The sequence below is a fragment of the Hypanus sabinus genome, chromosome 6 (genome assembly GCF_030144855.1).
Source record: "Hypanus sabinus isolate sHypSab1 chromosome 6, sHypSab1.hap1, whole genome shotgun sequence".
In the NCBI taxonomy this organism is placed as follows: domain Eukaryota; kingdom Metazoa; phylum Chordata; class Chondrichthyes; order Myliobatiformes; family Dasyatidae; genus Hypanus; species Hypanus sabinus.
Window position 1 is genome coordinate 121218859 of NC_082711.1, and position 57823 is coordinate 121276681.

General features: G+C 47.6%; 2 protein-coding genes across 5 annotated transcripts; both read left to right on the forward strand.

Annotated features, from left to right (window-relative positions):
- The first annotated feature begins 328 nt into the window (after positions 1–328).
- On the forward strand, positions 329–957 carry LOC132395071 (small integral membrane protein 12-like). Its single transcript, XM_059971387.1, has one exon. It carries the CDS (start codon positions 368–370, stop codon positions 650–652), a length of 285 nt encoding a protein of 94 aa, XP_059827370.1. The 5' UTR covers positions 329–367; the 3' UTR covers positions 653–957.
- Positions 958–5451: 4494 nt separating this feature from the next.
- On the forward strand, positions 5452–36884 carry dcaf8 (DDB1 and CUL4 associated factor 8). 4 transcript variants are annotated; one of them, XM_059972851.1, is made up of 13 exons: positions 5452–5593; positions 12692–12769; positions 20187–20905; positions 24605–24745; positions 25079–25173; positions 27960–28070; positions 28290–28362; positions 28552–28609; positions 30142–30249; positions 31093–31223; positions 31866–31985; positions 35678–35794; positions 35878–36884. In XM_059972851.1, exons 2-13 carry the CDS (start codon positions 12721–12723, stop codon positions 35992–35994), a joined length of 1839 nt encoding a protein of 612 aa, XP_059828834.1. In that variant the 5' UTR covers positions 5452–5593; positions 12692–12720; the 3' UTR covers positions 35995–36884. The 4 variants fall into 4 exon arrangements, with proteins under 4 accessions (XP_059828834.1, XP_059828835.1, XP_059828833.1 ...); XM_059972852.1 differs by having other exon boundaries at positions 5486–5616; XM_059972850.1 differs by lacking the exon at positions 5452–5593 and adding an exon at positions 6650–6800.
- The last annotated feature ends 20939 nt before the right edge of the window (positions 36885–57823 follow it).

The following is a 57823-nucleotide window of genomic DNA, read 5'->3' on the forward strand; positions in this document are numbered from 1 at the left end:
CCTCCCATAATAGCCTGGAGTACATCTCATCTGGTCCTGGTGACTTATCCAACGACGCTTTCCGAAAGTTCCTGCACATCCTCTTTCTTAATATCTACATGCTTAAGCTTTTCAGTCCACAGTAAGTCATCCCTACAATCACCAAGATCCTTTTCTGTAGTGACTACTGAAGCAAAGTACTCATTAAGTACCTCTGCTATCTCCTCCGGTTCCATACACACTTTTCCACTGTCACACTTGATTGGTCCTATTTTCTCAGTTCATATCCTCTTGCTCTAAGTATACTTGTAGAATGCCTTGGGGTTTTTCTTAAACCTGCTGAGGGGCAGGACTTGAGCGGCCGGCCGCGCTGAGGGCGGAAGACATCATGTGGCCTATTTTGTGGAGTGCCATTCGTATGTATGCTCCCTATATAACCTTTCCGGTGGCTTTTGTTGTCGGGACAGTGGGCTACAATATAGAGTGGTTTATTCGTGGGAACCAACAACAGCCGGTTGAGGAGAAGAGCATTTTTGAATTGCGTGAAGAGAGGAGGCTGGCTGAGATTATGAATAAAGACTGCACCCAAGTTCTAAGCTTGAAAGATAAACTTGAGTTCGCCCCGAAGGCAGTGCTGAACCGGAATCGGACAGACACAAGCAATCGTAGCTAGCCTGCAACAACTGAAGCAATGGAGCAATGGTCTGTCTCTGAAGTAGAGCTTCTGGAGATTAGTGGGGCAATGTTATTGAATGTATACACCTGACTTGCCACCGTTCATGTAAGGTGTCCTCCTCGAGCTTGTTGCCTGGATTTTTAGTGGTGAAAATCCTCCATTCTCTAAAAACTAAGAAGCTCCTATGGTTGTGTATTTAAGTGAATTTCTTAGAATTGCAATTCTTGCGCAAAATGTATCATTGTAAGTCAGTGAAAAAGTCTGAATTCATGGCTGCTTGTGAATCTAATTAAAATGCATTATTGCTGAAAAAAAAGAAAAAAAAAACGATCCTGCCAAAGCCTTCTCATTGCCCCTTCTGGCTCTCCTAATTTCTTTCTTAAGCTCCTTCCTGCTAGACTTATGATCTTCTAGAACTCTATCATTACCTAGTTTTTTGAACCTTTCGTAAGCTTTTCTTTTCTCCTTGACTGAATTTAGAACAGCCTGTGTACACCACGATTCCTGTACCATACCATCCTTTCCCTGTCTCATTGGAACGAATATATGCAGAACCCCATACAAATATGCCCTGAACATTTGCCATATTTCTTCCGTATGTTTCCCTGAGAACATCTGTTCCCAGTTCATGCTTCCAAGTTCCTACCTGAAAACCTCATGTTTCCCCTTACTCCAATTAAACTATTTATAACCATATAACAATTACAGCACAGAAACAAGCCATCTCGGCCCTTCTAGTCCATGCCAAATGCTTATTCTCACTTAGTCCCACTGGCCCGCGCTCAGCCCATAACCCTCCATTCCTTTCCTGGCCACATACCTATCCAATTTTACTTTAAATGACAATACCGAACCTGCCTCTACCACTTCTGCTGGAAGCTCGCTCCACACAGTTACCACTCTCTGAGTAAAGAAATTCCCCCTCATATTACCCTTAAACTTTTGCCCCCTAACTCTCAACTCATGTCCTCTTGTTTGAATCTCCCCTACTCTCAATGGAAAAAGCCTATCCACATCAACCCTATCTATCCCCCTCATCATTTTAAATATCAAGTCCCATTTTCCCTAACTTGTCTAAACATTTTCCTAACTTGTCTGTTCCTATCCCTCTCCAATGCTTTGGTAAAGGAGATAGAATTATGATCACTATCTCCAAAATGCTTTCCGACTGAGATAGCTGACACCTGACCAGCTTCATTTCCCAAAAACAGATCAAGTACAGCCTCTCCTCTTATAGGCTTATCTAAATATTGTGTCAAGAAATCTTCCTGAACACACCTAACAAACTCTACCCCATCTAAACCCCTCGCTCTAGGGAGATGCCAATCGATATTTGGGAAATTAAAATCTCCCTGCTATTATTACACCTTTCCAGAATCTGTCTCCCTGTCTGCTCCTCGATGTCCCATTTACTATTGGGTGGTCTATAAAAAACACCCTTATTAACCTTATTATTAACCCCTTCCTGTTCCTAACTTCCACCCAGAGACATCATAGACAATCCCTCTTTTTCTGCAGCCGTGACACTAACTCTGATCAACAGTGCCCTCTCCTCTTTTGTCTCCCTCTATGTCCTTTCTGAAACATCTAAAACCTGGCATTTGAAGTAGCCATTCCTGCCCCTGAGCCATCCAAATCTCTGTAATGACTACATAGCTCCAAGTACTGATCCACGCTCTAAGCTCATCTGCTTTGTTCATGATGCTTCTTGCATTAAAATAGACACAACTCAAACCATCAGTCTGAGCGCGTCTCTTCTCTATCACCTGCCTATCCTCCCTCACACACTGTCTCCAAGCTTTCTCTATTTATGAGCTTCCCCAGTCTCTTCAGTTCAGTTCCCACCCCCCAGCAGTTCTAGTTTAAACTCTCCTCAATAGCCTTAGCAAACCTCCCCGCCAGGATATTGGTCCCCCTCGGATTCACATGCAACCTGTCCTTTTTACACAGGTCACACCTGCCCCAAAAGTGGTCCCAATGATCTAGAAATCTGAATCCCTGCCTCCTGCTCCAATCCCTCAGCCACGCATTTATCCTCCACCTCATTCTATTCTACTCTACTCTACTCACTGTCACATGGCACAGGCAGTAATCCTGAGATTACTACCTTGAGGTCCTGCTGCTCAACTTCCTTCCTAACTCGCTGTAGTCAGCTTTCAATACTTCCTCCTTTTTCCTTCCTATGTTGTTGGTACCAATATGTATCACAACCTCTGGCTGCTCACCTTCCCACTTCAGGATATCATGGACGTGATCATAAACATCCCAGACCCTGGCACTTGGGAGGCAAACTACCAGCTGTGCTTCTTTCCTGAATCCACATAACTGCCTGTCTGACCCCCTAACTATAGAGTCCCCTACCACTACTGCCTGCCTCTTCCCTTCCCTACCCTTCTGAGCCACAGGGCAATACTCTGTGTCAGAGGCATGACCACTGTTGCTTCCCCCTGGTAGGCTGTCCTCCTCAAGAGTATTCAAACAGGAGTACTTATTGTTAAAGGGGACAGCCACAGGGGTACTCTCTAGTATTGGACTCCTGCCATTCCCTCTCCTGACTGTTACCCACTTCTCCGTCTCCTGTGGTCCTGGTGTGACTATAGCTGCCTATAGCTCCTCTCTGTTACCTCCTCACTCTCCCTGACCAGATGAAGGTCATTGAGCTGCATCTCCAATTACCTAACACGATCCCTAAGGAGCTGTAGCTCAACGCACCTGGTGCAGATGTGGCCGTCTGGGAAAGTGGGAGTCTCCCAGACTTCCCACATCTGACACCCAGTACAGAACACCTGCCTCATACACATTCTTCCTGTCTGTAGTCTACACAGGCAACCTACCACACCTCAACTCGTTATTGCCGAAGACCTGTTGAACCAAACCCTTCCTACTCTGTCTCCCTCTACTCTGATACCCGCTCTATAAAGCTGTCTCCTTTTAAACTCTTCTCGCTGTACTCACTGGCTGAAGTCCATGTGCTTGTGCAGTTGTGCCCCAATCAAACTGCTGAAGAAATAACCTGATTATTTATAATAATAATAATAATACAGAAACACAAGAGATTCTGCAGATGCTTGAGCAACACACACAAAATGCTGGACCTCAGAGGACCTGTCCTGGGCCCATCATATAAATATAATTGCAAAGAAAACACAACAGGACCTCTACTTCTTCAGGAGTCTGTGAAGATTCAATATGTCATCAAAATCCTTGTCAAACTTCTATAGATGTGTGGTGGAAAGTGTGCTGACTGGCTGCATCACAGCCTGGTATGGAAACAACCTTTGAGTGGAAAGTCCCACAAAAGGTCATGGATTTGGCCCAGTACATCATGGGTAAAACCTTCCCAACCATTCAGCACATTGACATGAAGCATTGCCATTGACAAACAGAATCCCGTACCTGGATCACTTACCAGCAAAGATAGAGAGATCCGTTGAAGTCTGATGGTGCTATTTTTAACAGTATTTATTAGTAAAAATACACAAAAATAATATCAATGCAAACATACAGATAATATACGTCGTCAATACTAAATCTAAAAGTGCGGGTATAATAATAATCAATAAGAAATAAGCTCTATCGTTGTCTAGGGGATAATGTATTGTCCGATGGAAATATAAAAGTCACTCAGTTCATTCAGGCTGCAGCCTTAGGTTGGAGTCAAGAGAGAGATTTTAGAAACTTGCCAGCTTTTCCTTTTTATGATGTCGATCCTTTGAGAGTTCCATTGGTGTAGCCGGTCCTTTAGCTAAGCCGTTCTTCCGTGGTAAGCCCGCCAATTCCTAGGCAAAGGAAAAGGACGCACGCGAGCCCCACCGGCTGTCGCTATTAAACACTGTCACGGGATTTCTAGCGTTTCTCCTGGTGCATCTGAAGGGGTTGTTCCCCAGACCCTCTTTTATCCTTACTCACGGGGTCTCAGATGTCAAACAGGTTGGGATGATGCAATTCCTCAACCAGCCCATTCTGCTCGTCCCCTGAGGGCTTCAATGAATAGTACAGTACTCAATACACAATTCCGTCTCCAAGAGACAATGGCCGTTATCCGTGGCCTTGTCTCGCTGAGGCCAGGGCACATTCCAAACCCTGTGTATTCTGGACGTCTCTCTCTCATTTCCTATCTTGCGATTCTCAAAAAGGAGGGAGCTACTTTGTACCCTTCGTCCCCTCAGAGTTGTGGCACATTCGTAACACATCAAAGATCCTCACCACCCAGACCGTGCTCTTTTCTCACTGCTGCCACCAGGTAGAAAATACAGGAGCCTCAGGACTCTCACTACCAGGTCCAAGGACAGTTACTACTGTTGGCCAGAAGAAACTTCAGTCTGATCAAGGACAGGGGAAGGAGACAAGTTACTTTGTTCCCCCATTTTGTGGACTCTGAACAGTTTCTTGCTCTTGGACAATCTAATCAGAGCAACTGAATGTGGACACAGGAAGCTTCAGGTAATGATCTGCTAAACCTGAGAACATTATCAAACAAATAGCTGTTTGTTATGTAAAGGGCATGGACTCTGAACTGATCCTTGCTCTGGAACAACCTAATCAGAGCAATATATTCTCAGAGGAGTAGCTACTTGTGATGTAAAATGCCAGACCTGAAATCGGTAATCTCGTTAGACTCTGTCTGGGTCACCTCATTTAACTGGTTTGGACCAGTCAGAGTGTAAAGACACAAATACACAAGGCTGGGGTGGACAGAGCCATGAAACAATGTTGGCTGTATCCCTGTGCGATGACCAGTGAGGAGGTGACCCGGGTAGGTCAGGTGACCTTGAGCCAATGGGGTGGAGATCCAATGGTTCAATTGATGAGGAACAGTGTAAGACTCAGGAGCTCCAAATACGCAGGGGTGATAACTCTCCAGCAGCCAGAGACCAACCATTGTGGATAAGGAGGATCCCACGGACACGTGGAGATCGGGACCACGAGGAACGCCTGGTCAGTGTAAACCTCTTTCCTGGGTAATATCCTTTTCTTTTCATTGACTGTTCATGAACTGTCAGGGAATTCTAGTAGGGTACACACAGAGATAGTTTGTGAACCCACGTGCTTTTTTAGCTGAAACAATAAAAGTTACTTGTCGGTAACTACAGTTTCTCTGTGCCTCAACGATCATTATTACAAGAGGTGATTCTTGTAATGCTACCCCTCAACCATCAGGCTCTTGAACAAAAGGGGATAACTACACTCATTTAAGGACTCTTTTATCTTATTTCACGTTCATTATTTATTGCTATTGATTTATATCTGCACCTGAACAGTTTGTTTAGAGCTTATGATATTTACAGTTCTAAGTATGCCCACAGAAGAGAATCTCAAGGTTGTATGTGGTGGCATGTATGTACTCTGATAAGAAATTTTACTTCGAACTTTGGCACTTTAGCAGACCAGGCAGTATCTATAAACAATAGATGCTTTGCCCCAAGGTTCTGCTTTTCTCCCTTCATGGATGCTGCCTGACTTGCTGTGTTTTCCGGCTTTTTTGTGTGTTACATACCGACGTATTGTGGCTGTCGGCACTTAGATATCCGCGAAAGCTTTTTTTTCCTTGAGAGACAGGAACACCTTATAGTTCGTGGAAAGGGGTTACAGAAACCCTTTCTTCTGTTTTGTGTAATCGGTGACATACAAAGAAGCTTTCCTTCGAAAGAAGAGTAAAATTACATTTTAGCAGAGTTCAACGAACTTCCTATCAATAAAATTAAATCGGGGAGATGTAAACAGGAGGTGACATCATTGCAAGTGATCTGTCTGTTCTCCGAACGCTTTCAAAAACGACACCACCGCACAAAGTATTGGCAGGGAATAAAGATAACAAGTAGGAAGCGAAAATAACCAGAGTAATCTTATGTATCGTTCATGAAAACTGCGAAGATTTGGGATTTGTACTGATAAAGTTGGTTGACGATTGACGGGCAAAAGGAAGGGAAAATGGCGCTGTTCAAATCGGATTGGTTGACGCACCGGCGCCAGTACAGGAAGTGACGATTCACCGAGGACGGTTGGAGTTGCTATCACTGAACTTTTAATAGAATTACTTGGTTTTAAAACCTTTTGCGTTGCTGATGCAGATCTGCGAGAAAAAAGAGGAAAAAAAGCTGCATGAAGGCCTAGAGTAGGGGAAGAAGGAGACTTCCACGGGAAAGTAATTTTCGTTGTTGACAGTTAATATGCTTTACCCACTTCGATTCTGTCATGTTCTCATATTCGTAATTCGCATGTGAAAATCGCTGATAGCATTTATTAGAGCGATAAATTTAAATCGAATCGTAAAAATTATCGACGTAATTGGCGTGGTCGCCATTATGAGGGGCAAGTGCACTGGCGGCTGCCATTTTACGGGGCATCACTCCGGGGCGGTGGCCATCTTAATGAGGGGCATTGCATTTCCCCGTAGTATATGGTTTCGCACCGGAAACTTTAACTCTTGTTTGTCTTCACACGGATGTTATCTGACCCGCCGAGTGTTTCTGTTTTCACTGTAAGCCCGGCCTGTTTGCGTTTCAGTTTGTTTTTCACCCACTTCCCACTTCCCCTTTACGCTCAGAGCGGGCCGGCGTTTGGATGGACAACCTGTCAATCATAGTGATTGGCAGGTGACGGAGGAAGGGAAGGGGCGGGGCCTGTTGTCGCCTGCAACAAAGATGGCGGCGGAGGGCCGAGCCAACAACAACAACAAGCGGAGCAGCTTCAATCTCCGGCCTGGGGCCTAAGGCGAGAGGGGCTAAAGGCCCCAGAAACCACTCAGGCTACAGACAAAAACCGAGTTATATCCTTGTAGAAGTCCGGGAACGGAGGGAGGCTTGGGTCAGGGGAGGAAGGTATGTTGTGGGGGGGAGAGGGGAAGGTAATGTCTCTGTGTTTGGCTGGGTGCATCAGACCAGGCTATGGGTCGTGGGTGTCACGTCGTGCCCGCAGGATGACTTCCTTCCGGGTGCCCGTTCAATTTCCTGCTCTGGGGGTCTTGGGTGTTGGATAGTGGTTGGCAGGGCAACGGGTTTGGCTGGCAAGACCCTCCCATTTGCTGTGAGTGCAGCCTCACAGCCTCTTCAACCCACTTCCTCTGCTCGTCAGGGGGTGGGTCAGGGGGCTGTCGGTGGGCCCTCTTGACCTGCTGCAGTTAGCCGGACTGGGTCATTTCCTACCTGGTTCTTGGCTGAAGGAACTGTGCCTGGCAGGTTGGCTGTGGAGTAGCAACTGGGCCCACGGACAGCTTGGTTTCCTGTCCTGGGAATGCCAGTCCTGCCACTGCCTGGCCAGGGGGTTGATGGTCCCCCCTTGGAGGGGTTAGCAAGCTTGCCACCTGTCAGTCATACCACGTCCTGATGGTGTGGATGTGGAGGCTGGTGGGTTAGTGATCTGCCACAAACTCTTGCTGTACATGGAGGAAATTCCCCCCTCCTCACCCAGTGGGGGCAGCAGTGCTTGCTAATTGGCTGCCGTCATGGTCCCTTGTTGCCCTCAGGTCCACTCTGGAGGAGGTTGTCCAGCAGGCTGGATGGACTACTGGGAAAGGCCCTGTTTAACAGCACCCACTGCCGGAGGCTATGGTTAGACTGCACTTGGGGTATTGTGAGCAGTTTTGTGCCCTTTATCTAAGAAAAGGTGAGCTGGAGAGAGCCCTGAAGAGGTTGTTTACGAATCCACAGCTCCGATTGGGCAGTAGTTACACAAACCTGAAGTCCCACACCACTAGACTCAGAAACAGTATTTCCCTTCAACCATTCGGTCTTGAAACAACTGGCACAACCCAGAGAAGGAGGTAATGCTGAGGTTGTATAGGGCAGTGGTCAGACTGCACTTGGAGTATTGTGAGCAGTTTTGGGCTCCTTGTCTGAGAAAGGATCTACTGGCACAGGAGAGGGTTTAATGTAAATGCTTCCAGCAATGAAAGAGTTAACACAGGGGCAAGTGCTTGCTGGAGTTTAGAAGAATTAGGGCCAGTGGTGGTGGTGGTGGGGGGGGGGGGGGTCTCATTGAAACCTGCTGTAAATTGAAAGGCCTAGGCAGAGTGAATGTGGAGAGGATGTTTCCTATAGTGGGGGAGTTTAGGACCAGAGGACACAGCCTCAGAATAGAGGGATGTCCCTCCAGAACAGAGATGAGATAGTTCTTTACCCAGAGGGCAGTGAAACTGGAATTCATTGTCACAGACCACTTTAGAGGCCAAGCTATTGGGTGTAGTCAGGGTGTCAAAGGTAACGGAGAAGGCAGGAGAATGGGGTTGAGAAGGATAATAAGTTGGCCATGATAGATTGGGGGAGTAGATGATGGGCTGAATGGCATAATTCTGCTGCTATTTCTTGGTGAGTGGGACTGAGAATAACTCTGGAAAGAGGCTGAAACAGGGTGGGGGAGGTAGGGCATGCGATTCGTAAATAGATCCAGCAAGAAGAAAACAGGGAGGGACAGGGCACAGGCTGATCTTGGAGTGGGTGTGGAAACCCTTCAGCCCACGATGTTATGCCCACCTTTTAACCTAAGATCAATCTAACCCTTCCAACATGGCCCCCATTTTTCTGTCATCCATATGTTTATCTGAGCCTCTCAAATGTCCCTAATGTATCTTCCTCCATCAACCTTCACAGCACATTCCATGCACTTACCACTCTGTATATAAAAAAAACTATCTGATTATCCCAATACTTTCCTCCGTCACTTTAAAATTATGCCCCCTTGTATTAGGCATTTCTCCTCTCCACGTGATGCCTCTTATCATTTTGTACACCTCAAACAAGTCGTTCACCATTTTCAAAGCCTTAGCTACCTTTCCTCCTAAGACGTGCTCTCTAATGCAGGCAGCATCCTGGTAAATCTGCTCTGTGCCTTCTAAAGTTTCCATATCCTTCTTAGAATGAGGTGACCAGAACTGAGCACCATTCTCCGAGTGTGGTCTAACCAGGGCTTTAGAGAGCTACCTCATGGCTCTTGAACTCAGTCTCCCAACTGATGAAGACTAAAAGGCCAACATAACATCCAATTTCTCAACAATCCTGTTCATTAGCATGGTCTAGTAGCTGTGGGGGGCGGGGGTGCAATGATGGTTGAGAACTTGCTGCATGTTGGAGCAGAGCTGATTGGTGCCCCCTCCCCTCAATAGGGGACACTTGGGCAGTTAGCAGAGTGTGTGTCTTCTCCTTGATGCGAGCAGTGAGAAGAGAGCACGTCCTGGCTGATGGGGTCCTTAATGATGGATACTGCCTTTTTTGATGTCCTTGGTGCTGGACCTTGGGATATAAACAGAAGCTATGACTTCTGACTTCCCTGAATGTGGTAACGTGTGTAAAAGCAGATTTTCACTGTCCCTTGGAACGTGGCATTAATAAGCCAAAAAAGAAGTTTCAGTGTATTCTACCAGGAAGAGAGGTGGTTATTCTCCAAATAGAGTGCTATTCTGTGTTCATTCTGGTCACAGCAGGCATTATGGTAGTGTAGGGGTTAGTACCAGTGAGCCAAGTTCAATCGCTGCTGCTGTCTGTAAGGAGTTTGACTGGGTTTGCTCCCACCTTCCAAAGATGGATGTGTTTGGCTTAGTAAGCTGTGGACACTGGATATATGGCGGCACCTCTGGGCTGTCTCCAGTATATCCTCGGATTGTTGATTGTTGACACAAGCAGCACATTTCGTTGTTTCCATTACATGTGACAAATAAAGCTCATGTTTGATTTGGAGACTGTGTTTGATTAACCAGGATGCTGCCTGGATTACAGAGCACGTTCTATGAGGAAAGGTTGAGTGAGCTGGGGCTTTTCTCTGTGGAGTGAAGGACAAGAGGTGATTTGTAGAGGTGTATAAGACAGTAAGAGGCTAGGATCGAATGAATGGTTGACTTTCCACTGTGGAAATGGCTAAAAGACGGACATAATATTAAGGTGGAAAGTTTAGAGGGATGTCAGAGGTAGGTTCTTTTTTTACACAGTGGTGGGTGTGTGCAGTGCTGCCAATGTGGTGCTGGAGAGATATTTTATTAGGGAGATGCAAGAGACATTGATGATAGGGCCATGTGCGATGTGGGCTAGATTGATGTTGGAGTAGGTTAGTATGTCCGCCCAATGTTGTGGGTCAATGTTCTGTGTTCTAATCACTGTCAATCTCCAGTGCAACAAACCCAAATCTGCCCCTCTGCCAATCCGGCCATCATTTTAGTTTCGATCCCCATTCCTGATCTGATGTGTTGGTCAATGGCCACAGTGAGGCCACTCTCAGGGTGGAGGGTAACAGTTTACATTCCATCTGGGTAGCCTCCAACCTGATGGCACAGCCATCGACTTCTCCTTCCAGTATTTTTGTCTTTTTCTTTTCCCCTGCCCTTTGCTCTTCTATTCCCCACTCTAGCCTCTTCTTCCTCCTCACCTGCCGACCACTAACCCCTGGTGCTACTCCGTCCTCCCTTTCTCCTGTGATACACTCTCCTCTCCTATCAGGTTCCTTCTTCAGCCCTTTCCCTTTACCTTTCCCACTCACCTGGTGTCACCGATCACCTTCGAGCTATCCTCTTTCCCCTCGCCCCCCCCCCCCCCCTCCTTCTTACTATGGTGTCTTCTCCCTTCCTATCTGGTCCTGAAGAAGGGTCTCAGGCCGAATTGTTGACTGTTTATTCATTTCCATCGATGCTGCCTGACCTGCTGTTCCTCCAGCATTTGTGCGTGTTGCTCTGGATTGCGGATATCTGCAGAATCTCTCTTATTTATGATGTGCTGGAGAGTCTTGTCTGCACCCCGTCCACTGCAGACATCTCTTTGCTGTAATGTGAAGTCCCTGTGATCTAACCAGTGTTGTAAAGGCTGAGCAGGGTTGTGACCCAGTCAGCATCAGGCTGCCAAAATGCAGAGTGTCTCTGTCCTGAGCGCTAAATTGAAAGAGGCATTGTAGACCTGAAATGCCTCCTCTCTAGAAGGCTGTTGAAACCAAAGGGTAGGGTGACTGAGTAGTTGAAGCCCTCTGTTGTTCGGGTTGACCATGGATTTTGAGTCCCAGCTGTCGACGTGCTATTCGGGCCTGGGCAGTACAATATGGAGAGCAAGCTGTTGTCCGAGCAGCAGGCTCCCCTCTCCACACAGCTGCTGAATCCAAAGGAACGGCACAGACCAGTAGTTTCTTTTTGCACTAGTGGTGGTGCAAGAGTTACCAGTCAGCATTGAACTCAAAGTTTGATTGCCTTAGCTCCCCATTTTCCTTTGTGGTTTATCCCCAAAGCCCTCCCCATGTTTGGGTATAACTGTGAGGCTTTGAGATCAGAGCTTTCCTTCTGCTAGATGAGCTCCATCTGCCCGAAGCAATCTGTTTTTAAGATACCAGTAACCTGCTTTTGCTCCTTTTCCTGTTGGTAGAAAAGGGTCCGCCGGGCCTAGTAGCTGAGCCACTCATGAAGGCTAGGAGCTAGGCTTGGTTGTCAGAGGCTGCATGTGATTAAGAGCATAACACATCGGAGTAAAATTAGGCCATTTGGCCCATCAAGTCTGCTCCGCCATTTGATCATTATGATTTATTATCCTTCTCAATCTCGTTTTCCTGCCTTCTCAGAACCTCTGACGCCCTGACTAATCAAGAATCTGTCCATCTCTGCCAAATGGTTGATAGGTTCGAGATTATAAGGGTTTGTCAAAGGTTACTGGGCAAAGGCAGGAGAATGGAGTTGAGAGGGAAACGATCGAATGGTAGAGCAGACTCAGTGGGCTGGATTCTTCTGTCTTTATGGCTGTTTGTTAGGGACTGAGGGTGTTGATTATGGACAGGGTTTGGGAAGGTGGTGTTTGGGCAGAATCTGAATACTTTTAGGGATTTCCAAGTTGAAGTTGGTGGTGTAAGGTGATGGGTTGCTGAATGTAGGAGCAGCCGTCATCTTGGACGTGGTGCCAAATGACCTCTTGCCATGGGTTCTGGTGAAGGGGAGAGTGGCTTTTCCATTCCTGTTCCCAGGGACAGTGAGTGGTGTTCCCGTTCCTATTCCCAGGCAGGGCGAGCAGTGTTCCCGTTCCTGGGGGGGCATGTATGGTTTGCTATGTTGACCTTATCCCTCTCATTTCTTGTCCTCAGGATCTGCCCAGTTTGAGGCATCAGTCAACATGGCAGACAAGAACGAAGAGCTAGATGTAAAGTCAGACCTCAACAGTGGTAGGTGGCGAAGTCTGCTGCTTTTCAGCCTTGCTCATTACATCATGCTGAGGTTCCGTCTGAGCTGACAGGCCTCGCTGCGAGAATGGTTAATGGCTTAACTGGATCCTAGTTTTCTCAAATAATACACTAACATCCAAGACATGAATCAGAGCCGTGCCATGCACTCTTCTCACTTTCTGCCCCCTCTGTGTGAGGGCTGATCTGAGCAGCACCCATCATCAAGGACTCCCCATCCAGCCCACTCTATGTGGGACGGGAGCCGAGTCCCACACCACCAGTTCAGACACTATTGGGTTCCTGAGCCACTGTGGATAACTTCATTTCAGAATCAGAATCAGAATCAGACTTTAATTGCCAAGTACCTGTACACATACAAGGAATTTACTTCCGGCAGATGTTGTCTCTCTGCTCATAACAGATGATAAATATAAATGAAAATATAGATTATACATACAAGTAGTGCAACTAAGTAATAGCCGACAGTTAACCGGCAGTTAACAATGAGTGTGTAGGCCGTATGTAGGCGCTTCAGATCCCTCCAGATTAAGACTAATAGGCACTGGAGAAGTTTTTTCCCTACTGCGGTCACTTTGCTGGACAGTTAACCGGCAGTTAACTGTTCAGCAAAGTGACCGCAGTAGGGAAAAAACTTCTCCAGTGCCTATTAGTCTTAGTCTGGAGGGATCTGAAGTGCCTACATACAGCCTACACACTCATTTTCCAGGACTTTACAACTCATGTTCCCAGTTTGATTTTGTTTTTTTGCACTATGGTTCTGTGTCAGCCTTATTGTGCTTAGATAGCGATTTTAGTAAATGCTATTCTATTTTAGAAGGCACCATGGCACAACACTATTACAGTTTGGAGTTCAGTTCTGTAAGGAGTTTGTACATTCACCGCTGGAAACGCATGGGTTTCCTTTCACAGTCCACAGACGTACCGGTTAGTAGGTTAATTGGTCATTGTAAATTGTCCTGTGATTAACCTTGGGTTAAATAGGTGGGTTGTGGGATGACCTGCTTTGTTGGGCTGGAAGGGCCTGTTCCATGTCGTATCTCTAAATTAAAATAAATAATGTTTCTTTATTTTCCATATGTAAACACCTGCAAGAAAGTGAATCTCAGGGTAATATATGGTAACACACACACTTTGAACTTGGATCTCTGCCCCATATTCCTCAGGTTCCAAGCTGTCCTCATGCGCTCCTACAGCTAAACTTCAAAGATTATCTGAACTCTATCTTCAGTGGGCAGCCTCTTATTCCAGATTGGTGTTCCCTAGTTTCCATTCCCCACTAGAAGAAACATTTACCCTATCATCATTTCTTCTCCAGCCCTTTACTGTTCCTTCCCACCTGACTTCACCTATCACCTTCTAGCTATCCTCCTTCCCCTCCCCCCACCTTTTTATTCTGACATCTTCCCCCTTTCTCCTCAGTCCTGATGAAGGGTCTTGGCCTGAAATGTTGACTCTCTATTCATTTCCAAAGGTGTTGCCTGACCTGCTGAGTTTCTCTGGCATTTCGTGTGTTGCCCATCATTTCTTTGTGTGGTTAATTAAGATTGCTACTTGTCATTCTAAACTCCCACCTTTGCTCGAGAATCAACTTTTTCCACCCCGTCTCTGTATATTTTAAAAAAAAAAGTAAAAATATTCATTACAGGAAAGTTATATTGGTGATCCATCAGGATGCTGCCTGGATTAGAGAGGGTGCAGAGGAGAATTACCAGGACGCTGCCTGGATTAGAGAGGGTGTCGAAGAGACTTACCAGGAAGCTGCCTGGATTAGAGAGGGTGCAGAGGAGAATTAGCAGGACGCTGCCTGGATTAGAGAGGGTGCAGAGGAGAATTAGCAGGACGCTGCCTGGATTAGAGAGGGTGCAGAGGAGAATTAGCAGGACGCTGCCTGGATTAGAGAGGGTGCAGAGGAGAATTAGCAGGACGCTGCCTGGATTAGAGAGGGTGCAGAGGAGAATTAGCAGGACGCTGCCTGGATTAGAGAGGGTGCAGAGGAGAGTTAGCAGGACGCTGCCTGGATTAGAGAGGGTGCAGAGGAGATTTACCAGGACGCTGCCTGGATTAGAGAGGGTGCAGAGGAGAATTAGCAGGACACTGCCTGGATTAGAGAGGGTGCAGAGGAGAATTAGCAGGACGCTGCCTGGATTAGAGAGGGTGCAGAGGAGAATTAGCAGGACGCTGCCTGGATTAGAGAGGGTGCAGAGGAGAATTAGCAGGACGCTGCCTGGATTAGAAGGGGTGCAGAGGAGAATTAGCAGGACGCTGCCTGGATTAGAGAGGGTGTCGAAGAGATTTACCAGGAAGCTGCCTGGATTAGAGAGGGTACAGAGGAGAGTTAGCAGGACGCTGCCTGGATTAGAGAGGGTGCAGAGGAGATTTACCAGGACGCTGCCTGGATTAGAGAGGGTGCAGAGGAGAATTAGCAGGATGCTGCCTGGATTAGAGAGGGTACAGAGGAGAGTTAGCAGGACGCTGCCTGGATTAGAGAGGGTGCAGAGGAGATTTACCAGGACGCTGCCTGGATTAGAGAGGGTGCAGAGGAGAATTAGCAGGATGCTGCCTGGATTAGAGAGGGTACAGAGGAGAGTTAGCAGGACGCTGCCTGGATTAGAGAGGGTGCAGAGGAGATTTACCAGGAAGCTGCCTGGATTAGAGAGGGTACAGAGGAGAGTTAGCAGGACGCTGCCTGGATTAGAGAGGGTGCAGAGGAGATTTACCAGGACGCTGCCTGGATTAGAGAGGGTGCAGAGGAGAATTAGCAGGACACTGCCTGGATTAGAGAGGGTGCAGAGGAGAATTAGCAGGACGCTGCCTGGATTAGAGAGGGTGCAGAGGAGAATTAGCAGGACGCTGCCTGGATTAGAAAGGGTGCAGAGGAGAATTAGCAGGACGCTGCCTGGATTAGAGAGGGTGTCGAAGAGATTTACCAGGAAGCTGCCTGGATTAGAGAGGGTACAGAGGAGAGTTAGCAGGACGCTGCCTGGATTAGAGAGGGTGCAGAGGAGATTTACCAGGACGCTGCCTGGATTAGAGAGGGTGCAGAGGAGAATTAGCAGGATGCTGCCTGGATTAGAGAGGGTACAGAGGAGAGTTAGCAGGACGCTGCCTGGATTAGAGAGGGTGCAGAGGAGATTTACCAGGACGCTGCCTGGATTAGAGAGGGTGCAGAGGAGAATTAGCAGGATGCTGCCTGGATTAGAGAGGGTACAGAGGAGAGTTAGCAGGACGCTGCCTGGATTAGAGAGGGTGCAGAGGAGATTTACCAGGAAGCTGCCTGGATTAGAGAGGGTACAGAGGAGAGTTAGCAGGACGCTGCCTGGATTAGAGAGGGTGCAGAGGAGATTTACCAGGACGCTGCCTGGATTAGAGAGGGTGCAGAGGAGAATTAGCAGGATGCTGCCTGGATTAGAGAGGGTACAGAGGAGAGTTAGCAGGACGCTGCCTGGATTAGAGAGGGTGCAGAGGAGATTTACCAGGACGCTGCCTGGATTAGAGAGGGTGCAGAGGAGAATTAGCAGGATGCTGCCTGGATTAGAGAGGGTACAGAGGAGAGTTAGCAGGACGCTGCCTGGATTAGAGAGGGTGTAGAGGAGATTTAGCAGGATGCTGCCTGGATTAGAGAGGGTACAGAGGAGAGTTAGCAGGACGCTGCCTGGATTAGAGAGGGTGCAGAGGAGATTTACCAGGACGCTGCCTGGATTAGAGAGGGTGCAGAGGAGATTTACCAGGACGCTGCCTGGATTAGAGAGGGTGCAGAGGAGATTTACCAGGACGCTGCCTGGATTAGAGAGGGTGCAGAGGAGATTTAGCAGGACGCTGCCTCGTCTTGTGAGGAGAGGCTGAGTGAGCTACGCCTTTTCTTTTTGGACTGAAGAGGCCTGAGCAGTAACTGGATAGAGATACAAGATGATTAGAAGCCTCGACAGAGTGGATAGGCAGAGGCTCTCTGTCAGGGCAGAAGTACATGGGAGCATCAACTTAAGGTGTTTTGAAGAAAAGAATAAGGGGATTTTTTTTTACAGGGTGCTAAATGACCCTGCCATATGTGGTGGTGGAGGCAGATACATTAGAGACATTTAAGAGACTCTTAGATAGACACATGGATGAAAGAAAAATGGAGGTCTGAGTAGGAGGGAATGCTTATGATCCACAGCTGTTTTCTCAGACTGTGAGACTAATGAATACCCTGCCACCACTGAGGTCTTGTCTCCAGGACAATCAGCTGCTGGCTGCACTGTTTTGTTTTCCTGTGCTGTGCACTACATGCATTTTGAATTATTAACCTATTTGTGATGTTTTTGTGCTGTGTGTAATTATATGCTTTGTGGGTGCATTGTGGTCCAGAAGAATGTTTTGTTTGGTTGTAAATATGTACAATCAGGTGGCAATAAACTTGAACTTGCACTTGAGTAGTTTATAAGGTTAGCACAAGATTGTGGGCTGAAGGGCCTGCACTGTAATGTTCTGTGTAAAACTGGAGTGAGAGTTCCAGGAAAGGTCTCGCCCATGATCAGTGCATTTGTAACAAGACTTCCCTACTGCTAACTCTCCTTCCTTTGTGCTAATGGCCAACTTGCCCTGTGAATCACCTACTCTCCCTGTAGAATTCCAAACTTGTAGAGTAAAACAGTGCAGAAACAGGCCTTTTGTCGCACCCACAGCGTCCTCCCTGATGGTCTTAGTTGCTGATAATCCCCAGTCTCCCCCCAAGTACCTGTCCAAATGCCTCTTATATGTTGTAGTGGTACCTCATTCCAGGTACTCTCTACCCTCTGCCTCTTGGGTCTCTTTTAAATTTCAACCCTTTTATCTTGTATCTTTGCTCTCTAGTTCTGCGCTCCCCAACCCTGGGAGAAAAAACGATGAACATCCACCATATCCGTCAGAACTTTATGAATTGTTTTGAGGATATCCCTCATTCTCCTGTGCTCTGGGAAGTAAAAATTCTGCATGGCCACCCTCTCCTTGTAACTCAGGCCAGCAAATCCAGGCAATATCCATTGTAACCCCCTCCAGCTTGACCATGTCTTCCCTGTAACAAGCTGACTAAAACTGTACACAGAACTCTTTAAGTCTGGTTTGAACAGTGACTGCAACATCATGTCCATGCTGCTAAATGATGAAACATTACCTTACCACTCTGTCACCTCTCTCAACCCCTTTCAGTGAACAGTGCATTTCAAGCCCCCAGGTCTGTCTGTTTTTTCCACAACACTCATCACTGCTCTGCCATTCACTTTATAAGTCATAGTCTTAACTGTCCAACATAATTGGTGTTGCACCTAGCTACATTGAAATTCATTTGTCATTCCTCAGCACATCTCCCTGGATGATCAAGATCTCTTTGTAGTTGATTGTGACCTCCCTTACTATCAACAAGACAAATAGGACAGTGGATGTCTATAACGACCTCAGTGAGGCCTCTGATAAGGTCCATATTAAAAGAAAACCTATCAAATATTCAAAGGGCTCGGTAAAGTGGACATGGAGAGGATGTTTCTCAGAGTGGGTGAGTCTAGGACCAAAGGGTACAGCCTCGGAATAGGTGGGTGTCCATCTAGAAGATTATATCGGAAGGGATTCAGGAGAAGCTGGCGGGATGCTTAGAATTGATGAGTGGAAGCAGAGGATGAAGGTTGATTCTGGAGGTCCGTGACTTGTACGGTGTTCAGGGATCTGTGTTTGGACCTCTGTTATTCATTTATGTAACTGATTTGGATGTGACTGTACATGGCACAATTAACAAGTTTGCTGATGATACTAACTTGGGTCTTGTTGATTTGTCAGACATGATCTCCCACTAAAACAATGCTGACTATTCCTGACCGAGCCATGACTATCCAAGTGATGGTCGATCTTGTCCCTCAGAAATTCCTCCCTGGTTAACTCGGCTGGGATTTGCAGTGAGATCCAACAGCCACGAAGGTAGATTCTGCGCCACTCCATGGAGAGAGCAGGTTGTGATGAGCACAGGATGACACCCGTTGTGGCGACTACTTGTACTCAGACTTGAGGCAAGAGAGTGGAACTGTCCCAGTGTAATGGCTTTTCCACTTACTCCCCTGCACAGGTTTCCTGTCATCATCGGATACAACAGACAGTCGCCACCATGGCGTTGATACAGAGGGATAGTGATTAGAACACAGCAGAATATGGGCCTGTCAGCTCAAAATGTTGTGCTGACCTTTAACCTACTCCAAGACTAATTTCACTTTCCCTCCTATGGAGCCGACCATTTATCCTCCGTCCACCTACCTGTCTAGTGCACACCCCCTCCCCGCGTCTGCTTCTACCACCCCCTCCCCGCGTCTGCTTCTACCACCCCCTCCCCGCGTCTGCTTCTACCACCCCCTCCCCGCGTCTGCTTCTACCACCCCCTCCCCGCGTCTGCTTCTACCACCCCCACCCCACATCTGCTTCTACCCCCCCCCCCCCCCCCCAGCAGAGTGATCTACCCACTCACTCCACATCTGCTTTTCTCGGGTCTGTTTTGTATGTATATGTGTTTGGCTTTCCAGTCTGATTTGAGCTAACAGAGAAGGTATGGCCTTTCTTTATAGACTGAATTTTCTAGAGCTGATTAATCTAGCCCTTCCCTCTTATACAGCTCTCCAACTTTGTCATTCATGTGGTGATCTAAGGCAGATATCTCTTCCACTGACTGGCTCGTCCATGCCCTCACCACTCCTTGTGTTAAAGAACTTGCCTCTGATGTCCCTCTTCCCCTCCCCCTACCCAATACTTCTCCAACCACCTTAAAATCATGCTCTTGCTGCCCTGGGAAAAAGTCTTGCTGTCACTTGATCTATGTTATGTCTCTATTCATCTTATACACCTCTGTCAAGTCACCTCTCATTTACCTTTATTCCAAAGAGAAAGGATCAAGCTCACTCAATCTGTCCTCAAAGACAGGCTGTCAATCCAGGCAGCACTCTGCTAAATCTCCTCTGCACCCCCTCTAAAGCTTCCACAGTCCCACTCTTTTTCTTGAACAAGGAGATAACATTTGCCAGTCTCCAATCCTCTGGCGTTACCTCTGTGTCATTTTAAATGGTAAATGCCTTCTGGAAACCCAAATGCATCACAGTGGTGAATACTGAAAAATCTGGAGACACTCCTCCCCCACCTCAGCTCTGACAGATCCTGTCAAATGAGAAATGGTCAAGCTTTCAGGTAGTTGAAATCACAAAAAATGTGAAATAATATTCACCCCGATCTCTCTTTCTTCCCCCCCCCCCCCTCACCTTTGCTATGAAAAGCTGACTTATTTCAAGTTCACATTTATTATCATCTGACTGTACATATATACAGCCAAACGAAACAACATTCCCCAGGACATGTACCACTAAACATCACTTTTCTCTCTCTTCCACCACAACCCCTTCCCCACCTGCAGGCAGCCTGTGCAGCAGCCCAGGAGACACAGAGGAGACCCGGGAGAACTCTTCGGGCATCGAGGTGGAGGCGTCAGACCTGAGCCTCAGCCTCACTGGGGAGGAGCAGCTGATGGAAGCAGAGGAGGAGGACGAGGGACGAGGCAGTCGGGAGGGGGCTGGAGACGGCAGCCGGCGGGAAGCCCGCCATGACAGTTCTGATGAGCATGACACTGAGTCCCTGGGAGACACCGGCAACTACTCGATCGAGGAAGAGGAGGGGGACGAGGAGGAGGAGGATGAGAGCAAGATGCAGGAGGGGCGGGTGGACCTGCCTGGCCACCTGCGACGGCGTGGCCCCAAACGGGGAGCGAGCAGCGAAGCCGAGCGGGAACAAGACTCCTCCGAGGAGGAGGCAGCCCTGGAGCGCTGGGTCAACTCAGAGGTGGAGGCCCTGCCCCGGCCCACCTGGTGCCCAGCCCCTGCCCTAGGTGGGCGAGCCATTGGCCGTGATCCCCGAGCCTTCATGTACCGGGCCTGCGGCGCCCGGGCCTTCGTGGAGCGCCTGCGCCTGCAGCATGGCCTAGAGCGCCACACGGGCTGTGTCAACACCCTGCACTTCAACCGCCGTGGCACCTGGCTGGCCAGCGGCAGCGACGACCTCAAGGTGGTCATCTGGGACTGGGCTCGTCGCAAGCCCGTCCTCGAATTCGAAAGTGGCCACAAGAGCAATGTCTTTCAGGTGAGGGTGGCTTGGAAGGGTGTTGCAGTATGTGTCAGTTCATCGAAAGCTGCTCAACTGTGCTATCTGGGGGTGGGAGCATTGCAGTGCTTCCACTGGCTGCCATTTAGCTGATAGCATCATGGCACCAACAGAGCTTAAACCTACGTGTGGCCTCTTGCTCTTGGGTCACCGTAGGTCGGGCTGTGGAAACAGTGAACAGTGGGGGTAAGGAGGGCCAGGATGTACACTGCAGATGAGTATTTGTTACTGTCTGTAATTGAAGGGGATTACTGAATGCTTACTGCCTAAATTGTCCTGCCACTTCGAGTGCTCAATTTAGTTATTTGTAACGGAGTGTAACTTGAATTGTTCACTGAATATTTAGTGTCTGTCTCGTCTTGTCAGTAGTTAACTTACTGACCAGTTTATTGGTGTTTTCTGCCCCCAGTTACAACCTGTGCATTGGATTTCACACAACAGAGGGGTGCTAGTGTCTGCGCGTGTCACAGGGCACAGTCAATGTTGTCTTTACTCCAGCTTTTGTAGGGAAACAGACAGGAGGATCTGTGGATGAGAAGGAGATTCTCTGATGGTACATTGCCTCCTGGGTGCCAGGGTCAGGGTATCTCGGATCAAGTCCTCAGCATTCTTATGTGGGAGGGTGAACAGCCAGAGTGTATGTAGGTACCAATGACATGGTTAGGACAAGTGACAAGGTTCTCCATAGGGAGTTGTGCGCTAAGTAGCACCATGTGCATCAGCACATAAGTAGCATCATGTAGCACCATGGTCCTGAAAAACGTTGTCTTTTTACTGGATACTGTACCAGTGGTCATGGTCAAAATGACAACAAAAAGTGACTTGACTTGAAGTTGAGGGCTGTGGTCTCAGGATTGCTACCTGTGCCATGTGCCAATGAGGCCAGAAATGGGAAGATTGTACAGTTTAATACGTAGCTAAGGAATTAGTTTAGAGGGAGGCCATAAGTTTTTAGGCTTTCTTCCAGGGAAGGTGGGACTGTACACTTGGTGGGGATGGTTTGCACATTAACTGGAAGGGGACTAATATCCTATTGGGAAGGTTTGTTAATGCTGCATGGTGGGGTTTAAACTGGAGTTGAAGGGGGGTGGGAACCAGAGTGCTAGGACAGATAGTGGAGAGGTTGTGGAGGCAGATGTTGGTAAGGCCTCAGACAAAGTTGGAAGTCAAAATTGGGAGCATGGTGCAACAAAATCGAAGAGTGAATATAGGACTAAAAGGTGTTGTATCCGAATGCATGCAGTATACGAAATAAGGTTGCTGAACATGTAGCACAGTTGTGGATTGGCAAGTATGATGTTGTAGGCGTCACTGAATCATGGCTGAAAGATTATAGCTGGGAGCTTAATGTCCAAGGATACAGGCAAGAAGGCAGAGGGGGCAGCATTGCTCCGTTGGTAAAAAATGAAATCATTGGAAAGAGGTGACATTGTGAATGGGGCTAAGGAACTGCAAGGGTAAAAAGACTCTGATGAGAGTTGTATACAGCAGTAAGGATGTGGTCTACAAATTACAACGGGAGAAAGAAAATGCATGCCATAAGCGCTATGGTGCAATAGTCACGTTGGACTTGAATAAGCAGGTAGATTGGGAAAATCAGGTTGGATTCCAGGAGGGGGAATTTCTAGAATGCCTACGAGATGGCTTTTTAGAGCAGCTCATGGTTGAGCCCACTAGAGGATCAGCTGTTCTGAATTGGATGCTATGTAATGAACCAGAATTGATTAGAGAGTTTAAGGTCAAAGAACTTTTAGGGGAAAATTATCATAATATGATTGAATTCACCCGGAAATTGAGAAGGAGAAGCTAAATTCAGATGTATCAGTATTAGAGTAGAGTAAAGGGAATTACAGAGGCATGAGAGAGGAGTTGGCCAGAATTGATTCTGGGATGACAGCTGAACAGCAATAGCTGGAATTTCTGGAAGCAATTCAGAAGGCACAGGATCCCAAAGAGGAAGAAGTATCCTAAAGGAAAGATGACACAACCATGGCTACCAAGAGAAGTCAGAGCAAAACATAAAGGCCGATGAGAGGGCATATGAGATTAATGGGAAGTTAGGGGATTGGGAAGCTTTGAAAAACCAATAGCAGTAAACTTAAAAAAGACATTAAGAAGGTGAAGATGGAATATGAAAGTAAGCTAGCTAATAGTATTAAAGAGCATACCAAAAGCTTCTTCAGGTACATAAAGTTTTTTTTTAAAAAAAAAGAGCTGAGGGTGGATATCAGACTGCTGGAAAATGATGCTGGAGAGATAGTAACGGGATAACGAAATGGCGGACGGGCTGAATAAATATTTTGCATCAGTCTTCACTGTGGAAGACACCAGCAGTATGGTGGAAGTTCCAGGTATTGGGATCATGAAGGTTCTTGAGAAACTGAAAGCTCTGAAGGTGCACAAGTCATCTGGACCAGATGTTATATACCCCAGCACTCAGAAAGAGGTGGTTGTAGAGATTGTGGAGGCATCAATCCTGAAGACTGGAAAATTGCAAATGTCACTCCACTCTTCAAGAAGGGAGAGAGGCAGAAGAAAGGAAACTAGGGGCCAGTTAGTATGAACTCAGTGGTTGGAAAGATGTTGGGGTCAATTATTAAGGATAAGCTCTTAGGGTACTTGGAGGCACATGATAAAATAGCCCTGCCAGCATAGTTTCCTCAAAGGAAAATGTTGCCTGACAAATTGGTTGGAATTCTGGATGCATCCACAATATCCTGAAAAGGGAGGGTGAGCAGCCAGAAGTCGTGGTACATATTGGTGCCAATGACATAGGAAGAAAAAGGGATGAGGTTCTGAAAAAAGAATGCAGGGAGTTAGGAAGGAAGCTGAGAAGCAGCACCTTAAAGGTAGTAATCTCAGGATTGCTGCCTGTGCCATGTGACAGTGAGGATAGGAATAGAATGAGGAGCAGATAAATGTGTGGCTGAAGATTTGGAGTGGGGGCAGGGATTCAGATTTCTGGATAATTGGTACCTCTTCTGGGGCAGGTGGGACCTGTACAAAAAAAGTTGGACTGCACATGAATCCAAGGGGAACCAATATTCTTGAGGGCAGGTTTAGTAGATCTTTTGGGAGTGGTTTAATATGGCAGTGGGACAGGAACCAGTATGATAGAGCTGAGGATGAGCCAGCAGGTTTACAAGCAGATGAAGGGTGTATCATAAATGTACAGAAGGACAAGTCAATGATTGGGTACAAATGCAGACAGAGCTGAGAGTTAAATTGTATCACAGAGGCAAAATTCAAAAGGGCGAAGAATGCAGGGCTGCATTAGTGATCGGTCTGTAGGACATTGTGGGTGTCACTGAGTCATGTCTGAAAGGTTGCAGATGGGAGCTTAACACCAAAGGACTGTTCCTGAACCTGCCAGTGTGGGAGCATGCTCAATCCTTGATGGCAGTAGCAGGAAGAGAGCATGGCCTGGATGATGGGGCTCCTTAATGATGGATGCTGCTTTCTTGTTACAGCGCTCTGGGATGGGGCAGGCTGGGCTGTATCCACCACTTTTCCATTCTCGTATTTCCATACCAGATCGTGGTGTAACCAGTCTCCACTATGAATCCATAGAAGTTTCAGGTTTTGAGTTGGTCCTTTTGGAAGCTGTGGGGCAGGGGGTTGTGTGGCGTGCTGTCTGTGCTGCCTGATTCCAGAGTTGCTCTGGTTCTGTCTCTCCAGGCCAAGTTCCTGCCGAACAGTGGGGATTCCACGTTGGCCATGTGTGCCCGAGACGGGCAGATCCGTGTTGCTGAGCTCTCGGCCACTGAGTGCTGCAAGTCCACCAAGCGAGTGGCCCAGCACAAGGGCTCTGCGCACAAGGTCAGTGATCCCTCTGCTCTTCCTCCCAGCTCTCTCTGCTCATATATTATAAGGTTCAGAAGTAGCTGGGTGGGAGGGGGGGACGCAGGGAGTGGGGGGGATGTGGGGAGACTGGGCGGGAGGAGGGATGCAGGGAGTGGGCGGGGTGTGGGGAGGCCGGGCGGGAGGAGGGAGATGCAGGGAGTGGGGGGGGGATGTGAGGAGGCTGGGCGGAATGGGGGGACACAGGGAGTGGGAGGGTTGTGGAGAGGCTGGGCGGGCAGTGGGGACATGAGGAAGGGGTGTGAGGGTGGGTGAGGAGCCTGTCATCAGTTGCTTTTCTTGTGCCCGCAGTTGGCGCTGGAGCCCGACTCACCCTGCACTTTCCTGTCGGCAGGAGAGGACGCCGTGGTCTTCACCATCGACCTGCGCCAGGAGCGTCCAGCTTCGTGAGTGCTGGGCAGAGAGGGTGGGCAGGATCTCCCATCAGGTTTATTGTCATGAAAGAACATTCTTGTGGACCACAGTGTACTCACAAAACATTTATCACACACAGTACATAAAATAAAATGTTACGAAATATAATTCAAAATGTATTTATTGAGGTACAGCTGTGAATGGGCCCTTTGAGCCACAGTCCCTAGATTTGAGCCTAGCCTAACCACAGGGTAATTTACAATGACCAATTAACTTACCCACTGGGAGGAAACTGCAGCACTTGGAAGAAACACGTGGTCGGGGAAGAACATATAAACTCCAGGGCAGTGGCGGGAATTGAACTGGGGTCACCGGTACTGTAAGTCGCTCTGCTGACCACTACACTACTGTGCTACCAAAATCACATGTAGTGTGTGGCACAGGTAATCAGTAAACAGGTGGAGGCAGGGTCTCACAGCCTGAGGGAAGAAAAATACAAAAATACTCAAAAATTTCTATAGATGTACTGTGGAGAGCATTCTGACAGGCTGTATTTGGGGGCCGCTGCAGAGGATTGTAAATCTAGCCTAATCTCCATCTTGGGCACTAGCCTACAAAGTACCCAGGACATCTTCAAGAAGTGGTGTCTCAGAAAGGCAGCGTCCATTATTAAGGACCTCCAGCACCCAGGGCATGCCCTTTTCTCACTGTTGCCATCAGGTAGGAGGTACAGAAGCCTGAAGGCACACACTCAGCAATTCAGGAACAGCTTTTTCCCCTCTGCCATCTGATTCCGAAATGGACATTGAACCCTTGGACACCACCTCACTTTTTTTTTAGAAACATAGAAAACCGACAGCACAATACAGGCACGTCAGCCCACAAAGCTGTGCCGAACATGTCAGAAATTACCTTGGGTAGCCCATAGCCCTCTATTTTTCTAAGCTCCACATACCTATCCAGGAGTCTCTTAAAAGACCCTATCATATCCACCTCCACCACTGTTGCTGGCACCCCATTCCACACACTCACTACTCTGAGTAAAAAAAACTTACCCCTGACATTTCTTCTGTACCTACTCTCCAACACCTTAAACCTGTGTCGTCTTATGCTAGCCATTTCAGCCCTGGAGAAAAAGCCTCTTAACTATCCACACGATCAATGCCTCTCATCTTATGCACCTCAATCAGGTCAAGAGACCTGATTGCTCCCCAATTGCTCCAAGAGAAAAGGCCGAGTTTACTCAACCTATTCTCATAAGGCATACCCCTCAATCCAGGCAACATTCTTGTAAATCTCCTCTGCACACTCTATAGTATCCTCATCCTTCCTGCAGTGAGGTGATCAGAACTGAACACAGTACTCCAAGTGGGGTCTAGCTAAGATCTTAAATAGCTGTAACATTACCTCACGGCTCTTGAACTCAATCCCACATTTGATGAATGCCAACACACCATACGCCTTTTTAACGACACCATTAATAGCTTTGAGTGTCCTATGGACATGGAGCCCAAGATCCCTCTGATCCTCCACACTGCCAAGAGGCTTACCATTAATATTTTATTCTGTTTTCAAATTTTACCTACCAAAATAAACCACTTCACACTTATCTGGGTTGAACTCCAACTGCCGCTTCTCAGTCCAGTTTTGCATCCTATCGATGTCTCACTGTAATGTCTGACAACCCTGCAGACTATCCACAACACTCCCAATTTTTGTGTCATCAGCAAATTTACTAACCCACCCTTCAACTTCCTCATTCAGATTGTTTATAAAAATCACAAAGTGAAAGGTCCCAGAACAGATCCCTGAGGCACTCCGCTGGTGACCGACCTCCATGCGGAATACTAACCATCTACAACCACCCTTTTGCCTTTTGTGGGCAAGCCAGTTCTGGTTCCATAAAGCAAGGTCTCCTTGGATACCATGCCTCCTTACTTTCTGAATGAGCCTTGCATGGGGAACCTTATCAAATGCCTTGCTGAAATCCACTGCTCTGCCTTCATCAATGTGTTTTGTTACATCCTCAAAGAATGAAGTCAGGCTCATAAGGCACAACCTGCCCTTGTCAAAACCATGCTGACTATTCCTAATCATATTATGCCTCTCCAAATGCTCATAAATCCAGCCTCTCAGGATCTTCTCCAATAACTTGCCCACCACTGAATTCAGACTCACTGTGTATAAGACTAACATATATCGATTATCAGTATCCAGAGTAAACTGGGTAACCAGGAAGTGGGGTAACAAGTACCTGTTACTTGTTGTTGGGCGAGAGAATGTTGTGAATTCCTGGGGTTGAGGGCTGGGGCTAAGTTGGGGAAGTGGGCTGGTGTGGGGAGGAGTGTAGCGCTGTGGGAGGGATGGAGAGTGGGGTCCATGCTTCGGGGAAAGGTGATCTGTGGGAATTCTTGTAAGCTGTTTAACCATTCAGGTCTTGCTGGAGCTTGGAACAATAAGGGGGGATCTTATTGAAACCTGTTGAATATTCAAATAGCCTAGATAGAGTCAATGTGGGGAGGATGCTTCCTATAGTGGGGAATTCTAGGAGTAGAGGACACAGTCTTAGAATAGAGAGCATCCCTTTAGAACGGGGTTAAGGAAGAATTTCTTTAGCCAGTGGGTGGTGAATCTTGGAATTTATTGCCACAGACAGCTGTGCAGGCCAAGTCATTGAGTATATTTAAAGCAAAGGTGTCAGAGGTTCTGGGGAGAAGGCAGGAGAATGGGGTGGAGAGAACCAGGATGGCAGGGTGGAGCAGACTTTGTACCAAATAGCTTAATTCTGCTCTTTTGTCTTGTGTCTCCCTCCCTCCAGCAAACTGGTTGTGACCAAGGAGAAAGACAAGAAGGTGGGCCTGTACACCATCTACGTTAACCCTTCCAACACGCATCAGTTCGCAGTGGGAGGCCGGGACCAGTTCCTCAGGTGGGGCCTTGGCGATTGATGGAGGGTGGGAGGGGCGGAGAGCAACCAGGTGGCTGTGGTGTCAGCTGGAGTCCAAGTCTGTGCAGTCTCAGAAGCCGACTGCTCAACCATTAAAACCTCCTCCTCTCCCCACGTGCCCTCTCGTTTGCTTGCACACCACCCCACATCGACCGACTTGGTGTGCTCACCCTCTTGCTCACATGTCTGTTCCTATTGCAGGATCTACGATCAGCGCAAAATTAACCTGAACGAGAACAATGGTGTCCTGAAAAAATTCTGCCCCCACCACCTGGTAATGATCTGCTGTCTCTGTGCTCTGTCTCTGCCTTTCCGAGCGGTGTGCATGCATGAATAGTTGTGTTCCTGGGTTCTACCTGCATGCAGGGTTTGTGGTTGAGGGAGGGTGTATGCTCTCTGTCGTTCCTCCTTTGCCCTGTTTCCACTTGTTCCACGGTTCCAACACTTCCCTTCTTGTCCTCAGGTTAACAGCGACTCGAAAGCCAACATCACCTGTCTGGTCTACAGCCACGATGGCTCAGGTGAGCAGGCAGGTGGTGGTGGAGGGCATGGGGAAGGGGCTTCCAATGGAGAAGTATGGGACTGGGGGCAAGGGCAGGTAGGGAGGTGATATCCGTCAAGAGCCAAATTTGGGGTGGAAGCTTCTAATGGCAGGAAGTGACAAAGTCTCTCTTACTTCCAAATATACGGTGGATCACGATTAACTGGGACACGTCGGGACCAGTACTTTTTGGCCCAATTAAGCGACTGCCCCAGTTAGTTGAAGTTTCATGAAAATAGTTAAAAAGGTATTTTAAAAAAGACAGTTATCATTTAACTGACCAACAAATTATTCAAATGAAATACAGAACAAATTAGAATGCTGTCAATCCAACTACTGCGCTTTAAAACTGTTAGTTCCCAGTAGTCATGGATGGAAGAATTCATCCAGTGTACACTGCCATGTTCGTTAGATTGACTGATTGTAAATAAACAAAGTCAGCACACATCTTAGTGTAGATAATGGACTGCCATCATATAATCCTTTTGACGATTGCATCCTCCAAATCTTCATTTTTATTGTAACATGCAAAATTATTGATGATACCTTAATTCGTTGAGGTTACTAATTTGTTGAAGTAGTGAAATGCTTTCATTTTCACTTCTGGCCATTTCTGACATCTCCAAGCCTGGGATGCTTGAAACTACAGTGAGCAAAACAGTTCTGAATTGTCTTGCTGCTTATTTTTTGCCAACCAACAGTGACAAAAATCGCTGCATTTTGAACACAAGCACACATAATTGATGCTATTTAAAAACTGTTCACTCTAAGCTTGGTGTAGTGTCTAATGGCCACTCAAGTGTACGTGACTGATGCTAGTTAGAAACTGTTCATTAACAGTCTCCTGTCTTAATTAAGCAGCATAGTGTCCCAAATAAACAAACGGAATCCCGGATATTTTGTCGATTAGTTAGTCCAAAGTAAACAGCTGTCTCAGTTAACCAATGGCTCAATTAATTGGAATCCACTATATATTAAAAAATCAAATGCATAAAATATATCCAAGATCTTAACAAAAGAAGTGCATGGCTCCCTTAGTGTTCGGAGTATTCAGCCTGCACACTGTTAGCATTAACGGTCTTTGCACCTTCTTTGTACAGTGGGCCATCTTTGAGAGGCTTTTGCCCAGGATTTAACCCCTCCTTGTCCACTGGCTGATGGACTTTAGACTGTAACCCTTACCCAACAGGGCCTTTGCATTGGCCACACTGAGCTTCAGCACATGCTCCTGCAGACTGGAATGTGCCAGTCAGCAGCATTCCTGGTCGGACAACTCGATGTGCTGGCAGACCAGTAGTCCTAGAAGCAACTTGTTGGTAACATAGCAGCTGCCTGGGACCAAGTTTGTCAAGGACCTCTGCATCCTTCTGTAAATCTCTGTTGCTCACGAGCATCACAGCTATACTAAGAACAGGTATGCGTTGGCAGAGAGTCCGGAAGGTCTGACAGGCGGGTCACTTCTTGGTGTTAAACTGCTTCCATTCAGTGAGTTGGTCTTTCTGCCTTCCACAGACTTGTTAGCAAGTTACAACGATGAGGACATCTACCTCTTCAATTCATTTCACAGCGATGGAGCTGATTACGTCAAGCGCTATAAAGGTCACCGGAATAATGCCACAGGTAAGCAGCCGTTCCATCCCTCCCTCCTGTATTCTCTCTCTCTGTCTGTCTCAGCCTGCAACATATCTGTTATAACTCAGGTGATTGGGTTGGATGCACCTGTCAACAATGAGGTAGGGTTCGAGGTAATGTTTCAGCTCAGATAGATATTGTCAGAATCTGTTGCTGCTGTTATTTGTCATACATCGAAGCATACAGTGAAATGTGTCAACGACCAGCACAGTCCGAGGCCATTTCTGGTCACCTCATTATAGGAAGGATGTGGAAGCTTTAGAGAAGGTGCAGGAGAGAATTCCCAGGATGCTCCCTGGATTAGAGAGCATGAGGACAGTTTGAGCAAGCTCAGGGATTTCTCTTTGGTGAAGGAGGTTGAGAAGTGACTTGACAGGGTGCACAAAATGATGAGGCAGAGATTGAGTGGACAGCCAGGGGCTTTCCCAAGAAATAGCATAATTTTTAGGTGGTTGGAGGGAAGTATGTTGGAGATGTAGGTTACTCTGGGTGTATGGAATGCACTGCCAGGGTTGATAGTTTAAGGACATTAGCTAGGCAAATGGATGAGAGAAAAATGGAGGGCTGTGTGGGAGAAAGTCAGCACACTATGATGGGCTGAAGGGCCTGTGCTGTGCTGTATGTTGTACAAGTCCTGGGTGCAGATTGGAGGAGGAGGGAATCGGGGAAGCTGCTGGTGGAGCCCACTCCCATTGACGGAGCTGATGAGAGCGAGGGAGCACAGGATGAAGGTGATGGCCAGTGGCCAAGGGGGCAGGGTGGAGCAGGGCTAGCTCACACTTACCACCCCACTGTCCTGACTTAACCATGTTTGTGCCTCTGCCCACCCAGTGAAAGGTGTGAACTTCTACGGGCCAAAGAGCGAGTTTGTGGTGAGCGGCAGTGACTGTGGCCACATCTTCCTGTGGGAGAAGCTGTCGTGTCGCATCGTGCAGTTTATGGAGGGAGACAAGGGGGGAGTGGTGAGTACAGGAGGCGGGAGACACCGAGTGCCTGTGTATGCTTGAAAATGGGGAGGCAGATACCCTGGGCAGGACCTTCTCCTGTGAATCAAGCACAGGCGCCGCGTAGAGTAGCAGTTGGCGAGGCACTGTTCAATGCCAGCGCTGTCTGTAAGGAGTTAGTATATTCTCGCCATATGACCACATGGGATTCCTCTGGGTGCTCCGGTTTCCTCCCACTGTCCAAAGACGTACCAGTTAGTAGGTTAATCAGTCATTGTAAATTGCCCTGTGATTAGGCGCGGGTTAAACTGGAGATTGCTGTGTTCCACACATCAGCTTGCCACGGTCGATGACTTCCTCCAGCTGACGTGCTCGCTCCAGATCTTGGGGTCTGTGGTCCCTCACTGGGATTCAGCTGTGTGAAACTTGTCAGCCCCCAGGTGTCTGGGGCACTGCGGAGTGTCGAACTGGTTGACTGAGATTCACACGTAGACAAGAAGCATCTTCCCCTCGGAAGTTGGACACCTCTGCCCTCCCATCCCGTTCAGACCTGACCAACAATTCTCCTTGGGGGTGGAGGTCATGACAAACCCACCCCTCCCTCAGCTTTGGGATGCTGGAACCTCAAGCTGATGTTTTCTCTCTCTCTCCCCTGGGCAGGTGAACTGTTTGGAACCCCACCCCCATCTCCCCGTGCTGGCTACCAGTGGACTCGACCACGATGTGAAGATCTGGGCCCCCACCTCAGAGTCAGGCAACGGTTTGACGGGACTTTCTGAGGTGAGAACCTGTCGACTCTTCCCCTCGCAGAACATTCCTTCCTTCAGCTCGCTGTTCACAACATTCACCTCCAGCTCCCAGAATCTAACTCCAGCCCTGACAAACCTAACCCTAAAGTCCAAAAGGGGCGCACACCCCCACAAACCCTAAGCACCCATCAGCCCAGCACACAAACCTAATCCTAAAGTCCAAAAGGGGCGCACACCCCCACAAACCCTAAGCACCCACCAGCCCAGCACACAAACCTAATCCTAAAGTCCAAAAGGGACACACACCCCCACAAACCCTAGGCACTCCCCGATTAACCCTGGCTTTGGCCCCACAAACCCTAAACACGCCCCTATTAAACCTTGCTAAACCCCCACAAACTGGATATCCTATGTCAAGGGGAACAAGATTCAACAAAGGCAAGTATTGGACCTGGTTAATGAAAGCGTGGGCCAGATCAAAGTGGCAGGGTCACGTGAAACTGAATCTCAAGTGGCGAGATCAAAAATCACAAGGGGGCTAATTAGCCCACTGCCCGCATAATTCCAACCCTTTCTGTCTGGTAACCTCCTGTCTCTATAATCCCGTCTGGCTGTTATACTTGCCCCTGTCTCTGATCTCCTTTGGCCGTTATACTTGCCCCTGTCTCTAACCCCCCTCTGGCTGTTATACTTAACCCTTTCTCTGTGATCCCTGCACCTCACTTCATCTCTCTGCCAGTCATCAGTAGTGGATGAAGGTTTGAACTGGCCAATGAGGGTTTCAAATCTAAGCTGCTGTTCCATGAGCTGGGGTCCAGTGGCTGCACTCACTCCTCACCGGAGTGATTGGAAAACATCTCCTCCTACAGTCAGGGCTGGCCAGACCATTGCTCTCCCAGGATTCTGTCCACATCACCCCCACCACCCTGATCCAGGTCACATCTGTACAGTTACCCGTTGGGGAGAACTGGAGACACAGGCTGGACACCCTGTGTCGAGATCAGGTGAGGTAGGAATTTGTAGACGACATTCCCAGAGGGATTGTGAATGCCCTGAGGTTGAGATGATGGAGTGGTGAGCACTTGGGTGCTGACGTGGGCAGCAAGGCTCCAAAGGCTCATAAGAAATAAAAACAGAATAAAGACATTCAGCCCTTCAAGTCAGTTCTGTCATTACCCAATCTACCTGCATATTGAAATTCCCCCACCACTATCATAACATTGCTCTTTTCACATCTTTTCTATCTCCTGCTGTAATTTGTAGTCTTGGCTACTGCTCTGAGTCCTGTATATACAATGGCATGCAAAAATTTGGGCGCCCCAGTCGAAATTTCTGTTACTGTGAATAGTTAAAGTGAGTAGAAGATGAACTGATCTCCAAAATTCATTAAGTTAAAGATGAAACATTCAACATTTTAAGCAAGATTAGTGTATTATTTTTGTTTTGTACAATTTTGGATTGAAAAACAGGAAAGGAGCACCATGCAGAAGTCTGGGCACCCCAAGAGATTTGAGTTCTCAGATAACTTTTACCAAGATCTTAGATATTAATTAGCTTGTTAGGGCTATGGCTTGTTCACAGTCATCGTTAGGAATGGCCAGGTGATGCAAATTTCAAAGCTTTATAAATACCTTGAATCAAACCATGTCCCAACAATCAGCAGCCATGGGCTCCTCTAAGCAGCTGCCTAGCACTCTGAAAATTAAAATAAATGATGCCCACAAAGCAGGAGAAGGCTATAAGAAGATAGCAAAGCGTTTTCAGGTAGCCATTTCCTCAGTTCGTAATGTAATTAAGAAATGGCAGTTAACAGGAACGGTGGAGGTCAAATTGAGGTCTGGAAGACCAAAAAAACTTTCTGAGAGAACTGCTCGTAGGATTGCTAGAAAGGCAAATCAAAACCCCTGTTTGAATGCAAAAGACCTTTAGGAATATTTAGCAGACTCTGGAGTGGTGGTGCACTGTTCTACTGTGCAGTGACACCTGCACAAATATGACCTTCATGGAAGATCCATCAGAAGAAAACCTTTCCTGCATCCTTACCACAAAATTCAGTGTCAGAGACTTAGAAAGGAGCATCTAAACAAGTCTGATGCATTTTGGAAACAAGTCCTGTGGACTGATGAAGTTAATATAGAACTTTTTGGCCGCAATGAGCAGAGGCATGTTTGGAGATATAAGGATGCAGAATTTCATGAAAAGAACACCTCTCCAACTGAAAAGCACGGGGGTGGATTGATCATGCTTTGGGCTTGTGTTGCAGCCAGTGGCAAAGGGAACATTTCACTGGTAGTGGGAAGAATGAATTCAATTAAATACCAGCAAATTCTGGAAGCAAACATCACACCGTCTGTGTGGGGGGGAAAAAAAAAGCTGAAGATGAAAAGATGATGGCTTCTACAACAGGATAATGATCCTAAATACACCTCAAAATCCACAATGGACTACCTCAAAAGGCGCAAGCTGAAGGTTTTGCCATGGCCCTCACAGTCTTAAACATCATTGAAAATCTGTGGATAGACCTCAAAAGAGCAGTGCATGCAAGACGGCCCAAGAATCTCATTGAACTGGAAGCCTTTTGCAAGGAAGAATCAGCGAAAATCCCCCAAACAAGAATTGAAAGACTATTAGCTGGCTACAGAAAGCGTTTGCAAGCTGTTATACTTGCCAAAGGGGTGTTACTAAGTACTGACCATGCAGGGTGCCCAAACTTTTGCTTTGGGCCCTTTTCCTTTTTTGTTATTTTGAAACTGGAAAAGATGGAAATAAAAAAGTAATCTTGCTTAAAATATTAAAGGAATGTTTCATCTTTATGCCTTTTGGAAATCAGGTCATCTTTTACTCACTTAGCTATTCACAGTAACAGAAATTTTGACCGGAGTGCCCAAACTTTTGCATGCCACAGTAACTCCCATCAGGGTCTTTTTATCCTTGTAGTTTCATTACTATTCCCACAAGAATTGTACATCTTCTAATCCCATACCACCTCTTTCTAACGATTTGATTAAATTTTTTGCCAACAGAACCACTCCTCCCTCTATGTCTAGCTGCCTGTCCTTTTGAGAGATTACTACCCTGGAGGTCTGTCTTCACAGCTTTCTGCCTAACTCCCTAAATTCTCTCTTCAGGACCTTCTCCCTTTTCCTATCTATGTTGTTGCTATTAATATGTGCCATGACTTTTGCTGCTCACCTTTCCCCTGTAAACTGGATCTGAGATGTGCCTGACCCTGCACCCCCACCCCCCAGTAGATTGTTTCCGATGCGCCCCCCCCCCCCCACCAACCCAAGGCAACAGCACTCAAATCAGTGTACTTGATATTGAGGGGACTGGCCACCGGGGTTCTGTGCATTGGCTGACTATTCCCTTCCCCCTCCTGACAGTCACGCAGGTATCGTCCTGTGGCTCCTGTCTACCACCTCCTCATCCTCCCGGATGAGCTGAAGGTCATCAAGATGCAGCTCCAGTTCCCTGACACGGTCTCCAGGGAGCTGCAGGTGAGGTTGTCGGGGAGCCTGGAGTCCACCAGAGCTCACACAAAGAACATCCCAGTTAGTCTGGATCCATTCTTACTGCACTAGCTATCTAGTAATAGACAAAACTTATTTAGCACCTCCGCCTGTTCTTGCTGAAGCCTGCCGCTCTGCTTACACCTCTGATCATTTGGCCAGATAAAACTTTCTCGCTTCTCCTGCTCCTCCTCCCTCCTTGCTCTTTCCGTAGGTCATCAAACGAAACAAGCGTGAGCGTGACGAAGACTGCCTGCGTCACACCGAGCTCTTCGACAGTCACATGCTCTGGTTCCTCATGCATCACCTGCGTCAGCGGAGACACCGGCAGGTGAGCTCAGGGCCATGGGAGGGTTGGGGTCACTATCATCCGCAAGTCACCTGCCTCTCTAACTTGTGCCTCCATCCTAACAGCGTCGGCGGGAACCCATCTCAGCACCAGAGGATGAATCCGACGACACGTCGAGCTCCTCAGAGACGTCAGAAGAAGAAGAGGATGGCCCCGATCGGGTGCAGTGTATGCCCTCCTGAGGAAGGAGCTGTGGTTCGGGGGCGCCCACACGCCGCTCAGACTGATGGGGGGAGGGGGGGCAGCCTGGGTGGGGATAGGCAGCCACACCGCTTGACCAGGGCGGGGAGACACGCAGACTGAGAGAGAGCAGATAGAAGCAAAGCTGACTGGGTGATGGAAAGAGAGAACACCAACCAGACCCATGGATGGCATCAACATACCCAGACTCCTCTTGTTTCTGTCCCTCTCTCTCTCTCACAATGGGGTGGCACGAGTCTGCATGTGTCCCTGCATCTTGTACATCTGTTTCCCTGCTCTCCAGTTTTTCTGGTCTGTCTCTGTCTCTCTCTCTTTGTGTCTGTGTGTGTGTGTACATGTCTCCCCCTCTGTATGTCTGTCTGTCTCTCTCTCTCTCTCTCTCTGCGTCTTTGTGTCTGTTTCCCTCTGTTCCCCCACATGCACTCACTCCAGTACTGACCTGTGCAAATTGCCGCAGTATTTTTCTGATTGACAACTTTCTAAGTTTTGTATATCTACAGATTCCTCCGTCCCTGCAAAACTGGCCGATTTTTGGGTGGGTGGGAGGGTGGGGAATAATATTTTAAACAAATAAAAGTTCTATGTTGAGAGTCTGTTTAAAAGTTTGGGAGATGGGGTAAGTATCCTGCCCTCTTCTTGCCCCTCTTCCCCACACCCCACTTCCCCCATTAGGCCATGTTGGAGGTGAAGGGTATCCCCACTGTTGAGCCTGCAGTTTGAGATGGTGGGGGGAGGAACTGCAATTGACTGGTGGATTTGAAATGCTTTACAGATGCCGTGACAGGTATAGCTTGTTGCTTTCTGCGTTTTTGCCCGTTCTCGATTTTGATGGATTTGGATTTAGACCGCAATTAAAAACTGCATTGAGTGACCCATGTTCCTGCGTGTTCGTTGATCCCTTCCACTGGGGTTTGCCAGTTTGTAGGGAGACTAGACTGTTGGGTGGCGGAGGGCTGAGGAGAGGGAACTTGCAGAGGAGGGGAAGAGTGCACATTTGAAATAGGGTGTTTGGCACTCGGTGAAGCTGGAGAGGCAGGGACATGAGCACACTCCCTATCGGAGAGATAGATGCCCTAATTGTTCAAAGTTCAAAGAAAACTTTATTATCAATATATAAGTGTCGCCCCAGACCATAAGATGGAGGAACAGAATGAGGCCATTTGGCCCATCGAGTCTGCTCCACCATTTCATCATGGTTGATCCAGTTTTCCTCTTGGCCAGAATCTCATGCCTTCTCCCCATATCCCTTCATGCCCTGAATAATCAACAATTATTGATTATTTAAATATATATTTAAAACCTCTCTTAAATATACATAAAGACTTGGCCTTCACAGCTGCCTGTGTCAACGGATTCCACAGACTCACCACTCAAAAAACAGAACACTACAGCACAGTACAGGCTCTTCAGCCCTCCATGTTGTGCTGACCCATATAATCCTTACAAAAAAAAGTACTAAACCCACACTACCCCATAACCCTCCATTTTTCTTTCTTCCATGTGCCTGTCCAAGAGGTTCTTAAATACCTCTAATGTTTTGGCCTCCACCACCATTCCTGGCAAGTCATTCCAGGCACTCACAACTACTTGTGTTTTTTTAAAAAAAACTAGCAAACAAACAACTTACCCCTGATGTCTCCCCTAAACTTCCCTCCCTTAATTTTGTACATTTGCCCTCTTGTGTTTGCTATTGGTGCCCTGGGAAACAGGTACTGACTATCCACCCTATCTATGCCTTTCATAATCTTGTATCAAATCCCCTCTCGTTCTTCTATGCTCCAAAGAGAAAAGTCCCAGCTCTGCTAACCTTGCTTCATATGACTTGTTCTCCAATCCAGGCAACATCCTGGTAAATCTCCTCTGCACCCTCTCCATAGCTTCCACATCCTTCCTATTATGAGGTGACCAGAATTGAACACAATACTCTTAAGTGCAGTTTCACCAGAGATTTGTAGAGTTGCAACATGACCTTTCTACTCTTGAACTCAACCCCCTATTAATGAAGCCATAGGCCGCCTTAACTACCCTATCAACCGGTGCAGCAACCTTGAGGGATGTATGGATTTGAATTCCAAGGTCCCTTTGTTCATCCACACTCTTACGTAACTGACCATTAATCTTATACTCAGTCTTCTGGTTTGTCCTTCCAAAATGCATCACCTCACGCTTGTCCGGATTGAACTCCATCTGCCATTTTTCTGCCCAACTCTGCAGCCTGTCTATATCCTCTTGTAACCTTCGACAACCTACAGCTCCATCCACAACTCCTCCAATCTTCGTGTCATTGGCAAACTTACTCACCCATCCTTCCACCTCTACATCCAGGTCATTTATAAAAATCAAAAATAGCAGGGGTCCCAGGACAGATCCCTGTGAAACTCCACTAGTCACCGTACTCCAGACAGAATACTTTCCTTCCACAACTACCCTCTGCTTTCTTCCTTTAAGCCAATTTTTTATCCAAACAGCCAAGGTTCCACTTATCCCATGCCTCATGACTTTCTGGATGAGTCTCTCATGAGGGACCTTGTCAAATGTTTTACTAAAGTCCATGTAGACCACATCCACTGCCATACCCTCATCAATTTCTTTTGTTACCTCTTCAAAAATCTATCAGGCTCTTGAGGCACGATTTTCCCTTCACAAAGCCATGTTGACTATCCATGAGTAGACTGTACTCCAAATGCTCGTAGATCCTATCCTTAAGAATCCGTTCCAATAGTTTGCAGACCACCGACGTAAGACTCACCGGTCTATTGTTCCCAGTTTCTCCCTATTACCTTTTTTAAACAAGGGAACTACATTTGCCATTCTCCAGTCCTCTAGCACTTCCCCTGTAGCCAAAGAGTATTCAAAGATCATAGCGATCTTTTCTCTCAATTCCCACAACAACCTGGGGTGTATCATATCCGGCCCTGGGGATTTATCAATCTTAATGTTTTTAAGAAGATCCAGCACTACTACTTCCTTGATCTCCACATTGTCCAGCACACAGGCCCGCTCAACTTTGACCTCATTTTGATCAAGATCCTTTTCACTTGTGAATACTGAAGCAAGTGACCATTTAGGACCTCCCCAACTTCCTCTGGATCCAGGCACATGTTGCCCTCTTTATTCTTTAGTGGTACAACCTTCGTTCTCATCATCCTCCTATTCTTCACATACGCATGGAACGCCTTGGGGTTCTCCTTAATCCTACGTGCCAAGGCCTTTTCATGCCCCCTTTGACCTCTCCTAAGACCTTTTTTAGGTCTTCCCAGGCTACCCTATATTGCTCATGAGCCCCTCCTACTTCCTGCTTCTTGTATCTAACATATGCTTCCTTTTTCCTCTTGATGAGTTGCCTCACATGTTTTGTCAGCCATGGTTCCCTTTTCCTACCATTTTTTCCTGGCTTCAGTGGGACAAACCTAACCTGAACCCAGCTCAAGTGGTCCCTAAACTTCTCCCACATTACTTCTGTGCTTTCCCCTTTGAACATTTGTTTCCAATTTACTCTCGCTAGTTCCTGCCTCATCCCTTCAAAGTTAGTCCTTCCCCAGTTAAGCACTTTACCATTTTGTTTGATTTTATCCCTTTCCATTAACTATGCTGAAGCTAAGGGAGTTGTGGTCACTCTCACCAAAATGCTCCCCCACCAAGAGGTCTGTGACCAGGTTCATTACCCAGAACTAGATCTAGTATTGCCTCTCCTCTCGTTGGCTGGTCCACATACTGTGTCAGGAATCCTTCTCAAACACACCTGACAAATTCAGCCCCATCTATCCCCCTTACATTCAGGAGGTGCCAGTCAATACGAGGGAAGTTGAAATCACCCATAACTACTACCCTGTATTTCCTGCACCATTCTAAAATCTGCCGGCTTATCTGCTCCTCGGTGTCCTGAGGGCTATTTGGGGGCCTATAGACTACTCACAGCACAGTGATTGATCCCTTCCTATTTCTGACTTCCACCCAGACTGACTCTGTGGACACTCCTTCTGCAGCGTCCTCCCTTTCTATAGCTGTGATACTATCCCTGACCAGCAATGCCTCTCCTCCCCCTTTTTTACCCCCCATCCTATTCTTTTTAAAACACCTGAACCCCAGGACTTGCATCATCCAATCCTGACCTTTCTCCAACTAAGTTTCAGTAACAACCACAACATCATAGTTCCATACTCTAAGTTAATCCTCCTTGTTCCTAATACTCCTAGCATTGACATAGACACATTTCAACCCCTTTAAGTGGCTACAATTATGTTCTGTCCCCTGCCTGTCCTTCCTCATCAACTCAGAACTCTTAGCATCATGCCCTTGTCCTTCTACCTTAATCCCTGCACTCACATTCTGATTCCCACCCCCCTGCCAAACTAGTTTAAACCCTCCCCAACAGCTCTATCAAACCTGCCCACCAGGATATTGGCCCCCCGGGATTCAAGTGCAACCTGTCTTTTTTGTACAGGTCACACCTGCCCCAAAAGAGGTCTCAATGATCCAGAAATCTGAATCCCTGCCCCCTGCTCCATTCCCTCAGCCACGCATTTATCCTCCACCTCATTCTATTCCTATTCTCACTGTTGCGTGGCACAGGCAGTAATCCCGAGATTACTGCCTTTGAGGTCCTGCTTTTCAACTTTCTTCCTAACTCCCTGTAGTCTTCTTTCAGGACCTCTTCCCTTTTCCTACCTATGTCATTGGTACCAATATGTACCACGATCTCTGGCTGTTCTCCCTCCCACCGCAGGATATCTTGGACACGATCAGAAATGTCCCGGACCCTGGCACCTGGGAGGCAAACTACCATCCGAGTTACTTCCCTGCGTCCACAGAATCACCTATCAGACCCCCTGACTATAAAGTCCCCTATCACCACTGCCTTCCTCTTCTTTTCCCTACCCTTCTGAGCCAGAGGGCCAGACTCTGTGCCAGAGGCACGGCCACTGTCGCTTCCCCCAGGTAGGCTGTCCCCCGTCCCCCCCCCCCACTTCCAACAGTACTCAAACAGGAGTACTTATTGTCAAGGTGTACAGCCACAGGGGTACTCTCTAGTACCTGACTCTTCCCCTTCCCTCTCCTGACTGTGACCCATTTCTCTGTCCCACATGGCCCCAGAGTGACAACCTATCACCTCCTCACTCTCCCTGACCAGACGAAGGTCATCGAGCTGCAGCTCCAGTTTCCTAACACGGTCCTTAGGAGTTGCATCTCAATGCACTGGGTGCAAACGTGGCTGTCCGGGATGCCGAGCTCCCAATGCTACCCGCTGGATATGGCTGCCTTTTTAAACTGTTCGTGCTCAACTGGCTGACGTCATGCGCCTGCGCGGTCTGGCCTCTCTCTTCCCCTGAGAACTCAAATGTCTTCCCGCTGGAAATCCTTAGGTGCTCTCCCGCTGCCTTCTCGTTCTGAATCAAAGAACAATACAGCACAGTACAGGCCATTTGGCCCACAATGTTGTGCTGATCCTTAAACCCTGACTCCTATATAACCCTCCACTTTAAATTCCTCCATATACCTGTCTAGTAGCCTCTTAAATTTCACTAGTGTATCTGCCTCAGGCAGTGCATTCCACGCACCAACCACTCCCTGAGTAAAAAACCTTCCTCTAATATCCCCCTTGTACTTTCCACCCCTTACCTTAAAGCCATGTCCTCTTGTATTGAGCAGTGTTGTCCTGGGGAAGAGCTACTGGCTGTCCACTCTATCTATTCCTCTTAATATCTTGTATACCTCTATCATGTCTCCTCTCATCCTCCTTCTCTCCAAAGAGTAAAGCCCTAGCTCCCTTAATCTCTGATCATAATCCATACTCTCTAAACCAGGCAGCATCCTGGTAAATTTCCTCTGTACCCTTTCCAACGCTTCCACATCCTTCCTCTAGTGAGGTGACCAGAACTGGACACAGTACTCCAAGTGTGGCCTAACCAGAGTTTTATAGAGCTGCATCATTACCCCGCGACTCTTAAACTCTATCCCTCGACTTATGAAAGCTAACACTCCATAAGCTTTCTGAACTACCCTATCTACCTGTGAGGCAACTTTCAGGGATCTGTGGACATGTACCCCCAGATCCCTCTGCTCTTCCACACTACCAAGTATCCTGCCATTTACTTTGTACTCTGCCTTGGAGTTTGTCCTTCCAGAGTGTACCACCTCACACTTCTCTGGGTTGAACTCCATCTGTCACTTCTCAGCCCACTTCTGCATCCTATCAATGTCTCCTTGCAATCTTCAACAATCCTCAACACTATCCACGACACCACCAACCTTTATGTCATCTGCAAACTTGCCAACCCACCCTTCTACCCCCACATCCAGGTCGTTAATAAAAAATCACAAGAAGTAGAGGCCCCAGAACAGATCCTTGTGGGACACCACTAGTCACAACCCTCCAATCTGAATGTACTTCCTCCACCAAGAACCTCTGCTTTCTGCAGGCAAACCAATTCTGAATCCACCTGGCCAAACTTCCCTGGATCCCAAGCCTTCTGACTTTCTGAACAAGCCTACCATGTGGTACCTTGTCAAATGCCTTACTAAAATCCATGTAGATCACATCCACTGCACTACCCTCATCTATAGGCCTGTTCACCTCCTCAAAGAACTCTATCAGGCCTGTTAGGCACGATCTGCCATTCACAAAGCCATGCCGACTGTCCCTGATCAGACCATGATTCTCTAAATGCCCATAGATTCTATCTCTAAGAATCTTTTCCAACAGCTTTCCCACCACAGACATAAGGCTCACTGGTCTATAATTACTCGGACTATCCCTCCTACCTTTTTTGAACAAGGGGACAACATTCACCTCCCTGCAATCCTCTGGTACCATTCCCGTGGACAATGAGGACAAAAAGATCCTAGCCAGAGGCTCAGCAATCTTCCCTTGCCTCGTGGAGCAGCCTGGAGAACATTCCGGCAGGCCCCGGGGGCTTATCTGTCCTAATGTATTTTAACAACTCGAACACCTCCTCTCCCTTAATATCAACATGCTCCAATCACATCAACCTCACTCATATTGTCCTCACCGTCATCAAGTTCCCTCTCATTGATGAATACCGAAGAGAAGTATTCGTTGAGGACCTCACTCACTTCCACAGCCTCCAGGCACATCTTTCCACTTTTATCTCTAATCAGTCCTACCTTCACTCCTGTCAACCTTTTGTTCTTCACATAATTGAACAATGCCTTGGGGTTTTCTTTTACCCTACTTGCCAAGGACTTCTCATGCCCCCTTCTTGCTCTCCTCAGCCCCTTAAGCTCCTTTCTTGCTACCCTATATTCCCCAATAGACTCATTTGATCCTTGCTTCCTAAACCTTATGTATACTGCCTTCTTCCACCTGACTAGATTCTCCACCTTACTTGTCACCCATGATTACTTCACCCTACCATTCTTTATCTTCCTCACCACGACAAATTTATCCCTAACATCCTGCAAGAGATCCCTAAACATCGACCACATGTCCATAGTACATTTCCCTGCAAAAACATCATCCCAATTCACACCGGCAAGTTCTGGCCTTATAGCCTCATAATTTGCCCCAATTAAAAATTTTCCTGTCCTCTCTGATTCTTTCCTTTTCCATGATAATGTTAAATGTGATAACATGACTCTCCCGCAGAGTCACATCTGCCAGAAGTGCTTGTGGCTGGGTGATCTGGAAGACTGTGTAAGGAATTTGGAGCAGCAGCTGGATGACCTTCGACTCATAAGGGAGAATGAGGCCGTCATAGATGAGAGCTACAGGGAGGTACTCACACCTAGGCTGCCAGAAGCAGGTCGTTGGGTGACAGTCCAAGGAGGGAAAGTGAAGGAGAGTAGACAGGTAGAGCAGAGCACCCCTGTAGCCATTCCCCTGAATAATAAGTTTACTGTCCTGGATGCTGTTGGTGAGGATGACCGGCCAGGTGTGAGCCACGGTGGCAGGGCCTCTGGCACTGAGTCTGACCCTGTGGTGCAGAAGGATGGGACGGAGAAGAGGAGAGCTGTTGTCATTGGAGACTGTATAGTCAGGGGAGCAGACAGGAGATTTTGTGGACGTGAGAAGGAAAACCGCATGGTTTGTTGCCTCCCGGGTGCCAGGGTCCGGGATGTCTCTGACAGGGTGCATGACATCCTGGTATGAGAGGGAAAGCAACCAGAAGTCGCGATACATGTTGGGACCAATGACATAGGCAGGAAGAAAGGAGGATGAGGTCCTGAAGTGTGAGTTTTGGGAACTAGGCAGAAGGCTGAAGAACAGGACCTCAAGGGTGGCATTCTTAGGATTGCTGCCAGTACTACGTGATAGTGACGGTAAGAATTGGAGGAGTTGGCAGTTGAATGCGTGGCTGAGAGGTTGGTGCAGGGGGCAGGGTTTTAGATTTTTGGACAATTGGGATCTGTTCTGGGGAAGGTGGGACCTGTACAGATTGGATGGGTTGCACCTGAACTCGAGGGGGAGCAATATCCTTGCTGGTAGGTTTGCTAGCATGGTTCGAGAGGGTTTAAACTAAAATGCAAGGGGGATGGGACCCGGAGCGATAGAGCAGTGAAAGAAGTGCATGGAGTAAAGCCAGATCTAACATACAGAGAGGCTTTGAGGAAAGCAGCAGTATAAAGGTAGTAAAGTGTGTGTACTTCAATGCATCAGGAACAAATGTGATGAACTGAGAGCTTGGATACATGCATGGAATTATGATGTAGTGGCCATTACAGAGACTTGGCTGACACCAGATCAGGAATGGATTCTCAATATTCCTGGATTTCAGTGCTTTAAAATGGATAGAGAGGGGGGAAAAGGGGAGGAGGGGTGGCATTACTGGTCAGGGATACTATTAATGTAGCAGGATCCTCTTTTGAGTCAGTATGGGTGGTAGTCAGGAACAGGAAGGGTGCAGTTACTCTACTGGGAGTATTCTGTAGGCCCCTTGGTAGCAGCAGAGATACCGAGGAGCAGATTTGGAGGCAGATTTTGGAAAGGTGCAAAAATAACAGGGTTGTTATCATGGGTGACTTTAACTTCCCTAATATTGATTGGCACTTGATTAGTTCCAAGGGTTTAGATGGGGCAGAGTTTGTTAAGTGTGTCCAGGATAGATCCCTGTCACAGAATGTTGACAGGCCAACTAAGGGGAATGCCATACTAGATCTAGTATTAGGTAACGAAATGGGTCAGTCACAGATCTGTCAGTGGGTGAGCATCTGGGGGACAGTGATCACCACTCCCTGACCTTTAGCATTATCATGGAAAAGGATAGAATCAGAGAGGACAGGAAAATTTTTAATTGGGGAATGACAAATTATGAGGCTATAAGGCTAGAACTTGTGGGTGTGAACTGGGATGATGTTTTTTCAGGGAAATTACTATGGACATGTGGTCGATGTTTAAGGATCTCTTGCAGGAAGTTAGGAATAAATTTGTCCCGGTGAGGAAGATAAAGAATGGTAGGGTGAAAGAACCATGGATGACAAGTGAAGTGGAAAATCTAGTCAGGTGGAAGAAGGCAGCATACACGAGGTTTAGGAAGCAAGGATCAGATGGGTCTATTGAGGAATATGGGGTAGCAAGAAAGGAGCTTAAGAAGGGGCTGAGAAGAGCAAGAAGGGGGCATGAGAAGGCCTTGGCAAGTAGGGTAAAGGAAAACCCCAAGGCATTCTTCAATTATGTGAAGAACAAAAGAATGACAGGAGTGAAGGTAGGACTGATTAGAGATAAAAGTGGGAAGATGTGCCTGGAGGCTGTGGAAGTGAGCAAGATCCTCAATGAATACTTCCCTTCGGTATTCACCACTGAGAGGGAACTTGATGATGGTGAGGACAATATGAGTGAGGTTGATGTTCTGGAGCATGTTGATTTTAAGGAAGGAGGTGTTGGAGTTGTTAAAAGACATTAGGACAGATAAGTTCCCGGGGCTTGACGGAATATTCCCCAGGCTGCTCCACGAGGCAAGGGAAGAGATTGCTGAACCTCTGGTTAGGATCTTTATGTCCTCGTTGTCCACGGGAATGGTACCAGAGGATTGGAGGGAGGCGAATGTTGTCCCCTTGTTCAAAAAAGTAGTAGGGATAGTACAGGTAATTACAGACCAGTGAGCCTTACGTCTGTGGTGGGAAAGCTGTTGGAAAAGATTGGATCTGTGGGCATTTAGAGAATCATGGTCTGATCAGGGACAGTCAGCATGGCTTTGTGAATGGCAGATGGTGCCTAACAGGCCTGATAGAGTTCTTTGAGGAGGTGACCAGGCATATAGATGAGGGTAGTGCAGTGGATGTGATCTACATGGATTTTAGTAAAGCATTTGACAAGATTCTACATGGCAGGCTTATTCAGAAAGTCAGAAGGCATGGGATCCAGGGAAGTTTGGCCAGGTGGATTCAGAATTGGCTTGCCAGCAGAAGGCAGAGGGTTGTGGTGGAGGGAGTACATTCAGCTTGGAGGGTTGTAACTAGTGGTGTCCCACAAGGATCTGTTCTGGGACCTCTACTTTTCATGATTTTTATTAATGACCTGGATGTGGGGGTAGAAGGGTGGGTTGGCAAGTTTGCAGAGGACACAAAGGTTGGTGGTGGTGTAGATAGTGTAGAGGATTGTTGAAGATTGCAGAGAGACATTGATAGGATGCAGAAGTGGGCTGAGAAGTGGCAGACGGAGTTCAACCCGGAGAAGTGTGAGGTGGTACACTTTGGAAGGACAAACTCCAAGGCAAGAGTACGAAGTAAATGGCAGGATACTTGGGAGTGTGGAGGAGCAGAGAGATCTGGGGGTACATGTCCACAGATCTCTGAAAGTTGCCTCACAGGTAGATAGGGTAGTTAAGAAAGCTTATGGGGTGTTAGCTTTCATAAGTCGAGGGATAGAGTTTAAAAGTCACGGGGTAATGATGCAGCTCTATAAAACTCTAGTTAGGCCACACTTGGAGTACTGTGTCCAGTTCTGGTTGCCTCACTATAGGAAGGATGTGGAAGCATTGGAAAGGGTAAAGAGGAGATTTACCTCATTTAGAGAGTATGGATTATGATCAGAGATTAAAGGAGCTAGGGCTTTACTCTGGAGAGAAGGAGGATGAGAGGAGACATGATAGAGGTGTACACGATATTAAGAGGAATAGACAGAGTGGACAGCCAGCGCCTCTTCCCCAGGGCACCACTGCTCAGTACAGGAGGACATGGCTATAAGGTAAGGGGAGGGAAGTTCAAGGGGGATATTAGAGGAAGGTTTTTCACTCAGAGAGTGGTTGGTGCGTGGAATGCACTGCCTGGGTCAGTGGTGGAGGCGGATACACTAGTGAAATTTAAGAGACTACTAGACAGGTATATGGAGGAATTTAAGGTGGGGGATTATATGGAAGGCAGGGTTTGAGGTTTGGCACAACATTGTGGGCTGAAGGGCCTGTAATGTGCTGTACTGTTCTATGTTAATGGCCTGGGAGTGCTGGTCACTGTCCGTCCCCCAGATGCTCACCCACTGAGAGATCTGTGACCTAACCCAGTTCGTTCCCTAATACTAGATCTAGTGTGGCATTCCCCCGAGTCGGCCTGTCAACATATTGTGACAGGAATCCATCCTGGATGCACTTGACAAACTCTGCCCCATCTAAACCATTGGAACTAATCAGGTGCCAATCAATATTGGGGAAGTTAAAGTCACCCGTGATAACAACCATGTACATTTTTTTTTGCACCTTTCCAAAATATGCTCCTCGGTATCTCTGCTGCTACCAGGGGTCCTATAGAATACTCCCAATAGAGTAACTGCTCTCTTCCTGTTCCTGACTTCTACCCGTACTGACTCAAAAGAGGATCCTGCTACATTACCCACCCTTTCTGTAGCTGTGATAGTATCCCTAACCAGTAATGCCACCCCTCCTCCCCTTCCCCTCCCCATTCCTTTTAAAGCACTGAAATCCAGGAATATTGAGAATCCATTCCTGCCCTGGTGCCAGCCAAGTCTCCGTAATGGCCACTACATCGTAATTCCAAGTATGTATCCAAGCTCTTAATTCATCACCTTTGTTCCTGATGCTTCTGGCATTGAAGTACACACACTTTAGCCCTTCTACCTTACTACCTTTACACCCTTTATTCTGTTTCTCTTTCCTCAAAGTCTCTTTATATGCTAGATCTGGCTTTACTCCATGCACTATACTTACAGTTCTCTTGACCTTTATCCTCCTCCACCTCACTATCTGCTCTAACGCTCTGGTTCCCCTCCCCTTGCAAATCCAGTTCTAAACCCTCCCGGAGCAGCACTAGTAAACCTTCCCACAAGGCTATTAGTCCCCCTCTAGTTCAGGAGCAACCCGTCCCATCGGAACAGGACCCACCTTCCCTGGAACAAAGCCCAATTGTCCAGCGAACATGAAGTCCTCCCTCCTGCACCAACTCCTTAGACATGTATTTAGCTGCATTATCTTCCTATTTCTGGCCTCACTAGCACGTGGCATGGGTAGCAATCCTGAGATTGCAATACTGGAGGTGCTGTCCTTCAATTTTGCACCTAACTCTCTAAATTCTCTTTATAGGACCTCCTCCTTTTTCCTATCCACGTCAGTGGTCCCTACATGGACCATGACATCTGGCTGCTCACCCTCCCTCTTGAAAATACTGAGAACTCGATCCGAGCTATCATGGACCCTGGCACCAGGAAGGCAACAGACCATCCAGGATTCTCAATCTCTTCCACAGAACCCTCCTATCTGTCTCCCTAACTATCGAATCCCCTATCACTATTGCTCTTCTCTATTCCCTCCTTCCCTTCTGAGCTGAGGGTCCAGTCTCGGTGCCAGACGGAACCACTGCAACTTGTCCCTGGTAGGTTGTCCCCACTAACAGTATCCAAAACGGTATACTTATTATTGAAGGGAATGGCCACAGGGGTGCTCTGCTCATTCTGTCTATTCCCCTTTCCTCTCCTGACAGTCACCCAGCTACCTGCCTCCTGACTTTTAGGGGTGACTATCTCCCTGTAACTCCTGTTTATTTCTGCCTCTGCCTCCTGAATGATACAAAGTTCATTCAACTCCAGCTGGTTCCCTAACAGTTTGTCAGGAGCTGCAGCTGGATGCATCTTTTACAGGTGTAGTCATCAGGGACAATTGTGCTTGCCCTGACTTCCCACATGCTGCAAATGGAGCACTCGACTGCCCTAACTGCTGCATCCATTACCTACTTCTAAGTTAATTGGACTTATTAAAGGAGCTTACCCGGCCTTACCTCACTGGGAGCAAGCTGGTCCTCAGCCATTGTTTGCTGAAGCTTCTCGAGCCAAAGCCTTCCTACTCTGTCTCCTACTACTCCGTCGCCTGCTCCATTAATCCGATCGCTTTTTAAACTCTCCCGCTGATCTTGCTGACCTTCTCGCGTTTGTGCAGTTGTGCCCCATTCAAATTGCTGAAGAAATGGCTAAAGAAATTCCTCCTCCTGTGTTCTAAAATGACACCCCTCTACTCTGAGGCTGAACGTAGAAATCTACAGCACATTACAGGTCCTTCAGCCTGCAATCTTGTGCCAACCATGTAACCTACACTAGAAACGTCGAAAACCTACAGCACAATACAGGCCCTTCGGCCCACAAAGTTGTGCTGAACATGTCCCTACCTTAGAAACTACTAGGCTTACCTATAGCCCTCTATTTTACTAAGCTCCATGTACCTATCTGAAAGTCTCTTAAAAGACCCTATCATATCCACCTCCACCACCATTGCTGGCAGGCCATTCATTCCAAGCACTCACCACTCTGAGTTAATAAACTTACCCCTGACATCTCTGTACCTACTGCCCAGCACCTTAAACCTGTGTCCTCGTGTGGCAATCATTTCGCCCTGGGAAAAAAACCTCTGAAACTGTCTAGAATTTCCCTACTGCATAGCCTTCTATTTTTCTAAACTCCATGTACCTATCTAAGAGTCTCATAAAAACCCCATTGTATCGGCTTCTAGCACCATTGTTGACAGTGTATTCCATGCACCCACCGTGCTCTGTGTGGAAAAATTTACCCCTGATATCCCCTCTGTATCTACTTCCAAGCACTGTAAAACTATGCCCCCCTTGTGTTAGCCATTTCAGCCCTGAGAAAAAGCCTCTGGCTATCCACATGATCAATGCCTCTCATCATCTTACACACCTCTAGCAGGTAACCTCAATCTCTGTCGCTCCAAGGAGAAAAGGCCAAGTTCACTCAACCTATTCTCATAAGGCATGCTCTCCAGTGCAGGCAACATCCTTGTAAATCTCCTCTGCACCCTTTCTATAGTTTCCACATCCTTCCTGTAGTGAGGTGACCAGAATTGAACACAATACTCCAAGTGGGTTTGATCAAGGTCTTGTATAGATGTAACATTACCTCACAGGTCTAGAACTCAATCCTATGTTTGATGAAGGCCAACACACTGTATGCCTTCTTTACAACACTGTCAACCTGCACAGCAGCTTTGAGTGTCCTGTGGACTCAGACCCCAAGATCTCTCTGATCTGACACACTGCCAAGCGTCTTACCATTAATACTATTTTCTGCCTTCAAATTTGACCTACCGAAATAAACCACTTCACACTTATTTGGGTTGAAATCCATCTGCCACTTCTCATCCCAGTTCTGCATCTTATCGATGTCCTGCTGTAATCTCTGACAATTCTCCAGACTATCCAAAATACCCCCAACTTTTGTGTCATCAGCAAACTTACTTCCTCATCCAGGTCATTTATAAAAATTACAGAGGAAGGGTTCCAGAACAGATCTCTGAGGAACACCACTGGTCACAGTCCCACATGCAAAGTACATACCATCTACCCTTTGCCTTCCATGGACAAGCCCATTCTGGATCCATGAAATGAGGTCTCATTACTTTCTGAATGAGTCTCGCATGGGGAACCTTAATGAAATGCCTTAATGAAATCCATCCCCTGCTCTACCTTTATCAATGTGTTTTGTTACAACCTCAAAGAACTCAGTTAAGTTCGTAAGGCACGACCTGCCTTTGACAAAGCCATGTTGACTAACCGTAATCAGATCATGTCTTTCCCAAATACTGAGAGAAATCCTGCCTCTCAGGATTTTCTCCAACAACCTGCTCACCATTGAAGTAAGACTCACTGGTCTGTAATTCCCTGGGTTATCTCTACTCCCTTTCTTGAACAAGTGAACAACATTTGCAACCCTTCAGTCCTCTGGTAATTTCCTGTCCCTATTAATGACACAAGGATCTTCACCAGAGGCTCCTTCCTTGCTTCCCAACAGTAGCCTGCGGTGTCGCACATCCGGTCCCGGTGACTTATCTAACTTGTTGCTTTTCAAAAGCTCCAGCTTGTTCTCTTTCTTAATGCCTATATGTTCAAGTGTTTTAGTCCTCTGTAAGTCATTCCCCACAATTAGACCATAAGACTAGAAGATATAGCAGCAGAAATAAGCCATTTGGCCCATTGAGTCTGCTCCACCATTCAATCATGGGCTGATCCAATTCTTCCAGTCAACCCCACTCCCCTGCCTTTTCCCCATACCCTTTGATGTGTCAGCTAATCAAGAACCTGTCTTAATACACCCAATGACCTGGCCTCACAGCCACTTGTGGCAACAAATTCCACAGATTTACCATCCTCTGACTAAAGTAATTAATCCGCATCTCAGTTCTAAAAGGACGTCCTTCAATCCTGAGGTCGTGTCCTCTTGTCCTAGAATCCCCTACCATGGGAAAAAAATGCCATTTCTAACCTGTTAAGGCCTTTTAACATTCAGAATGTTTCTATGAGATCCCCCCATCATTCTCCTGAACTCCAGGGAATACAGCTCAGGAGCTGCCAGATGTTCCTCATATTCATTCCTTTCATTCCTGGAATCATTCTTGTGAATCTTTTCTGAACCCTCTCCAATGTCAGTATATCCTTTCTATAATAAGGAGCCCAAAACTGCACACAATACTCCATGTGGTCTCACGAGTGCCTTATAGAGCCTCAACATCACATCCCTGCTCTTATACTCTATTCCTCTAGAAATGAATGACAAAATTGCATTCGCCTTCTTCACTACTGATTCAACCTAGAGGTTAATCTTTAGGGTATCTTACACAAGGACTCCCAAGTTCCTTTGCATCTCTGCATTTTGAATTCTCTCCCCTTCTAAATAATAGTCTGCCCGTTTATTTCTTCCAGCAAAGTGCATGACCATATACATTCCAACATTGTATTTTATTTGCCATTTCTTTACCCATTTCCCTAAACCATCTTAGTCTCTCTGTTTCCTCAACACTACCTGCTCCTCCACCTACCTTTGTATCGTCAGCAAATTTAGCCACAAATCCATTAATACTGTAGTCCAAATCATTGCCAAGGTCCTTTTCACTGGTGAATACGGAAGCAAATACGGAAGTATCTCTGCTACTTTCACTGACTCCATGCATACGTTTCCACCGTCGCACCTGATTGGTCCTATTCTCACACGACTCATCCTCTTTCTCTTCACATACTTGTAGAATGCCCTGGAGTTTTCCTTAATCCTGCTCACCAAGGCTTTCTCTTAGCCCCTTCCAGCTCTCCTAATTTAGTTCTTAAGCTCTTTCCTGGCAACCTTGTAATCTTCTAGAACTAAACAGTACCCAAATTCTTGAACCTTTTGTAAGTTTTGCTTAACTGGATTTTCCATATCCTTTGTACACTGTGGCGACCCACTTCCCAGCGCACTCGAACCAGCTCACAAAGCGGCGAGCGCCGGCATTGAGGCCGGTCGCAAAGAGGGCGCCAAGCCTGCTTCACCAGCAAGGGGAAAAGACCGCACGCGGGACGCGCTCCCTACAGCGTCCCCGCCCGGGGAGGGCGGGATCAGGAAGGCTTTAAAGCGAGGCCGCTAAGTTTGAATAAACCTGTTTTGTACTGCAGCTCACCGACTTCGTGTCGTTATTTCAGCGCTGCGTGTAGCACACCGCTACAATTGGTGACCCCGACGGCCCAAATGATATTTGTACCGGAGATGAACGCTGTTCATGCAGTTTTGTTAAAACTGCCAAGCTTCTGGACGCTGCGACCTCACCTATGGTTCCAGCAAGCAGAAGCCCAATTCCACATTCGGCAGTTAACCTCGGCTGCCACACGTTACTACTACATGGTGAGTTCCCTCGACTAGGAGACAGCCGCCCAGGTTGAGGAGTTCATACAGTCGCCCTCGGAGGACGGCAAATACACAGAATTCAAAGCACTGCTCATAAGGACTTTCGGACTCTCACGGCGCAAGCGAGCTGCCCGCTTACTGCACCTGGATGGTTTGGGAGACAGGCCGCCGTCGGCTTTAATGAACGAGATGCTGTCCCTGGCCGGAGGACACAAGCCCTGCCTCATGTTTGAACAGGCGTTCCTAGAGCATCTGCCCGAGGACATACGCCTGCTGCTGTCCGACGCGGATTCCAGGTGGCGGCCCGGGCAGACGTGCTGTGGAAAGCCAAGAAGGAGAGTGGGGCGTCCGTCGCACAGATCACCAGGCCACGCTCCCAGCAGCAAACCAGAGCAGGCCCGGCCGCAGAGCCCGCTAACCCCAGAGGCAGGGGTGAGGAGACCAACGAACAATGGTGCATCTACCACCAGCGGTGGGGCGCAGAAGCCTGCCACTGTAACCCACCCTGCAAGTTCCCAGGAAACGCCAGGGCCAGCCGCCGTGATGGCTACGGCGGCTGGCCATCGGGATAGCCTCCTGTATGTCTGGGAGAAGCAGTCGGGACGCCGCTTTTTGGTCGACACCGGAGCCGAGATCAGCGTCTTACCTCCGACGTTACGACACCCGCAACAGAGAACCGGGTCCCACCCTGAGGGCCGTGAACGGCAGCACGGTAAGGACCTACAGCACCCGTATGGTGCAGCTACAGTTCGGCTCCAGCCGGTTCACGTGGGACTTTACACTGGCCGCCGTAGCCCAACCGCTCCTGGGCGCGGATTTTTTGCGGTCTCACAGCCTACTGGTCGACCTGCTGAGGCAGAGACTGGTCCAAACCGAGACCTTTCTAACGTTCTCCCGGGTGAAGCCCAGTTGCCAGCCCCACATCTAGGCTCCATCGCGCTGTCCGACAACGACTTCACCAGAGTCCTGGCGGATTTCGCATCGGTTCTGGCACCGCAGTTCAAGGCAGACATGCCCAGACACGGCGTACAGCACCACATCCCGACCCAGGGACCACCCGTCCATGCCCGCGCTGGAAGGTTTCCCCCGGACAAGTTCCGGCTGGCGAAGGATTAGTTCAACAGGATGGAGGAATTGGGGATTGAGAGAAATGATTAAATTAAAAACGGTTCTTAAGGAGTCCATTTAGAATGTGCTGACACAGAAAGAACGTGCAAAGCAACTTGCAGGGCAACGTATAAACCAATTTGCAAAATCAGGATGAAACAATAGCTTGCTGATTAAAGAAGCGATACGGGTAACGGGAAGACATGCTTAACGGTTGAAGAATAACGGTGTTAATGCGCTGAGGCTGATAAGTGGGCCAAAGGGTAATCACATTTGTAATTTTGTAATGAGATTAAGGAAGAATGTCTGCACCTTACATGGGTGCAACTCACAAAGTCGTAAACAAGAAGGGTATAAAAAACTGTGCAAAGTGTAATTCGGCACTCAATCTAGCAGGAGCTGGTTGGGTCCAACTCTGCAGACTCGAAAAATAAAGTTTACCGTTCTGCAAATTGCTGAGACTCAGTGTGTTTCTGACAACGTGGGGGCTCGTCCGGGATCCACACTCCGGCCGCGGTGGACACGAGGAAGGACATCGGAGACGGTGCACCCCGCCGAGTTTGGCGGTCCCTGACTCCTTGCTCGTCGCTCCGACGCGGCTTGAGCGAGTGATATCCGGACAGCGCAGAGCGGTAAACGGGGAGAAGGGGACAGTACCTGGTACTGGAAGTCCCCAGGATGCACCGGGTAAGTGCCCACTGTTGCAGTAGAAGGGTGCGGGAATAAGTAAGGACGGAGAAGACCGGGATCGCTACCCGGGGGTCCTCCTGATAAAAGTCCTTGGGACGCACCGGGTAAAGTGCCTACTGTTGCAGTAGAAGGGTGCGGGATTAAGTAAGAGCGGAATAAGATGGGAGGGGGTGGCTCTAAAAAGAAAGAGGAAACGGAAAGACCGGGACCATACCCGGGGGTTCCTCCTGATAGCCCCCTCGGTAGAATGTTTGAGAATTGGGGATGTGGAAGACTAAAAGGGAAACAAAAAAAAATGATACAGTACTGTTTAATTTGGTCGAAACAGCCGATAGAAAAACCTGCGGTCTGGTGGCCGCGGCTTGGGTCTGAGGAGGATTGGGTACGATAAGCCTTAAACATTTACGTTAATTCAAAACCAAATGTAAAACCGGAAGAAATTGCTTATGCTTTTTGTTGGGCTCCCTGGCCAGGAGTAACAACAAAGAGTTTTAAATTGGGCATTAAAGGGGAGCGGAAGTGGGACCCACTCGATCATTTACCCCCTCCCTATGTCCAGCCTTCTGCGCCCCTTGCGGGAGCAGAGGGAGGACGTGAAGAAAGTGAAAAAACAGAAGAAATAGACCCGGAGAGGGAAGAGAGGGATGTTAGGGAAAAAGCAAAAGCAAGGATCGAAACAAGGAGTGTGACAGGAGCAGATAAGAAAAAGAAAGACGAATTAAAAAAGGAAGAGGTACAGCTGTGTCCCCTTCGAGAGGTTCCAATGGGAGGAGAATGGGGAGGAACAGGATTTGTAAACGTCCCTCTGACAAGTACCGAAGTACGAGGATTTAAGAAAGATATGAAAACTTTATTAGAAGATCCAATGGGACTGGCAGAACAGTTGGATCAATTCTTAGGACCTAATGTTTACACTTGGGAAGAAATGCATGCGATTATGGGAACGCTATTTTCTGCACAAGAGAGGCAAATGATACGACAAGCTGCAATATCAATTTGGGGAAGGGAACAGCCGAATGAGTTACCGGGGGACCGGAAATTTCCAGTAAACGACCCACAGTGGGACAAACAAGCAGAAGAGAGAAGACGGCAATATCCCATTGCCATGGAAGGGAGGAGGGGATTACAACCTGTGATTGAGACATTAGTATCAGATGGACTCCTGGAAGAATGTATGTCACCCTTTAATACCCCCATCCTACCGGTCCGAAAGCCCGACGGCACGTATCGAATGGTTCAAGATCTGAGAGGCTTAAATGCGGTAGTCCAAACACGATACCCGGTAGTGCCTAACCCCTATACATTAATGAGCAAAATACCTCCTGAACATGAATGGTTCAGTGTGATAGATCTAAAAGATGCCTTTTGGAGTTGCCCGTTGGAGGAAGGTAGCCGAGATATGTTCGCATTTGAATGGGAAAATCCCTTCACTGGGCGGAAGAAGCAACTCCGGTGGACCGTCTTGCCCCAAGGGTTCACGGAGTCCCCAAACCTATTCGAACAGGTACTGGAGCAAGTATTGGCTGGATTCCATTGTACCGAAAAGAACCAACTATTACAGTATGTCGATGACCTACTACTATCGGGACCAGCAGAGGAGGTAGTGCGAGACGATACTATAAGACTCCTGAATTACCTAGGAGAAAAAGGATTGCGGGTGTCCAAGAAGAAACTGCAATTTGTCGAGAAGGAAATAACATATCTCGGACACAGAGTCAGTAAAGGGCACCGCCAAATAACCCCAGAAAGAATAGCGGGAATAACTAAAATACCGCTTCCCAGGACAAAGAAGGAAATAAGACAATTTCTGGGCTTAGTGGGCTATTGCCGGATTTGGATAGAGAATTATACCCCCCTGGTGAAGTTTATGTACGACAAATTGGCAAAGGAAGACCGGGGAATAATCAGCTGGACCGAAGAAGAAGAACAGAAGTTCAGGAAAATAAAAGGGCAACTAATTCGGGCCCCGGTATTAACACTGCCAGCACTGGAAAAGCCCTTTCAGCTGTTTGCAACAAACAATGAAGGAACTGCGTTAGGAGTACTAACCCAAGAAAAAGGAGGAAAGCGGCAACCTGTGGCCTTTTTATCAAAAATGTTAGACCCGGTATCCCGGGGATGGCCGATGTGCATACAAGCCGTAGCGGCAGCAGCCGTACTAGTAGAAGAAGCACGGAAATTAACCTTTGGGGGAAGAATGACGGTGTATACCCCGCACTCCGTTAGCACCCTCTTAGCCCAAAAAGCTCAGCGGTGGTTGACGGACTCTCGCATACTGAAATACGAAACCATTCTGATGGTCGGGGATGATTTAAGCTTTGAAAAGAACAATAGTTGTAACCCGGCACAGTTCTTATACGGGGAATCAACAGGGGAGGAAACCGAGCATAACTGCGTGGAGCTAACAGACCTTCAGACAAAAAGTAGGGAAGATCTACAAGAAGTTCCCCTAATTGAAGGCGAGGAACTATATATCGACGGCTCCTCCAGATGCATCAATGGGGTACGACACAGTGGATATGCTATTATAAACGGGAGGACTAGGGAGACGGTGGAGTCCGGCCGGCTCCCGGGTAATTGGTCAGCCCAGTCTTGTGAACTATATGCCTTGCAGAGGGGACTGCAACTGTTAAGAAACAAAATAGGCACTATATACACCGATTCTAAGTATGCCTATGGAGTGGTACACACCTTCGGAAAGATTTGGAAAGAACGGGGGTTGATAACAGCCAGGGGAAGGGAATTAGCTCACGAACAAATGATAAGCATGACTCTGGAAGCCCTAACATTACCTCAAGAAATTGCAGTGGTTCACGTTCCAGGACATCAACGAGGAACAGCCCCGGAAGCAATAGGAAACCGGCTCGCAGATGAAGAAGCCAAACGGGCAGCAATGGAAAAAACGGTCCGACTTCTAACCCTGATACCAATAAGGGAAGGGCTTAACAAACTAC

What these genes read in the sequence shown, in the direction of transcription:
- LOC132395071 (XM_059971387.1), top strand. Translation starts at nt 368, where the DNA reads ATGTGGCCTATTTTGTGGAGTGCCATTCGTATGTATGCTCCCTATATA.
- dcaf8 (XM_059972851.1), top strand. Translation starts at nt 12,721, where the DNA reads ATGGCAGACAAGAACGAAGAGCTAGATGTAAAGTCAGACCTCAACAGT. An exon ending in ACAAGAGCAATGTCTTTCAG is followed by an intron (nt 20,906 to 24,604) that starts GTGAGGGTGGCT and finishes CTGTCTCTCCAG; the next exon opens with GCCAAGTTCCTGCCGAACAG. An exon ending in GGCCGGGACCAGTTCCTCAG is followed by an intron (nt 28,071 to 28,289) that starts GTGGGGCCTTGG and finishes TTCCTATTGCAG; the next exon opens with GATCTACGATCAGCGCAAAA.